This window comes from Periplaneta americana, chromosome 7 (assembly GCF_040183065.1).
Source record: "Periplaneta americana isolate PAMFEO1 chromosome 7, P.americana_PAMFEO1_priV1, whole genome shotgun sequence".
NCBI lineage: Eukaryota > Metazoa > Arthropoda > Insecta > Blattodea > Blattidae > Periplaneta > Periplaneta americana.
In genome coordinates, this window is record NC_091123.1 from 32,884,410 (window position 1) to 32,956,498 (window position 72,089).

General features: G+C 35.1%; 3 protein-coding genes and 1 long non-coding RNA gene across 4 annotated transcripts in view; 2 read left to right on the plus strand and 2 right to left on the minus strand.

Annotated features, from left to right (window-relative positions):
- LOC138703039 (uncharacterized) overlaps positions 1-5,143 on the plus strand; it is a 13,505-nt gene extending 8,362 nt beyond the window's left edge. The window contains exons 4-6 of the long non-coding RNA XR_011332950.1: positions 238-436; positions 2,019-2,115; positions 4,866-5,143. This is a non-coding gene — a long non-coding RNA (uncharacterized lncRNA). The remainder of the gene's footprint in view (positions 1-237; positions 437-2,018; positions 2,116-4,865) is intronic.
- A 5,100-nt stretch (positions 5,144-10,243) lies between these two features.
- On the minus strand, positions 10,244-13,015 carry LOC138703042 (3-hydroxyacyl-CoA dehydrogenase type-2-like). The gene has a single exon (XM_069830574.1). It carries the CDS (start codon positions 12,514-12,516, stop codon positions 11,749-11,751), a length of 768 nt encoding a protein of 255 aa, XP_069686675.1. The 5' UTR covers positions 12,517-13,015; the 3' UTR covers positions 10,244-11,748.
- Positions 13,016-13,071: 56 nt separating this feature from the next.
- Positions 13,072-40,688, plus strand: LOC138703040 (uncharacterized). Its single transcript, XM_069830572.1, has 12 exons — positions 13,072-13,219; positions 19,892-20,133; positions 22,700-22,856; positions 24,618-24,835; positions 30,038-30,203; positions 31,283-31,386; positions 32,487-32,713; positions 33,664-33,914; positions 35,566-35,697; positions 37,229-37,636; positions 37,722-37,913; positions 40,390-40,688. Exons 1-12 carry the CDS (start codon positions 13,204-13,206, stop codon positions 40,602-40,604), a joined length of 2,328 nt encoding a protein of 775 aa, XP_069686673.1. The 5' UTR covers positions 13,072-13,203; the 3' UTR covers positions 40,605-40,688.
- Positions 40,689-43,232: 2,544 nt separating this feature from the next.
- Positions 43,233-67,730, minus strand: LOC138703041 (centrosome-associated protein 350-like). The gene is made up of 3 exons (XM_069830573.1): positions 67,428-67,730; positions 51,047-51,196; positions 43,233-48,020 (listed from the first exon to the last, which is right to left on the minus strand). The coding sequence occupies exons 1-3, from the start codon at positions 67,464-67,466 to the stop codon at positions 47,244-47,246; spliced, it is 966 nt and encodes a 321-aa protein (XP_069686674.1). The 5' UTR covers positions 67,467-67,730; the 3' UTR covers positions 43,233-47,243.
- Positions 67,731-72,089: the final 4,359 nt, after the last annotated feature.

Consider the following 72,089-nt stretch of genomic DNA (forward strand, 5'->3'; position numbering starts at 1 on the left):
CAGCGTCTGAATATATCTCTCTCTCTCTCCCTCTCTCTCTCTCTCTCTCCCTCCCCCCTCTCCCCCCACCCCTCTGTGTGTGTGTGTGTGTGTTCGCGTTTTTTTTTCACCCATTTTCAAATTGCACCATTGCACCCCACTTCTGCGGGCCACGTTATGCATGATGTGTATCTGTGAAGAGGTAGTTTCTGAAAATTTAGAGATCCTGTTATGTTGACTTTTCATTTCTTTCTATAGGCTGTTTCAACAGTTACGAAGTTTGTATCACAAAATCTATTTAATAGCCTACAAGGGTTATTGACTAAAAATGCATTAATTGCATTGCAACGAGACGTAGAGACAAAATGGAGTGATGAACAACGAAGACATATTGAGGTGGAACCTGAAGATATTCAGGTTGCAATTCCTAGAAGACTGCACTTTCAAAAAATTGTTGGTATGTGAATTGAATGTTTAAATAAATAAATAAATAAGCATTATTATTATTATTATTATTATTATTATTATTATTATTATTTTTATAAGACGAGACAAAATGTATAATAAAGCGTTCAATTTAAGTGGCTTGTTGATATGTTATTTATTTTGTGAATAATCATCATCATCGTCATCAGTTGATGTTTCCACTCAGTTATGGGTCGTCTTAGACTATAGCCTCCTCCACAAAGTTGTTGTTGTTTTCTAATGCCAGGCGTTTGACAATAAAGTCATTTGACCTCTTGCACTCCAACATTTTTCAAAGATATTATCATGACCAGCCAATGAAGCACAGATTTTGAGGTTAAGTGGCAAGTTGTAGCCGATTTAAGTGAACACCATATTTTAACGTTTTGGTGGCTACTTCATTCACACACAACCCCCAGAATGTCTGGAGGACCACACCTGCTGTTGGTCGACGGGTCCATTGGACCTAGCTGGGAGATCTTGTTGATCACCAGCTTTCCCTCCTTAAGCCACTGGAGGACGATTTTAGTGCCATGGCAGGTCAGCACTAGGAACAGAAAAGTAGAAAGAGGAGGAAGGAAAGGGAAATGAAAGTAAGAGTTCAGACAGAGGACTGGATAGGAAAGGGTAAAGAGGGAATTAGGTATTGGATAGAGGAAAATTATACCAAATTCGGTCATTAACTCATCAAGCTGACCAGTGCTAATGGATGAGTAGCCCCTCCCTTTAGTTCAGCTCGTAAAATTATGCTTACTAACAGCTGCACCACGGGAAGGTAGGGATGGGACATTGGGTATTTGTCCAGGTTGGTTCCTTAAAGCCTTCAATGGGAAGGATTAATGGCTCTCCCACCTGTATCCGACAGATACCCTTTTGCAGCCTCCTCCACAAAGTTCTGTCTTGCCACAATTCCTCCTCTTGAATACTTTCTCAATCATAGCCTCTATGCGTACTTGATCTAACATCTAGTCTGCGTTCATGCTGTGAGAGGTGGGCAATGCTCAAGGTGATGTACATCAGGAACATAATTCCTGGCACCTCCAAGGTAGATGTGAAGGCTTGACAGGAACGCTAAAAATGAACAGATAAAGAAGCTCCAATGAAGCTACGTCCTGCTCAGCAAGTCTGTAGTGGATTTTAGAACGCTTTCAAAAGAACTAGCCTCGGAAATGAGACTGTTTTGAATAGTATTCTATCATAATACAGTTATTTGAAAAATTCGGAAATTTCATTCTTCTGTTTTCAGAAATGTTCATGTTCACCACCTATTAGTCAATTCAAACATGATTGATGCACACATGACATTTAACGATTTTGTTGGAAATTAAAGAAAATAATGGTGTGTCTTTTTATTTCCAAACTTTTTTCAGGAATGAGAAATATGTACAGTATTCATTTTATTTATTTATTCTGTTGTGTGTTGTGTTTCCAACACTCCCTTCTTACATTTAGGAAAATGTTTGACAGTTTGTCTCTGATTCTTTAAGATAAATTGTGGTTACTAGGTTATATTAATTTATTCAATACATTTATGCACATTAAGTAGAATTTTGTAATCTGCTTTCCTATTCCAGAACAAAAGTTCTGTGATGTCGACATGGTTTTCATTGCTCTGAAGTGGGCCGAACATGGAGGATCAAGTGCTATTATTTTTGTTGAAATTATAGCAAGGTAAGACAACAAATTTACTATTAGAATACGAGGTTCGTGAATGTGAAGGTTTACCCTACATCAGTGGTTCCCAAAGTATGCTCCGCAGATCCGCCAACACTTATCAGGGGACCTGCTGTTGGTATAGTAAAGGCAGAAGAAATAGGCGGCTTTTTGGTCTTGTGCGGGAACTACTCACTCCACACTTTGCCTAGCGGTTTATGACCTGAACAAAGAGACCTTCCTGTTGCTGCGTTCGAATGCTAGTTGTTGACAAGTGCTAGTCTGTGATATTATGTTAGAGCTTGTTCGAAAAAAATATATCATAATAACACAATAAACAGTATTTTTAAATACTAATCATCCCAGCAATCACTATCATGTCTCAATGGAGCCCTGATATCAGAAGTCATACTTAAGGCGTTATTTATCAAGTTTGTTGTTCCTTGAGAGAACTTAAAGTTTGTGACGACATTAAAAGTGTCAACACAGACAGCCACTGCCAAGGAGTGTGGTGTATCCTACATCGGTTAAGAAAATCTGTGCAGAACGATTTTTTCGTCATACTTATTGTGTGCTTCTAATACATAAGAATTTTTTATTACGAAACTCGTTCATGTTACAATAACGTGTATATTTTTTACACACACAAAAATATATTACTTTTTTGCACTCTAATTTTTAATTTCCTCATGATTCACAAAGTTGATAACTGTATAAACATTATTTAGTAGTTACTATTTCAATACAATATTCTGAAAACACATAAAAACAAAATACTAATAATTGTGTGTAATGCTAAATATTTGATGTCTCGTATTACGTTCACATTACATGATAATAATATTATTAAATTTGTGAAATGGCTAACTTGCGAAACATTATAAATGATAATATCATCTAAAGTCTGATTAGTGTAATATGTTACTATTCAGCGACATATGCAAAGGAGGGGGAAAGAAAATTGTCCACCATAACCCATTATCTCCTGGCTTAGTTACCTCATTAGTGATGCCTCATTGTTGTCACTTATGAGTTTCAGACCTGTGTTGGGACAGTTGTTTAAACAAAACAACAATATTCAGTAAATCAGGTATTTGTAATTGCTAGAAATCACGTTATTATTTTATTTGTTCTTTTAAGTTTTCCTGTAGTGAAAAACGTGTGAATTGAGGCGTAAGTTATTTGGAACAGGACCATACACCAAGCAGGTTCTGAGGGGTATAGGAGTCGGGGTAGTGAATGAGGGGTTCGCCATTCCCGCCTATTTCTTCTGTTCCTAGTATAATATGCATGGGTTGTAAATAAAGTAGTGCCAGAAATGGGTCATGCGCATTCGCATAATTATGATATGAGACAATTGGTTTTCACAGTTGGAGATACTGTCGATGTACTGAATGATGAAACTGGTTGCTGTGACAATAGAGTTGTTGTGTGTTAAATGTAGAGCCCTACTTTTAACTGCTCTAAAGCATGTTTACTAAACTTGAGCAACGATTGTGGATAAAAATCGAGGCAGCCTGTGTTATCTTGTGCATTATTTCGTTCAACAATAGCATGTAGCGAGGATCTGATTGTTCTAGGTATAGGTGAATAAACTGAAAATTGTTTTATTTCGTGATGATGGACCTTTTAAGCTGAAAATGGCAATTATGAGTAGTTTTATTGAAAATTACCGCAAAAACGAGTGCCTATGGAGTGTTCGACCGCAGTTTTGAGAATAAAGTAGACCTAAGTATTGCATTGATATTTAATATTCATTAATTAATATAAATTCAGGCCTACTTTATTCTGAAAATTGTAGTTGAACTTATTTGCGATAATCTTCAATAAACCTAATCATACTTATCGTCATTTTTGGCTTAAAAGGTCCACCATCAGAAAACTAAAGAATTTTCAATTTATTTATGGCCTCCTAGAACAATCAGCTGCTCGCTACATGCTACATACTGTTGCACGAAATAACGCACAAGATACCCACCAGTGATGGGTAGCTTTCAATTGCTGCATGTGCTCTCATTTTTTAATGGAAAAAGGCATGCACAATTGAATGTGTTTCATTCACTTTACATCTTGAATTGTGTAAAGTTGAAAGATTCAACTTTTCTTTCAACTTTAAGGATGCAAGCAATGTATGCAAGAGTGAACGAAATGCATTTAATTGTGCGTGCTTTTTTCACTAAAAATGATAGCGCATGCAGCAGTTAAAAACTACCCATTGCCGGTTCGTATCTTGTGAGTATTTTGTTCAACAGTAGCATGTAGTGAGCAGTTGATTGTATTAGGTTGCTGGGAATAAAATGAAAATTCCTTTGTTTTATCATGAAAATGGTAACAAATACAATTAGCTTTATTGAAGATTATCGCAAATACGAGTGCCTATGAAGTGTTCAACCATAATTTTCTGAATCAAGTAGGCCTAAGTATTGGATTAATATTTAATATTCATTAATTAATATACTGTATATACGTAATGAAGATGGCACACCGCACTGTGTAGACACAAAATCTGCATGCATCTTAATTGAACATTCATTTTCAACTTGATTCTTTCAATATTCTCTATTGCATGCGTAAATGCATGGAAAATTGAACCGTGTAGATGCACCTTTAGAGTCTTAAGTGATTTTCGTCTTCACTCTTCGCAAAATCATGACATCCAATACTGTGATCATTATTATATCGTTATGTATCAAACATATGTATTTTGTGTATCAGTTTTTTTAATAAAATTATCAAATAATAGCACAATTTTTTCCCCTTTTCTTCAGATTTCACCGTGAGTACACAGAAGGCTGCCTCCCTGATTGGACAGTTTCATTGTTTCGTGTTACCCGCTTCAATATATTGCCAAGATAGTTTCAAAGAAGATACATATCACTTGTTGACAGTTGGCAAAGAAATCATTCTGATAATGTACCTTAAAAAATTCTTATATTTTAGATATAAAATATATGTGTAATGTATAGATACAGTGATTATTGCAATGTAATTAAATTACTTTGTTGTTACGATTGATCACCTTGCAAATATACGCTTAATACTCCTTTTTTCTTTTCTTATTACTCAGTAGTCATTACTTACTGGCTTTTAAGGAACCCAGAGGTTCATTGCCACTCTCACATAAGCCCGCCATTGGTCCCTATCCTGAGCAAGATTAATCCAATCTCTGCCATTATATCCCATGTCCCACAAATCCATTTTAATATCTTCCCATTTAATCTCGGCCTCCCAACTAACACTCTATATGCATTTCTGGATTCGCACATATGTGCTACATGCCCTGCCCATCTCAAACGTCTGGATTTAATGTTCCTAATTATGTCAGGTGAAGAATACAATGCGTGCAGTTCTGTATTGTGTAACTTTCTCCATTCTCCTGTAACTTCATCACTCTTAGCCCCAAATATTTTCCTAAGTACCTTATTCTCAAACACTCTTAATCTATGTTCCTCTCTCAAAGTGAGAGTCCAAGTTTCACAACCATAAAGAACAACCGGTAATAGAACTGTTTTATAAATTCTAACTTTCAGATGTTTTGACAGCAGACTGGATGATAAAAGCTTTTCAACCGAATATTAACAGGCATTTCCCATATTTATTCTGTGTTTAAACTCAGTATTCATTAGAAACTTAATTGTTTCCATAGCTGCTTCAGTTCTGCTACTAATATGTTGTTGTTGTTTTCTAATGCCAGGCGTTTGACAATAAAGTCATTTGACCTCTTGCACTCCAATATTTTTCAAAGATATTATCATGACCAGCCACTGAAGCACAGATTTTGAGGTGTTCCGAATCCATTTCTTGGTTTGAGTTGCACAATGGACAGTTAGGGGACTGATATATTCCAATTCTATGCAGGTGTTTGGCCAATCATGGCCTGTTGCCAATATAAATGCAGCTACAGACGATTTTCCTGGTAAATCGGGAATTAACTGTGGATTTTGATGCAGAGAGTTCCATTTTTTCCCTTGGGATTGTGTTATCAAATTTTGTTTGTTGAAGTCTAAGTATGTAGATTTAATATATCTTTTTACAGAGTAATACGTAGATTTAGTAACAGTTCTGTAAGTAGCAGTGCTGCCCTTCTTTGCTAAAGCATCCGCATTCTCGTTTCCCAGGATTCCACAAAGGGATGGTATCCATTGGAATACAATTCTTTTATTGAGTGATATTAATTGAGAGAGCATTTTAGTTATTTCTGCTGTTTGAGATGAAGGTGTGTGTTTAGAGACTATTGATAGAATAGCTGCTTTGGAGTCTGACAATATAACTGCATTCTTAAATTTATTGATGTAGCATAGAAGATTCCTGAGACTTTCACTTATATATAATAATAATATGCTACTAATATGTTGCATTCTGCTTCTCTTCTTTCTTATGTGCTATGTTTCTATCTTTGGAAATACTGAAGTCAATCAGGCAGGTATGCTCCATTGCTTTGTCAAGGAAACAATAATATTTAATCTGTTGTATGAATGGTTTCATCTGCATTAGTAATTCAGTTTCAATTAGGAATTTTCCGAGACGGAGGGATGGAATGGATCTGGAATGGTGAAATTCATGGGAAGAGAAACTGTGAATGAAGAGAAAGTTTTAGAATACATGACTGTCTAGCCAGTGGCTGCTATTTTCATTTTCCAATATGGAATGAGGTATGTAAATATGTAGCAAGAAATATCTGTTACCAAGTTAATTGCTACAAGTCAATTTACCTAGGAATAATGCACATTAAATATTTAATTTTAGTCAAAGATTAATGGTCCCGTGTTCAAACGTAAGACGAAGAAAGAAATAAATGCACTACCCAGTATGTCTGAAGATCCATATATATCAAAGAAATATTTTGTTATTATATAAAGAATTATTCGTTGGAAATATTTCAGGTCGAAATAACTTCCTGGCTAATCAAGGAATTGTCATTACTGGTACCTTCATTGAAGAGCACCTCATTGTTAATAGGATTAGGCCTATCACCCCTTGTCATAAAAAAACGATCGTTATGTGTAAGTGAACCGAAGAAAAGTGTATTTCAACATTCGTGCCACTTTTAAATTACTATATCTGTAAATAGAAAAATAATAAAAATGACTACAATATACATATGGCTATTTTATGTAAATTTATGAAAAATTAATTGCATACATTTACTTAAACTGTACAATTTATAAATGAAGTCAAGTGCATTAAAATTGGGATTACAAAAAATGTCATTTGTGTGGAGTATGTTGTTGTTGTCTAGTGCCTTGCACTTGGCAATGAAGCCATTAGCAGTTGTGCTTTCCAATACTTTTGAACTGTAGTTTCTTCTGATCTTAATGCTTCACAGGTCTTCAAGTGGTCTTCATTCATTTCTGCTGGATCGTTACACAGGACACATATGGGTGAAGCTGAGATACCTATTCTGTAGAGATGACTTGCTAGAAGTCATGATTTGTCAATAGTCTGAAGGCTGCAACTGCTGTTTTCCTTGGTCTCTGGGGGATTATATCTGGGTTGGAAAGTAGTGTAATCCATAGTGGCTTTCATGTAACTGTTTTCTTAACGGGCACTAGTTTTTACAATGTGGCAGTTACATCACCTGACGTAAACCCCCATTATGCAAGGGGGACCGCACCTGTCGTTGGTCAACGGGTCCTTCGGACCTAGCCGGGAGTACTAAATAGATGTTATTTAGATCCACCGACCTTTCCCTCATGTGCCGCTGAGGGACGCTGTTTGTGTGGAATATAGAAAATAAAAGTTCATCTTTTTCTTTGGTTACAAACGAGGCGGTTAGAAGCAAAGGGGTGTAAGTGACATTTCTAAGAAAATGATTTAAGTGCAGCCAGGGTAAACTAAAGCATTTAAAATTTCAGTGATAAAGGAATATATCTTTTAACCACATCACACTTTAAGATTTAAAATTGAAATTTCACGGAATTTACGAAAGCTTATTAACGTCGTGGTCTCAGGCATCCTGCCCAGGACTCGCGTTACGGAATGCATGCTGGTTCGAGTCTTCATGGGGGAAGAAATTTTCTCATGAAATTTCGGCTAGTGTATGGGACCGGTGTCCACCCAGCATCGTGATGCACTTGGGGAGCTACGGTAGGTAGTGAAATCCGTTTGCGAAAGCCAGCTGTAACGGCTGGGGGGATCATCGTGCTAACCACACGATACCTCCATTCTGGTTGGATGATCGTCCACCTCTGTTTTGGCATGTGGGCGTGAGGCCAGCAGTCGGCTGGTCAGTCTAGGCCCTTCAAGGGCTGTAGCACCACGGATTATTATTATTATTATTATTATTATTATTATTATTATTATTATTATTTAGTAACTAAAGTGCACTTACACCCCCTTTGCTTCTGAGTGCCTCAGATGATCTCAAATAGGTCTGAATTTTGAATAGTAAGTAAAGAAAATAAAGTATAAATGATAACATTATTTATAGCATGATAAGGAACTGAATTGTTGCAAAACATAAAATGTATGACAAAGTATGTGTCACCTTCTTGATGCTTATTTTTCTATCTTGTTAGGACTAAAAATTGTCCAGATTATACAACGAATATATTTAATTTACTTTAAAAATGAATAACCTGCTTTTGATAGCAGTTCATAATCTATAATTAATATAAACTAGACTCTCGCTAATCTGGCTCCTCATGGTGTATTTCCTATCACTTCTACTGTAATAGTTTGCTGGGAAATTTGCACCAGTGCCATGTCTTATATTGTGTTACTTATATACATATACATGCATTGGCCGCATGTGGAATATTCTAGTTTCGATTTAGAAGTGCAAATGGAGTATTTGGCGCAGCATATGAGATTAAATTTAGTGTCATTTTTTATTAGTAATCAACATCCTTCTATGCAAGGAATTTCCAGATTAGCAAGAGTCAACTGTAATATTTTGAATATTTAAATCATTAATATAACCTCCTATAGTCCCGTCGCTCTTATTTCCGGCAGCCAATCACGTTGCAGGTCGGCTACATTTAAACGTGTGCGTCTTGTCATTCGCTGATGAAGATAAAGAAGGCTTGATAAATACTTAATATAATCGCCCGCCATTTTGGCTCTTTCGTTGGCGTTCGCAAAAAGCACACGAGGACGTTATTTGCCGCTCAATTATTTGCTGAATTACAGTGCGTTTGATTGATTATCATAGGAGCTACGACATGATAATGTTTAACGCTGTGGCCAATAGATCCCTTGTCTGGTAGCTCGGCAACGAAAGAGCAATTATGGCGAACGATACTACCTACCTAGACTTTATAGAGCCTTCACTTTCTAAGACATAAGCAAAGAGGAGGAGTCACACCGGAAATAACAGCGTCGCAACTATACAAGCAGGTTCATAGTATAGTTGGAGTATTCACTTAATACCCAGCCAGTGTCAAAGATGACACTTTCCTTTGAAAAGATGTTTCCTTTATTGATTAGGCCTCAGATGCTACTGCAGTCACAAGGAGTGATAACATATATCTACTAATGATGTATTAGTCTTCGTAATTGACATGCCTATATAATCTCCACGTGGAGTATATAACAACATTGTCATATCTCGAATTGATTTGATCGCAGTTTAGTAATTTTGATTTGAATTTTAGGCTAATTAAAAGTCATCTTATAGCTTAAAATTTATTCACTGCGAAAGGTGGTGGTAGAAATCAATGTATTGATGATGTCAGTATAAAAATAATTGAAACTAAGAATAATCTTTACAACGAAAGTGTGATAACACCACTTGATATTACAAGTATTGATATGTAGTCGACCTGGTTGGCTAGTTGGTATAGCGCTGGCCTTCTATGCCCAAGGTTGCGGGTTCGATCCCGGGCCATGTCGATGGCATTTAAGTGTGCTTAAATGCGGCAGGCTCATGTCAGTAGATTTACTGGCATGTAAAAGAACTCCTGTGTGACAAAATTCCGGCACATCCGGTGACGCTGACATAATCTCTGCAGTTGCGAGCGTCGTTAAATAAAACATGACATTGACATTGATATGTACAAAAGAGATTTATATTCAACACAGAGCCTGGCACTAGGGTATTAATTGAACGATTATATATATATATATATATAAAAGAAAGTGGTAGTTAAAAACGGAACAGGAATAGGTACTGAGAATTATGTTACCTAAAAAAGGAACCATGTTTTAAGTTAAAATAATTTGATAGAGGATTATAAAGCACTTTATGTAATCTTGTCAGTGTACAAAATTATACACACATACATACAAGTAAGAACTGTTGATTATCATTTGTCTTTGTCTCAACAGTACAGGATATTTCGGGTTTAATGTTCAGAAATAGGAAGGAGTATTTCTTGGTTCATTCAACATTAATAGAACTCATACCTAAAGTGTGAGCCTTAAAGTATGTGTAATATTTAAATGTTCGTGTTCTTGGATACAGTCAGATATTATTTGCATAAACACCACTCTCAGGAATGGATTGGATGCAGTGGTGCAGGATCATGGCCACTGCGATCATTGGATCTTAATGCACTGAAATATTGTAACATTTCTAAACAATGAACTATAGAGAACATATGCAAAATAGGTCTAGACGTCTGAAGATTCGAATAAGGTTTGATATGTACGAATGGATTCACCAATGTCGTGTGTATTGTGCAGAGAACAGGAAAGCGAGATTTGGGATTCCATTATAAAGGGAGAAATACCCTCTCCTGACACTTAGAAATAAGACAGTTGTCGTTATTTCGAAAAAAAGCATTTGTGATACCATGTGTTTTGAAACAATTTTATTGTTCTTATTTTCTATCCAGGAACAGACGCATGTTGATTTTAGAGATGCTTATGGCTCATTATGCTGTAGGAAAGTATGATTTTTTTTTTCTTTGTATGGAAGAGGGACCCGAAGGCTTGCACTACAGCCTGAGGCTTATTATGCTTACCACTCCTATTCTGTGAATGATTGGGTAGCCGAACGACTGTGCTCTTGTACTAGTACAGTACGTCGCACTGTGAACTTAACCCAGGCTATGGTATGGATGATGATATGTGAATTAATGATAGTGAAATGAGTCAGAGGCCTAATGCTGAAAGTTACGCGGCAATTCTGCTTCAATTGGTTAAGAGAAAACTCCGGAAAAAACTCCAACCAGGATTTGAACCTGGGCCCACTTGTTTCATGGTCAGATGCACTGTTACTCTATGGTGGTGGATAGGAAAGTATGACAATGCAAAAATGAATGTGTGAGAAAAACAAAGACTAAGTTAATTGAAGGTGTTTTCACAGCCTACTATATACAGTAACGAAGCTTGGTGTTTTGAGGGTGCTAGAAACAATAGACTGTGACAGTACTATTTTGCATTGCCTGTAATGAGGCGATATTAGCGATCCTAGTGGTGAGCAACTATCTAATGTTTGCATATTTACTACGTACTGAGCTTCGCGACTGTATATACTAGACTGTGGTGTTTTCTTGCGATTATAGAATTGTTTTTTCTTTCTTCCATGTTATTTCTCGTCCATCAGTTTCTAAACATTAAACCCGAGATATCCTCTACATAATTGTCCCTATCAACATAATGCAAATTCAAATTACAATACTAATACAGTATAATTCTACTTAGAATAATTTTGTAACTGTTTTTAAAAATGAAATGGACCTAAACTATTAACATTGTCATAAAGTTTTAGGGTTGCATGCGTATGGCACCATCCAGTCTTATTACCTCCCCATTTAACATTGGATTCTCTATAATATTCTGCACAAGAAGAGCAAATTCTTCAGGTTTACCAAGTCTACTTGGAAAAGGAATTGATTTTTCCAAAAAGCTACGAACTTTAACTGGCAATGAAGCAAGTAAAGGTGTATCAAACAATCCAGGTGCTATGGTACAGACTCGAATTCCTTGACCGGCCAAATCACGAGCAACTGGAAGAGTCATTCCAACGATGGCTCCTTTGCTTGCTGAATATGCAGCTTGTCCTGCCTGACCATCAAATGCTGCAATACTTGCAGTATTAATAATAACACCTCGCTGACCATCAGCATTTGGTTCATTTTCACCAATCAGACCAGCCGACAAACGTATTACGTTGAATGTTCCAATAGTATTGATCATAAGCACCTTTGTAAAGTCTTGTAATGAATGTGGAGTTTTCTTCTTAAAATTGTATGTCTTGAATGCAACTCCAATTCCAGCACAATTTACAGCCACATCAAGGCGTCCAAACTTGTTCTTAGCAATTTGAACAGCATTCTCAACATCAGTTTCTGATACTACATCAGTTGGTACAAACACCACATTGTCCCCAAGCTCTTTCTCTAGTTTAAGACCAGATGATGTTGGTAAGTCACATATTACTGCTCGACCCCCTCCCTTTACCAATCGCTCAATGGTTGCTCTGCCAAGGCCAGATGCACCTCCAGTTATGAGTCCCACAACACCGTTCAACATTGCGCAGCAGTACTTAAGAACTTCAACAGTTAATCGTTTACTTAAATCTTAATTACTCTGTTGGAATTACTTGTGAAAGGGAAAGCTGCAGAAGACGGCAACTTAATGTAGTGCAGTACTCCACAGATGATGTTAGTAGCTCCAACTAGTTCGCTTTATCGGCCACTTCGTCTTTGTCGGAATTAGGGCATTAATACATTGGAGGGGGGGGGGCAAAAGCCCCAAATTTTCAACCAAAAGAAAGGAAAGGAATCTGGGTGTGCAAAGAAAACGAAACCAGAACATATGCGCGGATTGTTACACATACATGCAAGTTTTTTAAAGTAAAGAGGTCAACTCGCGTGCTCCTACGGGAACTATATGATAGATTTGTTTTGTTTCAAAGTGTGAGAACAATAAAATTATGAAACTGTAAAGTCCACAAAGAACTTTGACATCGAACTAGATCATACAAATATCAATCATGTTTCTACAACATTTAAACCTTTCTTCTTTTCTCGTCGCTTCATTTTTTCCTCTGCTATAGTGCTGCCATCTCGTAACAGCTACAGATATTTTTTTTGGAATAACAAATGAATAACTGCTCTAATGGTGACTTTGTGTTGATATGGTATTCGAGGAATTCTCGTAATATTTATTAAACTAGTGTCATACGTGTAACTTTAAGAAAATGTATTACAGTTTGTGATGGAAGAAATTGGATGTAAGTGTCCTACTCATTTGGAATTAATACTACTTTTGGAAACGGAGTAATGTTATGGTGATTGTTTTTCTGAATTCTCCTTTTTAGACGATTTAATTCATCGGTAGTTGCAAAGAATTTGAAATGTTCGGAAAAATGACCACCTTTTTGCAAGTAGCTGTTCGAAAGTTTTAAATAAAAGTAGGTATTAATCATTGTAACAGTAGGTTAAGTCGGCAATCTTCTAAAGGTGCGTACACACTTAGCGAACGAACAACGAACGAACGACAAACGATTGCATTCGTTGATTGAAATCGGTACATGTGTACGTCGCAGCAAAGGCAAACCGATCGTTTGGTTTGCCTTCGGAAGTGATCCGTCGCTTGTCGGTACATCAAAGGAAGTTGGTATTCGTTGTGGACGGGATTTGCCACTAGCTTGTAGTTCGTAGCAGAACGCAGCGCTTAGTTCAATTTCACTAACAGGATGTCGAAACTGGAGTGGACGGAAGACGCTGTTATAAATCTTATTAATGCATATAGGGAGCAGGAAACTTCATGGAATCCCAAGTATCCTACTTACCACAATAAAATAAGAAAACATGATGTTTGGGAACCTATTGGAAAGATGTTTAGCTGCAAGATAGGCGAGTCAAACACGTGCAAAATTTGAAAATTATTTTTGTTTATTTATTTTCAGTGGATATATGTTTTTTGTTTATTGTGGGGAGCAGAAGTCAAAAAGAAAATTGAAAATTGAATCCCTACTGACATCATTCTGGAGTGAAAGACAGAATTCCATAAAAAGTTCTGGAATGGGGAGTGATGAAGTGTACGAGTCACTTTGGTTCGCGTATAAACATATGTCGTTCCTTTTGGACAAATTCACGCCCAGGAAAAACAAAGTTCCAACCTTGTGCACACAAAATAAATTATTGGCATTGAAAAGTGTCTTTTCGTAAGCATGATGCGCATACGACAAACACAGACAAATATCTCTTTTTAATATTTTAAGATAATTATTGTCAGTGAGGTATCCGTGTACTGAAACTTTCCCCTGGGGCCTATTTCATAAAAGTAATAATTTAATACCATTACTAAAAAGGTAATAACCAGACATCGGATTCTAGGGCAAATGCCTATTTTGTTTCTTTAGGAGAAAAGTAAAAATAATTATTAATATTTGTGTTTCATGGAAATTGAAAGGTATTCAAAGAATTTTATAGTGCCCTAAAATTCCCTAAAACGGTTATTAGAGCCTAATTTGTTAATATTCGCCTAAAAATGCCTAACTCACTGTAAAGTTTCGCATTTTACTCTTACTTTTTATAATTTATACATGCATTCACTGCGAAATTTAAGGCATTTAAAAAGTGGAAAGTTTGCTTCACACCGGCCATGAAACCATTGATAAAGGAAACAAAATGTTTTGAATCTCACGACACTCGCAATAGATTTCACCGAATTTAACATGTTTGGAGGCATAAATGCCGACAAAGAACCAACCTTAGTTTTGAAGCAGGCAACAATCACAACATGTGCTGCTACCGATTCAGAGATATACTATACTATAAAAATGACTGTTTTCGGTCTGAAACCGATTAGCTGTACTGCCCTTCAGAGTGTCATAAAATCACAATTTTTGGAGAAAGACTGTTTTTGAAATATTTATGAAAAGTCGTAAAACTGCGAATTAGTTGGGTAAACCGTTACAAAATATTTAAAAGAATGGCCCTCCTAGTGTTAACACTACCAGGAAATGCAACAATAAGTGGAACTTTGTATTTTTGTCCAATTGAATCTCAATAACAACGGTTCATTTGAATGCTCGTTAACAGTTGCTCTTTCCCTCACCTTATTTGTGTTGAGAAGTTTTGAGCGGTAGGGCGTTTTCCTGTGAAGTTTAACGCGATAATGCCGAAAAATATAAGTGCAAAATCTACATTGATCCGGCAATGGCTAACAGAATATTCAGAATTCACTTATGATGGAAAAATAATATTCTGCAAGATTTGTAGCAAACAGGTATGTAACAATAGTTGAAATATATAAATTCTATTAATTTTAATGAGTAGGCCTATAATATTTATACATTGACTGAGCTATCCTGAGGTATAATTCTTTTTAAAACCACTACATTTTAACCTTTTAAATTCCGATAGTTAAAGTATTTGCAGGTCATTAAAATTTTGATTGTTCGAACCCACTAACTTTGTGATAGAAATACGGCAATACAACAATTAGGATTTTATTTTAATTCAGTTTACTTTACATTTTTAGATTTCGCAAGAAAAGAAGTGCCACCTAAAGCAGCATGTGCAAGGAGCGGCTCATAAGGCTAAAGCTCAGCAGAAAAATCAACTGCAACGAACTTTACTAACACAGCCTACTTCATCCAATCTCAGCAGCAATTTCTATGCTGATTTAACCAGAGCGTTTGTTGCTGCTAACATTCCCTGGAATGCAATTGAAAATCCGGTTTTAAGACAGTTTTTACAAAAATACTGCAAACAAAATATCCCATCTGAGTCGACCCTAAGAAAAAATTTCTTAGACAGAATATACAATGAAACTTTAGCTTCCATTCGGGAGGATATAGGTGATTCTTACATATGGGTCTCTGTGGATGAAACCTCAGATCCTATGAATAGGTATATAGCAAATATGGTAGTAGGAAAACTTAGTCCTGATGGACCTTCGATTCCACACCTCGTATGTGTTAAGGAACTTTCGAAAGTGAATAGCCAAGCCATTGCTTATTTTGTAAATAAAGGCCTACAGTCTTTATACTCAGGTAATATAGACGATTCTAAAGTTCTGTTGTTTTGTACTGATGCTGCCTCATACATGGTTGCTGCAGCTCCATTTCTTAAAACATTTTATCCTAACCTCACGCATGTAACCTGTCTAGCACATGGCCTTCACAGGGTTTCTGAAACAATCCGGAATGAATTTCCTCTTGTCAATTCGTTTATTTCTAATACAAAAAAATGTTTTTGTAAAGCCCCATCCAGGATTTCAATATTCAGAGAGAACTTTCCAGATATCCCACTCCCACCTCAGCCGGTTGTTACACGATGGGGAACCTGGATTCAGTCAGTGGTGTATTATTCTAAGTATTTTAAAGAAGTGGTCACAGTTATTGATAAATTACCTGAAACTGATAGTGCAGCGTGTGTGAAAGCAGTGAAAGATTGTCTGAATGACTCACGAGTGAAAAACGATATTGCCTACATAACATCAAACTTTTCTTTCATACCTGCAAGCATTGAACAATTAGAAAGTGAAAAACAATCTCTTTGTAGCCAAATAGCAATAGTAAAGGAAGCTCAAGTGAACATACATTCTGCTTTGGGCGAAACTGGGAAAAAAGTTAAAAATAAGTGGGACAACGTATTAAATAAGAATGTAGGATTTTCATTGTTGGAAAAAGTATCAAGAGTGATATCAGGGGAAAGTGTAAATGTTCCAGTAAGTATTGATGTTTCTATTGTACCTAATTTAAAATTTGCGCCTCTCACATCAGTTTCGGTTGAAAGAAGTTTTTCTGCTTTCAAAATGATTCTCAGTGACAAAAGGCAAAGGTTAACTGTGGAGAATTTAGAAAAAATTCTGGTGGTGTACTGTGCAGATAGTTATAATAAAGTCTGAGCATGGAACTGAATTTCAATAACTTAACATGAGTAATCTTGATATCAATAATCATTATTTCATTAGTTTCAATATATTAAATTTGTGCAGCTCTGTTTATAAATATAATATAGTATTCTTTTTTAATGTTTAAACATACTTTTTTGTGCGTATTTTAGTGTATAACTAAAAATTTCAGCGAAAGAAATAAGTATGATACCTTGATGTGCCTAAAATGCCTATTTTCATTAAAATAGAGCCTAATTTTACAAATTTTGTGCTTATTTTAGGCGCCTAAAACTGCAATTTTTAGTGCCTAAAAATCCGATGTCTAGTAATAACATTAAGTAATATTATTACTGTTCTGTTTCATAAAAGTAATATTTAATAATATTATTTATTACTGTAAACGCTCATATTATTACTAAAATAAATAATAATATTACTAAAGTGTTTCATAAAGCAGCAAAGATAATTAAATTTATTAATAATATTAACGTTAGTTCCATGACTGTATTTTAAGTAATAGTTTAATAATTTGTAAAAAGTAAATGCCAATGTAGGGTTAGATTTTGAAGATAAAACCATGAAACCATTTGAAATGGATAATTCTGACTCAAATAATGATGAAGAGGGAGTGTTTGTCCGACGTCCAAGAAATTTTAGACAACGAATATCCTACAACCATATGCAAGAAAGTTACGAATATAATGAAATAGTTGACCTTTCAATTCGAGAACTTTTCGCAAAAAACTCTGTTCCTTCAAGTTATTTTCACGTCTTTTCCCCATTTTAAAAAGCATAAGAGACAAAATAAATGACTAACAAAGTCCCTCTCCATACTTACAAACTGTCATAGGCGCCAATGTAGGTGGACCAGGCTGAAATTGAAAACTATCTTATCTAATTGTAAAAGAGGAACAATTTGAAAGGATGAAACCTAAATTAAATTCAATTACAGTATAGAACTGTTAGAAAGTAATTACTGTATATTTTACATTATTTTATGTTATTTGAATGATTGAACTTAACGTTTTTCCCTCCTTTCTCGTCATTTTTTAAATTATAATAATTGTTCAGAAATATATGCCTATGGGACATCTACATCACAAAATACAGTAATATTAATATTTTCTGTACCTATTGAAATGTTTTTTCAGTGTATACTTGTGAAACCTGAATCTATATACTCTTCACTAATTAACATTGTGAAGATCTTGGTGAGCCAAAATCGTTTGCAGACATATATCAAGTAGATCTATTACAAAATATGTGGACTACTTTAAACCACCCCTATTGAGGGCATAAACTAAAATTAACTTACGAGATTTATAGGTACCGTATCCACAATTCCACATCACAATCTCTAATTAGAACATATGTATTTGCACTTTGTATAGTCAGGTAACTTCTTGAAAATACTACTTACAACATAATCAGCAATAAAAACCCATTAAGACAATTTCAGTATTTTTATTAATTTCGTCATAACATTAATCTTCTACAACATCCACACCTTCAAACTCAAACACTATATTTTCTAGGAACGACTTCACCGCGTAAGTACTTATGTCGTTATTGCATTACTTATTTATTTTTGGTAAAAGAGTAATTTTTATGTGTATTTATTTACGCTTGCACCAATAATTTTTAAGTATTTTTATATAAGTACTTGTGCAGTTTTCCGAATTATAACGGAACTTGAAATATCTTACATAAGACGCTTTGCAGGGTCCACTAACCCTGTCGTTAACACTGTCCTTAAGGCTGGTACAATATTGTCATCAAAAGTTTTCACTGCTTAACATTTTCATATGGTACTTCTTTAGATAACGAGGTCCAAGTTTTACACACGCGCGCGCACACACACGCTTCTGTCACTGATACACTGTTTTTGGAATTGCAAACTTTACAACAGCAGAGACGTGAACAATTAGGAATGATAAATATCTGTTCACAATATTTTAGATTTATCATATTGTTTCTTTTACTCGTAAATCAACTGAATCAAATAACAGAAACAATAACTTCGAGTTGCAGTGATTTACAATCTTATCTGAAATAAATTGTCTCCCAAACCTTCACACATATTACGATTTACTCTGTTGTTGCTATTAAAGATAGTACTTCAAAACTTATTTCATTCAACAACTGTTAACAGAGAGAATAATATAAATAGCTGTAGAGTGCAGACCAACTTGGTTATGTTTGTCAGCCTTAACCTCAAATCATCTGGCTACTGTACGTATTTTATGACTCGTGCAAAACGTTTATGAAACAGAATTTAGTCGGTTAATAAAATTGTTTTCATGACTGCAATACTATTAATTAATATTATTACTGTGTTTATGAAACAGGCCTGCACTTGCTATAATTATATTTTCGTCTGCCTTTATAGCGGATAATCAGCGAATGTGAATGTTTTCTGACAATTTGCTGATGATTTGTACGTCGCTTCAAACAGCGAACGAACAACGAAGTTTTGCTTCATCATTCGTTCGTTGTTCGTTCGCTAAGTGTGTACGCACCTTAAGTACGTACTGTATTTCCTTGACCTATCTATACGATTCTTCGCCGCTAAATTTTACTGTAAGAGCAATCATAAATTTTAATATTATTATCTATAGGTTACTGTGTGTACCATCCACGATCCACTGGTACCTTTTTATAACAATTTGCAACATCGTTGCAGTACAACTTTGACCGACAAAGACACAAAAAATGTAAATGAAGCATTATGATTTTATAATTTTTGGGCAGGTATTGTTAAATAATCAAATGGATTTATTCCTCCTATATTTATTTGGTAATTTTCCACAATGTGTCGCTGCACATAGACCAGCCTTACACTAAACCTAAACTTAGTGTACCGGTATACAACTCTAAACTAACCTTATCTACCTGAATATGTGACAGGTAAGTTTAGGGTTTTAGTATACCTTGCATACACTTAAGTATAGGTTTATTGTAAAACTGGTCTATGTGCAGTGACACATTCTGGGAAATTACTGTTTATTTTAATGTTGTCATAATATTGCAATTAATACAACTTTTATTTTTTCAGTACCTTGTTCTGTGATAACCAGTCATGGAGAGTGTGCTCCTGGGTCAACAGACTTGTTACAGTCTCCTACTGCAACACTTCCATATCTCAGTCTGGCAGCAACGGAGAATGTGCATTCAAAATTGAAGTCAGATGGTAGCACTGCACTGACAGATGTTACCGTTTATGAAATTGTTAGTGTTAACGTGTGGCCACCAAGCACATCTACCGCAACTATTCTTCAGGATTCCGTGCCAATTGTGGTAAGGTATACGAAATAAAATCAGGCATAGGCTAGGCCTAAATGCAAACAAGAAATGCGTTTTCTATGACACGTGACACTGAAGATTTCTTCGACGAAAAAAAAGTGGGAAAATGGTCTAATTTTCAGAGGGAACTTGGAAAAATTCAAGTTGGAAGTTTCAGTGTCTCGTACTATAGAAAAGCCCAGGAAATGTTGGTGTTTAGTTAGTGACAATAGTTTGGTATAAAACAAAAATCGGTAAATCTTTACAGTAGCGTTACCAAAGAAAGGCGGATAGAAGGGGCTCTCCCCAAAGGCACTACCAGGATAACATGGGAGACAGGGGTTTGAGTTACCAGAGACATCTTTAGACAATTGTGAGTATATGTAAAGCATACCAAAAGGCTGAACTAACGTACCTAACTTGTCTTTGATTCGACCTTACGAAAACTTGCATTTTCTTTGTGATCAGTAAGGAATGCACAGAAATGAAATGTATATGTGCTGCCCCTTCCTTCCGCCTACCCATTCCACCTTGAAGAAGAGATCCACCTGCCCGCAACTTTCCACTCTTATTTCGGTGCAAAATTGGTGTCAACACTCTTTTTCTCTTGTTTACTGTACATATGATTCAACTGGAAACCAAGTATCTACATAAATACTTTTGTACCTTAACATGGTAGGTAAGTTAATGCAATTATAAAGAAATACCCAAAAATATCAGTGGCGTATACTGGTTAAAGGGTTTGGGCGACCGCTGACCCTATTATTACACAAAATATATCTAACAATTACTTTAATTTTAATTACTATGGTAAAACTAATAATACAAAATTATTACATTATGTTATATTATAAACTTTTTCTTGTGTAATTTCCTTGGGCTACCGCCGGTAGCCCCGGTAGCCCGCAAAATACGCCCCTGAAAAATATATAGTTATCTCTTTTTCTTACGTGATTTGAAAGACATTTTCAGAATCGTTTCTTTATGTCCATTGGTCTTCACAACAATCTTTGTTGCAAGGAATCATTTCTTTTTCATAGATATTTTAACCAGTAGGAGAAACTAGGGATGGCGTACTTAACCAAATGTCCTTTTTAATATCCGCTTAAATTTCATGCCATTATTGTTAAACAGTGGCGGTTCGTGTCTAAAATGACAAGGGGTTCACTACTTTTATGATATTACATAGTTTTCCAACATTGTAAACAATATCTCATTTCTAGAAGTTAAAAATGTTTGCACTCTTGTAAAGTGTTTGTCATTTTTTTGGTTTTGAAGTTGTAATAATATCTTTTATGTTGAGGGATGCACATTTCTTGTTTCTTAATGCTTATAATTCTTAATTTAATGACCTTTCTAACTTTAGACACCAGTTATTATTTGTGTTGATTGCTGATTTGGCTTTAATGTTGCCATGACTGAATGAAAGTAGTGTACTAGTAGAATATGCATTCATTCATTCATTCATTCATTCATTCATTCATTCATTCATTCATTCATTCATTCATTCATTCATTCATTTATTTTATTCCCATAGATCTTTCATGAGCAATGAAGCTTTAAGATGTGGAACAAGTCAAAATTTTACAATATTACAATTACAATTTTTACAAATTTTTACAGTTTTACAATTTAGTAATTTTCTACAATTTTTACAATTTTGTACAATTTTTTACAATATTTTGGCGAGATGTAGTGAGATGAGGTGAGGTCCGAGGATTCGCCAAAATATTACCTGGCATTTGCCTTTTGGTTGGGGAAAACCTCGGAAAATCCCAACCAGGTAATCAAATCAAAGGGGTTGATGCCGAGGACTCGCCATAGACCATCTGGCTTCAGTCCCACAGCTGTGGAAAACCTCGGAAAAAACCAAAGACCAAAGGGGGATCCAACCCAAGCCCGAACGCAGCTCCGGATCAGCAGCCCAGCGAGTCTGCCGACTGAGCTACATCGATGGCTCTACTAAAAGTATACAATACATAGCCAATCAGATTATTAAATTTACAAACGCAAACGATCATTCATCAGTTGAGCTATACATATAATACAAAACAAGTAAGTTAATTAAATTTAAGACATAAACAATTCAACCAGTTGTGATATACAGAAATTGATAATACATATCATGCAAACTACTTCAAATTACAAACACAAAACAATTTATCAATAGAGCTATACAGATTACTATTCAGTTTAAAGCATATACAATTCATCGGCCAAAACTATACAAATATATACAGTACAAAGTAAGCAGATTAATTTAATTTACAAGCATACTTTCATTAAGCTATACAAATTTGTGCAATTAATATCAAGTAGATTAATTCAATTTATAATCATAAACAATTCATCAGTTGAGCTATATAGACTACTATACAATTTACAGCATATACAATTCATCAATTGAGCTATACAGACTACCATTCAATTTACAGTAGGCCTATATACAAATCATCATTATAAATGATCCTTATAGCTGCTATGACCATCATAGATCTTATCTGGCGATGACAGCAATGATGATGATGCATACCTAGAATTAAAAATATTTCTAAATTTTATAAATTATTTTGTATTTCAGAATGAGAGTCCTGCCAAAAATGAGAACTCAATCTCCTTCCCTCGAAAGAGAAAACTCAGAAGACCCTATTCTCCAGAAATTCACATTGGAAACAAACGATTAAACAAGAAAAGGAGAGGAATAAAGAAATCGAATAGACTATCCCAACTAGGAGAAGGTATGTTTTTAGATCCTGTTTACTGTTACATGTACCATAACTAGGCTGCTGGGCATTCAGTTGGACTGCTTTGAAAGTTAAGCCATTCATTCAAGAGGTGTCACTTCATAAATTTGTCTTAGACCTGACAGCATTTGCTTGAAGCTTGCTTATACAGGGCCAACTGGGTTTTATTTCCATAGGCCATGTCGGTATGTGTGTTTTATTTGTTTGTCTGGAGTAATCAAAAAAGAGAAAATGGCGGAATCTTCGCTTTTTGGGAAAGATAACACTGCCTTTATAATCATTTGATACCGGATTATGCTAAGAGAGATGTTACAGAGAGAGCTTGAACTGAAATTTCAAAAGAAGTGAAATTGACTGGTAAATACAATAATTTTATTCAAGTAGCAATATTTCAACCAGAGACAACAGCTTATTAAATAAGCCAAAAATTAACACATAGTAATATCAGTTTCCAATACATGATTTGTATCTTTCTTTTTTTTTTTTTCATAACTTATTCTTCACCATTAACATCAGCATCAGCTCTTCATAATTTCAGTTGCTGGTCTAATATTTGTAAATGTTCAGTTAAGTAAATACAGTATTTTTCATGATTAGCCTATTTTTCTTATAAACACAATGGCAGTTTGTAATATATTTTAAGAGTAAAAACTGATTACTATTATTTTTACTGCTACTGCTACCACTACCACCACTACTGCTACTACTATATTAGCCACCCACGTAGCTCAGTCAGCTAAGGTGCTTGCTTGCCGATCCTGAGTTATGCTCAGGCGCTGGTTCGATTCCCACTTGGGCCAATTACCTGGTTGGATTTTTGTCTGAAGTTTTCCCTAACATGTCAGGAAATAGGCTATATGGCGAATCCTCATCCTCATCTCGCCAAATATCATCTCGCTATTACCAATATCATTGACGCTAAATAACCGAGTAGTTGATACAGCGTCATTAAATAGCCAATTAAAAAAACTATTGTATTATTATTATTATTGTAAAGTAACCATTGTTTCCTCTTTCCTCTGGTCCGTATCTCTCCTCTGGCCACCCCATTCTTTTTTTTTTTTTGCAACGTATTAAATTATTGTCAGTACACCCCTGCTTAATACTGAGAGAAAGCCTTTTTCTTGGATTTGTAGGCCTACATTACCATCAGAGAAAAACCTTTTCTTGGAATGGTAGCTCAATGTTAGAAAAGTTTTTTTATTCTCTTTCTGAGGGTTTTAGAGAGTTCTTATATGAAAAAAATCAATGTGTATCTTTATACTGGCAATAAAGTATTATTATTATTATTATTATTATTATTATTATTATTATTATTATTATTATTATTAGGCCATGTGATGTAATGGTCTAATTATTACATGTTCCCCATTAGATCCGAGCTTCTTTGGTTAAAATCCAGTTTTGGATAAGATTTTTAGGTACAGTGAAGATCTTCAGTATATCTTTCTTTGGAAGGAAAGTGTAGCTAATAGTCCTAAATCTATAACATATAAAAAGATCTCTGAATGAGAGACCTGCAGACAAAATTTGAAGGCCATGTTCTGTCTATGTCAAAATTAAACTCTGTAATGAATGTATAATGGAGGGAAATAAATTCAATCCTACAGGTGCTTCTAATCTATAAATTGATTTGAACTTTGCCTTGCTAGCAGAGATCTTAGTTGATGGTATCTGAAAGCATTAGAAAATAACATAATTTGATTATGAAGTCGCAGAAAGTCATATCTAATGGCAATATTTATGTCATTGCAGTTGCAAATTCTCCTGATGCAGAAACCCATGAAAAGCCATTTTCTTGTGAGAAGTGCCATTCACCATTCGTTATCAATCCAACACGCAGTCACAGGTTGCACTCCAGAAGAAAATACAGGCCACGGAGAATAACAGATCCTGTAACAAAGAAAGTTCTTCTTCTTTGCAATGCTTGTGGGCTTTCTATGGTGCGATCAAGGAAGGAGAAACGTGAAAAGGTTTGTGACATTGTGATATTAATATGAACTGTTACAAAACTTAAATGGAAAGTGCAGAGAAGGTATTGTGATATTATAGAGAAGTATGTTTAAGATTTAGTAAAATTACGCATTTTGTTCGTTCTTGATATGTTTTGGTATTATTATCTTTATCTTTATTATTATTATTATTATTATTATTATTATTATTATTATTATTGTTATTATTAACATAGCATACAAATTTCAGGAAATCATTCCAAAAATGATCCTTCATACATTCTTAAGTTAGATACCATGGAACTAATCTGCAGCACATATAAGGATCACCTTCAAATTTATACAGATGGATCTCTAAATCCTAATAATGGAACATCAGGAGCAGGGATTATATTCCAAAATATCAAGAAAGTTATTTCAGACCATGTTCATCCTCCTCCAGTCTTGACACTGAATTGCTAGCAATTGATGCTGCTCTTCAGTATGTTACTCAGATTTCTGAAAAAAGTTATTTGCATACTTACAGACTCCAAGGAGATTATATTTAATATAATTAAATATGTACCAAACCTATACGCACATAGAATTATTCCAATTTAGAAACAACTAAGTAAACTAAAAAAAACTCCAAAAGGAAATAACATTTCTATGGATACGTAGTCATTGTGGTATATCTGGAAACGAGAAAGTCGATAATATTGCAAAACATGCAACAGCATATTTGCAACCAAGACCTCTTCAAGTGATATCTCTACCCAGTGCTTTTGCTTCAGTAAAGTCGCATTTTATAAACCTATGGATCAACAATTGGCTCTCTTCTGACAAAGAAAAAATTTTACAATCTGTACAAAAGAAACCAAATGACCTGGAAATGTACAAAAACTTGCCCAGACATGTTCAAAAATTTTTAACAAGAGCCAGAACAGGTCACATTGTCACACAATTGTACCTACACCAATTTCACATTTCTGATAATCCTACTTGTCTGTGGTGTAAAAATCATGATGAAGATCTGGAACACATTCTTCTATGCTGTCCATCCATAAACCACAAAAGAAGTAAATTAAAATCATCAGTACCAGTTGCAAAAGACACAGCCCTGCAGTATATATTGACTACACCCCAACTCTGACTACTAGCAACAGGATCTATAATGAACACTGATCAAAATACCCCTCATTTCTAGTGAAAAACAAAAACTGAATAGACTACAGTGGACTATAGCAGACTTTATATTGTCAGCAAACAGCAGGATTCATTAACCCATTTATGCCCATGTGGGTCGTTTTCGACCCATTGATTAAAATTATTTTCCACGCGAATTAATCTAGGTAACACTACGTATCTACTTTTCTTAGATGCACAAAGGTACAATGCACTTGTGGAACATGCGGGAAACCAACAGACCACGTCATTATTGCGCGGGAACTTGCTGAATAAATATGACGCAACTACTGTCTGCCTTGGAGAAGAAAAAGTGAGTAAAAACTCTATTCAATCCGTGAATTTTATTAACAATCAGTGTTTCCTGCCAAGAAGATTCAGGAGAATATGTATCTTGTATGTTTTTGTCAATATTTACGCTATTTGCTGTACAGTAGGGCTTAGAATTTAGTGTGGGTCGATAACGACCCATTAAGAACTTATTCGAGAATTACCTTTCACATAGCTTTTCATTATGAAATCATTTTGTTTTCTTATTATTTTCCTTTGAGCGATGTTTTACGAACAACTACCTCAATAGAAGTTTGTGTAAGGATTAGGAGTGCTTTTGGGAATGATAATTCTGATAGCACTTCTCAGAATATCTCAGGCTTATTACCGCTTTCGTTTACAACATTGCTTTATTTGTGTAATATATCTCACTGCTTCTGAGGCACTCTGGATAGTCTTTGACGAACTAAGTAGTTCATAAGTCTCGGCACTAGCGGCACCTATGAGAGTGAGAGCTGAGTGTGAATAACAATCAGAATGACCCCGTTTTGTCTTTTTATTCTCTTCATGAGAGTCCCCTACTGGCCCCATTTGAAAACTGAGATCCTTCATTACAGTTTCCATAATCATAATTATTCCCTCTTTTCAGACTCACTGATCTGACAGTAATCTAAATTCTAGGATAGTTGGAGAGATCTTATTCTTCCGAAATCCCAAAATATGGGGCAGATACATTCATTGGTCTTCCTGAGGATAACAGATGTAAATTCTGGAGATGAAGATTGCAAGGACTCTGACCGAGCTCAACTACAAGCCACAGCATAGTTAGTGACAGAGTTACTAGACATTGTTCAGCCTTATAATGAGGAAAGAGGCACCGATATTAGAAACGATTCAGACCTTATCAGCAATGAAATTGAGAATTCCCCACCACCGACACGTAGAATAAAGCGAGAAAGAAATAAAGATGAGCATCACGTCTAACGAACATGAAGTAGCCCCTTTACAAGAAGAGGAAATCAAAGTTTGTCTGCCTTATGTTTTCCTTAAATATAATTGCAATATGAGTGGAGTACATATTTCTGATATACGTGAAAAAAATGGCACTTACCATTACTTTCATGGTTATTAGATGTGTGCATGAACAATGGTTGGTTTCTCAGTCAGTCGATCATATGGAAAGTCTTTGGATGCGCTCGCCTTCGGCCACGAAATAACACAAGCCTAAAATATGACACTTCTCCAAAGAGTGGAAGAAGAGTTTGTTCCTTCGATACCATCAAAGAACACCGAAGAAAGGATCACTGTGGGCACTATAGCCCAACAACAAAGACAGCGATACAAGATTTGTGGCAATATAAAAGCATGTCAGAGGTGCACCATATCATGAGTAGAACTAAGGACTTATGTCATGTATTTTTAGTAGGTTATTTTACGACGCTGTACCAACATCTCATGTTATTTAGTGTCTCAATGAGATGAAGGTGATAATACTGGTGAAAATTGTCTGGGGTCCAGCACCGATAGTTACAAAGCATTTGCTCATATTGGGTTGAGGGAAAAACCCGGAAAAAAACCTCAACCAGGTAACTTGCCTCGACCGGGATTCGAACCCGGGAAACCTGGTTTCGCTGCCAGACGCGCCACCCGTTACTCCACAGGTGTGGACCTTATGTCATGTACCATAATTTATTGTGTGTTTCAAATTATTTATTTCTTCAAGTACAAGGTTTCCTTTCAGATTTGTGAATGTAAAATACATGTGAATGTGAATGTAGCTCTCAGGGAAATTATAATTATTATTCAATAAATATTAAAAAAAAATAGTATGCGTTTTTAATATGTAATGATTTGTGTATACATTACTTTTAAATTTAACAAGTTGCATACTACGAAAAAGAATAAATAAAACAAGAAATCATCAAAGCATTATAATGAACAAATTCTCGAGGAAGTGCCTAGTGGGTCGTTATCGACCCATCCCATAAATTTTTACCGAAGTAACAAAATCAGTATTTTCATAGTTCCTCATGCTTACAACGTCCCTCTGACTCACTTAATATGATATGTGAAACAAAAATTAAAAAAAAATAATAATCTGGGCATAAATGGGTTAAGAAGATTGATTATTATTATTATTGCTAACTTATTACTTTAGCGGTTAAACTCCGTTTACATTTCTAATTTATATAGTTTAAATGATGCCCAAAACACTACACTTTCACTGTAGAAATAAAGGAAACTTTTATAAATACTTAAAGATTAAATAAATCTCATTAACATCTTCAATGTCACGCTCTATTATTATTATTATTATTATTATTATTATTATTATTATTATTATTGTTATTGCATGCCCAATTGTCTGCTCATGTATATGGTTTGGTTCGTCCATTAGATTATTCTTGTGAATGTTGAATTTGTTATTATTAGAGAGCCATGAAATTCGCATTCATTGTGCAATAACGCGAAATGTTCTTATTTTTATAATTTTTGGCACCATTTCTTTATACTTCTTCCCATAACTCCATAAAACGCACTATTATTCAATGAGAAGTAACTCAAATACTTATAATAATGTGATAAAATATAATTAATGTTTTTAAACGAATTCCATTGATGCAAACTAGTAGGCCCACAAACCCAAATAAGACCTCTACACAACTGCCATTGAACTGTCATACTTGGAATTACAAAATGGGTTTGAACATGCCAGTAAACAAATGAATGAAATAAACACTCAGAAACTTAAACTTAATTCACAAAAGATATCTAGAATCAACATGGTGGAAAATCTGTACAGTTGGATCCAAAACAAGATGTCAACAAACTACTAGTGCAGGCATTTTCTGTCAAGAATTTCCCACTATATAACAGGCAGAAACAAATCAGCATAATTTATATCGTGTTTAAACTAATATAGTAGTTCCAACAATAGTCTTTTTTATTGATTGAAGTGTGGAATTTTTTATGGTAACAATTATGATTGATAGTAGTAACATCTATGTTGAATTCACACAATTAAAAGTTAATGTAGTGCTCATTACCATTTTAAAATGTTGCCTAAGTAATTTTATGCTCGACCATGCCGAAATGTAGTAATTATACACCTGGTAGCAGCCCTTTAAAGTACACCTATTCATTAAAGTTCAGGTGTTCCACCAATCAGAAAACATCATTGTAGCAATATGAAAGCGCAAGTATCGATTATTCTCGGATATGCAATCGAAAGACAATTAGCGAAACTTCACAGAGGCTGGAAATCCAATACTGTCGCAGAAGGTTATGTTCTGTTACTATAATAATTAGCGTTAATTGTAAATAATATTCAAATAAATTCAATTTGTCATCTCGTTTTTCAATGTCTTAAATCAATTTCAAGGTTATATCAAGATTAATGTTTATTTTACTCTCCAGATTATATCAAGGTCAATGATATTTGTTTCTCGGAAGAAATCAATACTTTCGCGTCTGCGCACATCTCACAATTTACGAGATATTGCACAAGGTCAGTTCCGCTCCCCAGTCAGATAAGAAAAACATGAATACTTATGAATAATTTCAAGTTAAAAATATGGTCGAGCATAAAAAGTCGTATGAAACTTGCCAATAATGGTAATTAAGACGCTCGTATGGAAATTATGAAACGAGAAGCTCGTTTCATAAACATACTCGCGTCTTAATTACTACCATTATAGGCTCGTTGCATAATGTACTATTAATATAAGCATAGCTCTACTATAAATTGTCATATATTTACCACAAGAAATACTTAAAAATTATGCTCAGGAACCTCCCACACAAGAAGCAAAGGACGACTATCTGAAGAAGGCTGCTGAGTTCGCAGCATCATTGGCTGCATCTCTTCAGGAACCTGATGCCCGTCGTCTTTATTGTCCATCAGTATTTAAAACAACTGCTTGCCGATGTCTACAGAAGTATATCTCTGGAGAAGGTAATTATGTTAGTGTCTGTCATGTTTATGGCAAACATTCAATTTGTGTTTCTACAGTCTTTAAGAGAAATTACTGCACACAGACAGGCAGACAGATGGAGTAACCAAAACCACTCTTTCCTTATGAGGAAAGTCTCTGATTGATTGTTTTTCTTTATCTTCATACTTCGACTAATGAGAGAGTAAAAATTGACATTTACCCAAACTGTTTGTATTCTTGTTTAGTTATATATAGGGTAATTCAAAAGTCAGTTCAAACATAATATTTAAGATAGGAAAAAAACAAAAACATCACAGTGTTGAGCAAACAACGGGGTTTACAAAACATTGGGAAGATGTTTGCCGTTCTCTTGTTCAACATACAGCATTCTGTCTGCGACACCATGCACAGCATTTTGCAGATAATGTCTTGGAATATTGGCAATTTCTTGCGAGATGGCATCTTTCAGTTGCAGTAGGATTGTTGGCTGTGTCAGAAAAACTCATTCTTTAAGGTAACTCCATAACCAAAAGTCGGCCGGATTGAAATCTGGAGCTCACGGAGGTCACATTGTTGGAAAGTGTTCAGGGTATTCGAGAAAATACAGTAATAAATTTAGATTGAAAATATGAACTTTATATGATCAGTATTTGCACTCATTAATAATAATTATGATGTAAAAGTTGCAAACATGAAATAGGAATATGTGTGTGTGTGCGTGCGCGTGCGCGTGTGTGTGCGTGCTCTGGATTTAACAATGAAGTCATCATTCTTCTTGCTTCCCAATATTTTGATGGAAGGTCCACAAATGTCCTAAGAGTTTTACAATTAGCCAGGTGCTCCATCTCCATGTCCTCTTCTCTGGTGCACAATAAGCATTTAGGAGAATTCAGTACTCCAATACAATGGAGGTGTTTGCTGAGGCAATCATGACCAGTAATCAATCTAAATATGGCCACGGCAGATTTTCGAGGTAGATCAGGAATTAGTTTTGGATCTTTGAAATATTGAAATAGGAATATACATTATGAGTAAAATATAATTATTACACAAAAATATGCCATTGTTATGACTGTAGCAACACTGATTTTAATTTTAGGTAAAGATGGTGAAGGTTCTGAAGGACGAGCATTGCACTTACTGTCACTAATGAAGGAAGCAAAGCAGTTAATAAAACAGAAGAATATTCTTCAAACAAATGAGGTAATATTTATTCTTCACCTTATCATGTTTTGTAATAAATGCACATTTCAAACTTCTAGATACTTCTTATATTTCCTTTTTTCTTATTACTGTTTAAAAGTATGTTTTAGTTATATGAAATGTATCATTTTTGGTTTGGGTATTTCACTGGAGGTATCGTGTATCTATTCCATTTCCAATATTATTTTTTTTATTATTATATATCTTATGTGTGTGAAGTTGTGGCTGTAACTAAAAATCTGTTTTTTTTTTTTTTTCACTTTTTTTTTAATTGAGAAAACTTGTGATATTTATTTCTTGTACTAGTACAATGACAATTTATTTGGATTTAATTTCAAAATTTTAGTAACCGCTTTGAATTCCGTGAGTGTATCTTCATATGTGTGTGTAACTGTAGGAAAAGAAAAGAACTGCACTGAATTGAACTGTGAGACAACAAATGGACTTATCCTCAAGAAGAAGAAGAAGAATATGAATAAGAAGAAGAATAAGAGGAGGAAGGAGAGGAGGAAGAAGAAGAATAAGAGGAAGAGGAAGAAGAGGAGGAGGAGGAAGAACAAGAATAAGAGGAAGAGGAGGAGGAAGAAGAAGAAGAAGAGGAGGAGGAAGAGGAAGAATAAGAGGAAGAGGAGGAAGAAGAAGAAGAGGAGGAGGAAGAATAAGAGGAAGAGGAGGAGGAGGAAGAAGAAGAGGAAGAAGAAGAAGATTTTTAAAGCCTCTTATGCCATACATAATAAATAACAATAACCATTGCAAAAACTTTGTTTTCTTCTAATGTTTTTATGGTAATTGCACAACCCCGATGATGTCTAAGAAATACGAAAGATCTCTTTCTTATATAAAATATTTTCCTTATACATATAATTACCATTTTAAAAGAGATCACATTAAATTTCTGTTTAATCATGCCTTACATGGAGAAATACTTCGCTTTTGGTGTTAATTTTATTTCATATTGTCTTATATTGAACAGAGATTGCATCGAGGTGGATACTTAAAATTATTGTCTATTAATATGACAGCAAATTGAATAAATTTACTGCTGGCTTATTATTTGCTAATAACAACTTATGCTAAATAAATTTTTGTTTTGTGTGTAGGTTACTGCAGGCCAAGAAGTCAAATTAGGTACTGAAAAGGACAGTAAACAGAAGCCACAAATACCTCGAGGTCTGCAGAAACGTAGAAGTAAAGGATTTGAAGATTTTGTCCTCAAGAACCGGAGGTATCTGAGAGAGGAACTGCATTTGTGTGAAAGAGCTGCTCAAAGAATTCTCACATATTCAAATAATTTCTTGCATAAGAAATTGAAAACTTCTCCTAATAGGTAGGAAACATACTTTTATTTAGAGTATTAATCAAATTAATTCTTAGATTGAAACTTTCTTACATTTATATGTCGAAGCTTCAATACTGCACTGTAAGCAACTCGGAAATTAACTCCTAATAAAACATTAATTTTGATTCATATTATTTCATAAGCTTTATTTAAATATCTATTTCCCACTATATGAGTGTTACAGTGAAAGTTATAGAAATTATATTAGTTACGTTCAAGTAAACCATGAAGTGCAGAATGTGTCCTAATCACAAGATTTGTTTGGAAGCACGTTTTAAACAAGAATAGTTGCTGTAGTAAATAAATTGTTCAACGTTATTTCGAACAAGCAGCTAGTGACAATTGAAATAAAAAAAATTAAGTTCAGGATTGATTCACCACATCTGACTTGGCACTAGGTGTTGTATTATGTTATGTCATCACATTAATGGCACTGTTTTCTAGTTGCGTCATTTTTTTATACTATGTGTGACCAACTATAAGCTGATTACACGATGTCCACTGTAATTCAAATATGCAGGTTTTTTTAATTCCACAGCATTTTACTTGCATTTTCATCAAGAAAGAGAGTTTCTTTAGTTTTCGAATGCATATTATGAAATTATATAATATTTGCTGTTAAATAGTAAATAAAATGTGTTCCTAACCATTAGAGTGCTGATCACTTCTCACTCTTTCATATCAATTCATTTTATCATTAACTGTGGTTAAAATCATACTTGTGAACGCTGGTATTTTGTCACTAAAATATCAAATTAAAAGCAATACAAATCTACTATTTAGACTTTAATACTAAATGAAGTGGAATACAAGGGAAATCTCGCAAATTGTCTAGAATTGTCATTTTATAAATAGCGTAATAAAATTTAGAATATATTCTGCAATTGTTATATTTGCTGTTTTATTAAATTATAGTTGACTTCTGTTTGTCTGAGTAGAGGCTGCCGTGTTGAAAGAGTAAATGGCAAGAATGTCAGGGGTTTGTTGAAGCCAATCCCGGAGTTGGTGAATGAATCTTGCTGTAATGACAAATGCGTGATGATGGTTCACACACACTCAAAGTTGTTGGAATCCTGGCGAGTCACAGCAAAGTTGGGCCAGCGTGAAGCCAGGCGAGTCTTGGCTGAGATGTTGACTCCTTCTGGTGGCACCAAAGCAAATTGCTACAAATTCATTTCCATGGTGACAGGTAAGCGTAATGAATGTTTGCAGAAATTTGTACAAGATGGGACAGTCAAACGGAAAAATTTGATGGGAGTGTACTGTTCATATGGAGAGGGTGAGAATGAATATAACCGTCTCTTTTCTACCTACTTACGTTACAGTTTATGACTCCTTAGGCGGTGACGTCACTATCTCCGTGTTCCTTAGTAACCAAGTTGTTTGTCTCTACCATGTTTTGTTAAATGGTGCTCATCATTACTGCAAACTGTAATTAATTGATTTCACTTCATGAGAAACCTCTCCGTGCCCAAAAGGTAATGGTATGGTGCATGGTTTCATAAACTGGAATAATCGGTCCATTCTTTTTTGAGAATGAGGCCGGAAATGTAGTGACTTTCAATTCAGTGTGATATGTTAAAATGATACAGAACTTTTTTACACCACAATTCGTCCATTTTCCAGTGAATGAAAACTCATTGTTTCAATGGAACAGAGCAGCAAGCCACACTGCAAGAATTTCACGAATTTTTTTTGCCATTATGCTTCTAAAATCCCCAACAGACACTGCATTAGAGTCTTTTAAGTTATTTCTTTCATGTGCCCCTTATTACTCTCCCATTTCTACATCTGGACTCATGGATTAGTTTTTTTTTCCCCATCATTATTTTTCTTTTCTTTTCCCATGCTCCTTGTGCCACTCATTCTCTCATTCATGTGCTTTCTCAGCAGACTTGCATTAAAAACTAATATAGCCCCGGTTTCTTCAACCTTTGTTAAAATGCACCTAACATAGCGTTAATTAACTGTAAGTTAAAAGTATGAATTGCTGTTAAAAATATTGCGTTTCTTCAACTTTACATTTCACATTTTAACATTCTGTTTGTTAACTCTCTGTTAGGACCAGAGATTCTAGAGTTTAACCATAACCTATAACCAACTATAGGCTCACTTCTGTTTTCTGAACTCTGACAATTGCGATTCTCGCTTGTTTCCGTTGTTTGATTCAGAGAGAATAGAAGTCTTTCTTTTCTCTCAGGTTTGATTTCTGCTTCTTTCCTCGTCTGTATCACAATAGCATGGAGTGCCGTATTGGTATTGCTGTTATGAAATGGAAAACACTGGAACAAATAGAAATCATGGGACCAATTTCTCTTCGTTCTAGAGAAGTCTTCTGCTGGAAATAATTTCGCAGTATGAACCAATTAATGAGAATAAACAAACAAACGGATCTAAGTTGAAAGCGAAAAGTGAGGCTTGGCAGAAAATAGCTTTTACCTCTGTATGAACTTCTGGTCTGTCAAATCACAGAAATCATCCCCTCTGTTTATGTATTCATGGATATCATTTTCTAAATAATCCAGATGTATAAGTTCAGCATCTAATGCACCAGCCATATTGGATACTTCTACGCTAACAGAGAGTTAAATGATTTAACTGCATGAAATTGAGCAGTTAAATTAACATAGGTTTTAACAGCCTGTTACTACTAACAGTAGTTGAAGAAATGCTTCAACTGTTAAGTTTACAGTTAAAATGGAATAACACAGTGTTATAATTTAACAAAGGTTGAAGAAACCGGGTCATAATTGTGTAGAATATTGAAAGGAATTACGTAACTTGCATTCTATCTTGTGTGCACGCCTGTTAGTATGGTTATATGATGCTTACTAATGCAGGGTGCTCCTATGCCACTATTTGTTTGGTCAATGACCAGATGAGGAAGACGCAAGGAGAGCGAGAGCCTCCTGAACATGGCCTAAAGAAGTGGTGGCGAGACCATCCAAAGGAAAAACAGAAGAAAAACAATCGTGAGTAAAAGTTAATGTGTTACTCGAAATATATATATATATATTTTTTTTTGAACTTCCAGTGTGATATGACGTATTCGTTCCATTCATTTCTTTCATATCTCATTAATTGTATACAATAAAATACCAGTATAACGAGATCCTAGGGCTCTCTGAAATTATTTCGTTATAGTGAAATTTTGTTCTATCGAAATATGTTATTTTTATAAAAAAAAAAAAAGCTTGTTTGTTCATTTACCTGTAAATTGCGCATATTTTGCATGTAGGTCTGGAAAGTACACTTAAAAATATAAAAAGGTGTACTTTTACTATACATTTCTCTAAAATTTTTCAGTTTAAAGAAAGGCATAGTAAGAGTACAAAATTCAAGCTGTTTGAAGGACGTTGTGGGATAAGAGGTGCCATGTTGTTTGGGAACAGCTGCATGAAAAATCTAACACAAAATTCAGAAACATCTCCTTTGTAGTAGACATACTACATTAGCTAGGTATTTAAAGACCACAAACAGTCGACCACCTGTTATTTGAGTGCCCGCTACAAGAACGCAAGTGATACCGGCTAGAAACCCATCTTAGCATGTGCGATACAACTTTCTCACCACCAGTAACAAAAGTTCTTCTGAAGCAATGTTGCTTAAAGGAATTTCTCAAATTTATTACAGATGTGTTTAAGATCTTGTAGAAAATAACAGTATTTAGTAACAGTGTCCTATTTATTCTTCTTGGAGCCAAATTTGTAACTTTTAAAAGTGTAGTTATTATGTTGAAGTGTATGTCTTGTAGCAGATGCTTGATTTGTTATGTATGTGAGTCTTAATTATGGGATGCTTGATATCGTCGCAATGTCTTAATTATAGTTTGATTGTGTTTGTGTGACTATTGTGTATTAATTTATGATGTATGGTACGGAAAGCTGCATACTTGTGTTATAGAGAATGGCTTTTAAGAAGACAAGTGTTATGTATGTATGTTGTAACTGATTTTTGTATGTGTCAAATTGGTGCCTGATGTTTGCTTTGCAATCACAATGTCTAAATTACGGATTGTTTATGTTTTGTTTACATTGTGTAAGCTAATTTATTTTTTCTTTTCCATTTGTCTTTATACTTATTTTTTTTGTGTGTAAAACTATAGCCCTAGCATACATACGTAAAATAGGGCTACCCTCCTTTGGAGATACAATGATAATAATGACCACGTGACTATTATGTAATTGCAGTATTATTATAATATGAAATATGTCCTTATTAACGAATTTACCTTATATCTGAAATATTTTTTTGTTAAAATGTTAGATTTTTTTCACAAGGAAGAGAGATTTTTATTTCGTTATACTGTTTTTTGTAAAAAGGAAATTCATTAAATTGAAATATCTTAACATCTAATTACATGTGGCGGAAAAACAAACCAGAGACAGAAAATAATTTCGTAATACTGAATTTTCCGTCATACTGGCGTTCATTATAATTACATTTTACTGTATAACTAACTTTTTTTTTAAATATAACTGAAATATATCTTACCTTAAACAGAAAAATCAAGTAAAACCGACAACAGTGATGAAGATGACCCTGCTGCATTGCCAGATGTTACCAGTATTCACATCCCAAGCAAAGAAGAACTTAATTCCCTCTGCCCTCAAGAAGCTTCAAATCATTTGGAGATGCAAAGACAGAAATTGCTTGAGGTTCAGAAACAGCTTTCATTGCAGCAAGCACAACTGCGGCAAGCAAAATTGAAGTCAAGCAAAGTGCGAGTAAACCCAGAGAAAGGGGCTGCTATCCCAGTGCTGACTACACCATCTGCCCTGCAAAGTAAGAGTATTGAAACAATGACTGTGTTGGGCCCTGCCGATGAACCTTGTGCGGACATGTTGACGAGGACGACAGCTCAGGAAGTTCTTCATATTTTGGAACTGCCTACGTCATCACCACCTTCAGGTTAATAATTATAATAAACTGTAGTATTTATGTTCATGAAAGTTTACTTTCTTAAGTCTAATTGATAAGATTTGCACTCTTTTAGTGATTACAAGCATTGCAGAGAGCGTTCATCCTCAGTCTGCTATCTCTGTCATGACGTCTAATGGAGATTTTGAGCAGTTGGCAAACATCAGTGTGAGTCTGCAGGGTCGTGGCCAAACTTTCAGCAATGTAGTGATTCTACCGCAGACTGCTCTTGATTCTTCAGCCATTGCAGCCAGTTCAGCTGCACAAGGTTTGTGTTTTATATTGTTTTCATTTGTCTTTGCTATTCACTTTAACACTTACATAAAAAATATAAAACTTTCTTAAAAATTAAAACTTTAAAAGTGTCGAAGAACTAAATAAAATAAAATATATAGCGCAAGACAAAGGATACAATCCTATTATAAGTATGTATGTATGTATTTATTCACACTGCAAATGGGTATATACCTGGTGGCAGTGGTAACTAATTACACTCAATAATGATAATTAATAATAAACACAACTAATAAAAAACAATAATTAATAATAATAATAATAATAATAATAATAATAATAATAATAAAATAATAATAATAACAAGGAGCATCCTAAATTAAAATGAAGCATGGTCACTTAAAATAACATTTAAAGTAAATCTAATTTGCATCTTAACCCTAAGCTCGAACTAAGACCCACGAGTCTGACAGGTTCATATCTGCACAAGTACCTTTCGGCACTACACTTATTTCACTGTCAACTCACTCACTGCACTGATTCTACCTGATTTCACTAACACATCTAACCATTTCGCTGTTCGAATACTTTACACAGCCACTTCACTGACACCAACACACTTCACTTACACAATAGACTTCACTGACACAACACACTTCCTCACTGATAGAACACTTCAAATAACAAGATATCAATTACACCCTTTAACTAGTGTGTATAATATACTACCATCTATTAGTAAAGTCCTTAAGCTGTAATGGGCATGCTAATAAAAAGAGCAAAACAAAAACATAACAAACCAACACAAACAACACACGAGAATAAATACATAACATTAACATATCACAAGTATTACCAACACACACAAAATTGCATCTCCATTCAAAAAACTGAAATATAAAATGACATATAAAACAAATAATACAATACAGAAATATCTAAACAATCACATCAAACAAACAAATACAATTCAACTGGGGTTTACAAATTAAAATGGAATAGCTGTCCAGATTTCTACGTAGAACAGACTGAAAGATCACTTCAAATAAGGCACAGTGAGCACATTAAAGCAATAATTAAACTATACCTGAAGTCTGATTAGTGTAATTTGTAGCTAATCGGCAATGTATGCAATGGAGAGGAAATGAACTGGCCACCCTACCCCATTATCTCATGGCCTAGTTGCCTCATAAGTGGTGCCTTGTTGGTATCACTTGTGAGGTTCAGACCTGTCTTCGGACAGTTGACTAAACAACAACATCACATAAAATTACGCAGAACACATTACTAACAACAATCACAACTACAATAACACAGAAACAGATATGGAGATAGCTTACTACACACGACACTAAAAAATCCACAATTGAACGAACATATTAGAACAATACGAAATATACAAGCACACAATAACGTATCCACAACATACAAATAACCCCCCACTACCATAAGAACAGCACACCCCCACCACTGACAACAGCAATTGCCGGAAATCAAGATGAGCTGGAATTGCAGTAGTTGAAGAGAGATTGATGATGACAGTATGCTACACCAGTGTCGAAATGGCACAGTCTGTCATTAAGGTATATTACTTTTTTTTTTTTTTTTTAAAGAAAGTTTTATATTGTTTTCAGCCCAAGTAATTGGTTGAATATGAAGACATTATACTGGGTGTTCATTTCAAAGTGTGTCATGACGTCACTGTTGTGAGTCAGCGATTTGAGGTGAGTTTCAGCTTTTATGTCAGAGAAGTTGCCTATTAATCAAGGTGTTCAATCTGAACTTGAGAACGTGTATGGTATAACTTGAACATTGTAGCAACAGATGGTGGTCTGTAAAGTCTGTGTGCTACCATAACCTCTTTCGAACTGTGTTTTGCGCGGGCAAGTCGTACGCAGGGTATTTGTTATCATTGGTTGCGTACGGCAAAATTCCACAATACAAATCAAATGCTCCGTGTCCATGTTGACCGTCGAATTTAATGTCAACAAATACGTAAGTAATCGTCTTAACCCTCTCCCCATATCTCGACAGTAAGGAAAAAACTCACCTCAGTACGTGTTTCCAAACAGTTCACATTCCTGCCACTACAGGCGTTATCGTACGTATTGGTAAGTACTCTTCAGAATGAATGCTGTACTTGCTAGGCAACTTCTCTGGCACATTGGTAATATGCCTCTGCAGTGAATTCTCTAGGTTTATCGACTAGCCACATGATGGCATACAACGAGCCATGACATACTTTGAACTGAAAACGCAGTATTTTGTTGAAAGGTAGGTTGTGGATTTCTTCAAACTGTTGAATAATAGGCAAGGACTGGTGAAATAAGATGCTGAAATTCTACAGACCTCATTAAACATCAGTGACCTAATTGCACATGGACCTCCTCCTAATCCATACCATACTGTATATAATATTTATCTGCGAGTTTCATGTCTGACCATCTACTAATTTATGTGTTGTATGTGGTAATAAGAATTATGAAATTATGAGATGTTTACAAATTCAGGTACTTCTGTGATAAGCTACAGCCCTGCTACAGAAGGTGCAGATAGTTTGACCTCTGCTATTCCATCCCACGAGCAGCAGCCAGCAGAGTCTCTAACATCCTGCGCAGAAACAGCACCTGACATCACGAAGACTGCCTCCACAGCTGTGAGCACTTTCCAGCTGTATGGAGTCATGGATCCGACAGCATCCAACTTACTGCATTTCAATTACTAACAAGGCAGTGAACTATCTGTCTTACAGGCTACAATTGACTTTGTAAATTGCGTAAATAAATATTAAATTATTAATTAATCACCATTCTTTGTTCCATACCTGTTTTCCAGCCTTGTCTATCTGTTAATACACAACTTCTCTTTATTCTCTCTTTTGCCTTTGTCTTCCACCTGCTTAGTCTATTTTCTCTCTTTAGAATCATTTGGTAAGTAATATTTCTCAATCGCATTTTAATTACAGTAATACAATCCTTCAATCCTTTCATGCCTGATTTGAACCTGCAAAACATCGCAAAATCCGCATAATGCCGTGAATATCTCATGTTTTTGCGAAGAAAAAACGCGATTTTAAAGAAATTAGTGAATAGTGTACGCGAATTTTCAATTTCTTAATTTTTTTTTTGTACTGTGCTCAATAGTTTTAGTGTCAATATCTATGGTCTGCACATTTGAGAGATTGAATTATTTTTTATTTAAGTATCTGGTATGAATATATTTTAATTTGTTTCCATATTTAATTATATTTGAATTTCTATTAGATTGGTGGTGGTGTTATTGGAAGTTTAATTTTTATACGTCAAACTGATTTAAAGGCTTTAATTACTTATTCTTCTGTAGCTCATATAGGAATTTTTACATTTTAGTTTGTGCATATATGTAGTGAGAATCATATCGTAAGGACTCTTAGCCTCCTTTTCGCACCCTTTGTTCCTTTTTCCCATTCCGCAGCGTGTGTGTTGTTATTTGTTTATAGTATTGAAACACTGCAGATTTAAAATGAATTAAAATGTTTAGAAAATGTAAGGGTGGTTATAAAATATACTTAATGGGAAACGTGAGCCTGTTTTCTTGAAATAATATACTGTAATCCATTCTTGGTTTAACTGTACTTATAGTTATAAATCATTTTCCGGATTTAAACAATTTCGTATCTTATTTTTAATTTCAGTTAGATATGAAAAACTGAACATACAGAAATATGTAGAAGCAAAGGGAAGAATTTACATCAAAGTGGTGCACTGACAACAGAGTCCTTAATAAGTATACTATATTAGCAATATTATGGGCAAGAAAATCAGGGTAGGCTGTATCTGAGAAACAGCAACAAGTTTTATGTGTGATTACGTCTTTCGGTATGGGATGTTGAATGTAAGGTATCCATTTCTTACACACCTACTCTCTTTTGCACTGCATATGCCTTGACATTATGAACTTTCTCTTATCAATTATAGTACATCATTTTTACGAACTTATACTGTTACTAAGTACAGTAAAACCCTGATAAGACGCTGTTTAAGGGACCGAGTGTAAACCGCGTATTAACCGGGACTGCGTATTAGGCGGGTATACTAATTTTGACTTGTATACAGTATCTATTAGCATTTTTCTTTATCGAAATACATGATTCATGAAAAGTAATATAGTATTACTCCATTATGTAATTACTATACTATATGTCAAAGACATTTACAATATGTATTGTACTTAATTCTTTCGAAAAAAAAAAGTCATTTATAGTTGTTTGCCGTGTGCGTATTCTCCAAGTCCTCATGTTTACCACACTTCAGTTTCTGCGATTACATCGTCCTGACGTCGTAGCTGTAGTGATTGAGTCGCGATTTTTTATTATCATTCTTAATATCAATGATGGGATTCCTGATGAATCAGAGAGTTGTTTCTGAGTAAGAGTACTGTTCTCATCGTACTTTTGAAAGATTTCCAATTTTTCGACACAGAAAGTGCTTTTCGTTTAACACTCATTGTAGTGATATTCACAGACACTTCAATACACTAAAGAACAACAAACTGCCCAATAAAAATTTCCAGAATTTTATTACGGCCGAGTGAGGAATGTTGTTTGAGAGAGAGGATTAGCAAGAGGGTGAGGTATTGTAACTGTATGTAGGCTTTAACCACGCAGATAAGGAGTCGAATAAGAGAACGTAACAAGAGGGTGGGGTATACTAAGGTATGAAGTATGAAGGTTTAAATGCGCAGGTAAAGGGTCGAATACCAATACTTTTCAGATTAATGGCACAAGTGAGTTCAATGACCAAGATGTTTCATTGCTGTTTCAGTACATTGCTGAAAATTACATCGAAAATATTCCACAAAAATAGCGTATTATGCGGGACGAGCGCAACAAACGGGGCATTTTATAAAGGCGTTATATATGAAATGTGAAGGGACCGGACAAAAAAAGCGTATTACACGGGATAGCATAGTAAGCGGGCATGTCTTATCGAGGTTTTGCTGTATAATAACTTAAATTTTTTTGGGTAGGCTAAGGCTCAAAAACCTCTGAAGAGCTTCGCCACTGGGTCCCGGATCCATATCAAATGTTACAGCAACACAAGAAACAGGGGGCATATCAAATGGTATATGAGCACCAGCTGTATGTGGTTTAGTGCTTTTCCTTAATTCATAACAAACTCTAGCCAAGTAAACTATAGCTTATTGCAGTAAGTTACAGAGTAAATGATAAAAAAATTAATATTCGATAATCCAGAAATTTGAGAACAGATGTATTTCTGCTTTGTCGATTAAAAAAATTGAAACTAGTATAAAACTTTCAGAATACTTTGATATTCTTACTTACATACTAGTGACTAATAATAACAAAACATGCTCTGAAGTGGAAAAAATCATCAATAGTTATTTTATTTTAACTGTGAAAGGTGCAAATAACAAATGAGGTAAACAGGAATGCAGTTTGATTACAGTTTGTGAATATTGTACAGTATATAGCTATACTATGTCCAGTAGGTACTACCAGTAATATGAAAATACTTGTAACATATTCTGCTTCAGTCATGCAACAGAACTTATATATGGACAAATTGTTTTTAGACAGTTGTCTTAGGTGGGCGAGTGGTTACCATGTTTTCCATTAGATCTCAGGTTTAGCTGAAAGTGATAAAAATTCTTAATGTCACTTATTTCAGAAGGGAAATGAAGTTGGAAATTCCGAGTTGTAAATTTACAGTACATTAAAAAGACTCTGCCCCTAAATCAGAGGTCTCCAGACGAAATTTAATCATCATTTTTCGTCGATATTAAAACTTAACTCTACTAGTTCTTATTTTCGCCTTATCATCAGAATGATTAATTTCACCTTCCAAACGCCCCATGCCACATAAAAGAAATTCATGGATATCTAAGTGACTATACTGAAGAGGGCTGATAAACAACTAATCATAATTAAGATTTATGGTGTAAAAACTTCAAAGCACATATTTCGTTGAAAATGAGATAACTGTACTATTAATTTCGTGATATACTCTATTTGCTAAAATAAACAATTGAGAAATGTCAGCAGAGTTATCTATAGTGCTTACAGTAATAGTACAAAGGTAAAGCTGATAACCATTATTTTCAGTGTGACCGATATATAGCTACAGAATGTTTCAATAGTGGTGGTAAAAAATTTAGGGATGAGAAGTAAAAACGAAGGGAAGCAAAAATGTTCCAGTAAACATGGTTCTGCAAATTAACCATTTACGAGATAAAGCCATTTTGTGCTGATTGGGATGCGCTAAATAAATTACATTGAAAGTACAGTGTGTTATCTTGACAAACTGTGATTTCGAGATAAATAAGTTTTAAGTTAGCTTCATTTTGTAGATCAGTGGTGCTTGTCAGTTTCTTGTTGTTTTAGCTTCATATTAAAGCAAAAGTTTGTTTACATATTGCACTTGATGTTCAATTTTTGTCCTCATTATTTAAAATATGATTTTTGCAAGATATCCCACTGAGGTAACGAAATACTAAGTACTAATTCCAACAAAAACAGTGACAATTTTATTTAATTTATCAATCACGAGACAGTAAAATTTATAATTTTGGCTTCAGACACCACAAAAATGTGATTGAATGCACATAAAAGAAACTTTTTGTTGGAACGACAGTGAAGTTTGTTGATAAACAAGGTATAGTTCAGTATGAACATCTTAACTGAAGAATTTTACAGCAGGTGTTCAAAATGCTGACCATGCACTTAAATGATTCTGTCTAGTTTTCTTCACAAAGACTTGCAAAGTGCACAAGCAATCCTGGGGTTATTCTTCATTTGCTGGAAGCCATTTACAATTCGATGTGGCAATTTTTTAGGTGTGGTGGTCTGTTATGTAAACCAGGCTTTTTGCATAACCTCATACACAAAAATCCAAAGGATTTAAATCTGATGATCTAGGTATAGGTCCTCCTCTACCTATTAACCATTCACCATAACGTCTGTTTAGATATTGTTTGACACTTAGAAGGAAATGGGATGGGGAGAGTGCTGCATATGTATGAAGCATGAATGTTGCCACTTTACCATATCTAGGCACTCAGTTCAATGGTGGCCCCAACCAGAAAAAAAAATCATTATCTTGTAAACAGTTAATTTGCAGACCCATGTTTACTGGAACTTCTTTGCTTCTCTTCGGTTTTACTTCTCACCCCTAAATTTTTTACCTTCACTTTTGAAACACCCAGTGTAAGTAATTAGGATATATTTGGAATATCTCATAAAACATGAGCATGGAAAAAACAACTTGAGTAATTTCGTGACACTGCTTTTTTCAGAAAAAATAAAACTTAAACAATTTAAGCTAATTTCCTTATCTGTAATTTGCGATATTGTATTACAGTAAAATTATTTCTTCACTTTTAGGATGAACTATATGTAGTTACCAAGTTTTTCCCACAGTACTTAATTATGTAACAGACGAGGTAATATAATGATCATAATTCATAAATTAATTAACTCCATATGTAATAATCTTTCCTGCAATATTCCGAGTTCAAATTCTGCTCCACCCTGAATTTGTAACTTGTGTAGAGCAAGCCAGTTGTCCAGGCAACACAGAGTTTTTCTCTGGGTACTCCTATTCCCCTGTAACATCCCAACAATTCTCTACCATCATCATTCATTAAGAGAATAATATAGGTCCACTGTCAGTAGTGCACTCTGGATAGTTCCTGACGAACTAAGTGGTCTATGCTTCTTGGCACTAGTGACTCTATGAACCTGCTCATAATATGTTCACTTAATGATGTTTGGTGTGTATTTTTACATTAGAACCTTATCAGTTTACTAGAGTTAAGTTCATGGACCAACTACAAGCTCTCATAATCAATCATCATAATCATCATTTCAGGGCTGCCAAGTGTCAAATTTTAAAGTTGACATCAGTGTTTTCTAAGATATGTCAGCTTTTTTCCACGAGTGCCAGTGTCTATTTTATATATTCAATTTACATTTTTATAGAGATGATAAAATGAAACCTAATTTTGTTCCTCAATGATGATAGAACTCTCTTTTCCATTGCATGTTGCAAAATACACCATGAGGGAAAGTGCCATGTACAAGTGAAGTACATACCATATTTTAATAAAGCTAGTCATACCACTGAATAGTATAATAAAAGTAATTCATAGTAATCTGGCTGTATATGTTATGTGTTTTACATTTTCAAAGCTTAATAATTTATTTTTGTATGTATGGTAATGTATTTATTTATAATCTTTCTTATGAAAAAAATTAGTGGTGTCTGCTTTTTGTTGTTGTCATCAGCTTTTTTTGAACACGATTTCCAGCTTATTTCAGAATTTTAACGTGGCAGCCCTGTCATTATATACATCATAAAGCCACGTGTGACCTGCAATGATCTCATACCATCATCTGAATTTACAGTATCCCATATTTTTCTTTCTGTTTGATACAGGCTATCTATTACAAGTTGTTTTATCTCTAATTTTCAATCAATTATAAAATTCCAAATTTAAATTGAATCTCAGAATTCAAGAGGAGGTCCACACCTGTGGAGTAACAGTTAGCGCGTCTGGCCGTGAAACCAGGTGGCCCGGATTCGATTCCCGGTCGGGGAAAGTTACCTGATTGAGGTTTTTTCCGGGGTTTTCCCTCGACCCAATATGAGCAAATGCTGGGTAACTTTCGGTGTTGGACCCCAGACTCATTTCACGGCATTATCACCCTCATCTTATTTAGATGCTAAATAACCTAAGCTGTTGATAAAGCGTCGTAGAATAACCTACTAAAATAAAAAAATTCAAGAGGGGCTCAGGTCCATTGAATCACATTCTTAGAAAAAAAAAAGAATGTTTGTTGTTGCTGCATCTTTCTTTGAAAACCATTGATATCTCGTAATTGGGTGTTGAAGTGGTGCCATAGTCTAGACATACAGATGTAAAGTAACGAAAACAACGTAATTGCACATGTACCCATATTTCTATAAAACTGGAGTTAATTTCTTTTTGGATTCAGGTTTCAGTTATAAATCATTATAAAGATGGTCTTCATAATTTCTTTCACTGCTGCGGCTTATTTTTGTACGTTGTTTGTCAGAGACCTCTACATTTTCACAGGACGTATTTCTACAGAGACATCTGTTCACAATGCATGAATTTTATCAATGTGATGGCCAATTATCCTGTAATTCTCCCTGGGTCAGAGTTCTTCTCTGTACTGTAGATTTACAGTGTCTTCCCTTATCAATGACAACTTAAGTCTGAGCAAGTTACAGACAGCTCTGTAAGCCTTTGACGACGCACTTGTTTGAACTTATGGTTGTTTTATAATGAAGTCACTCTTACTAAGATAGAAACTCACAACCTGCTACTTGAAGTTACTTGACTAGAAAATATTTATCAAATCATACACATTCTTAAGTTTAGCCTTTCTTATATTCGAAACAATCTGCACAGTCTCACCAATTAATGAATCAAGTATTCCTAACGTAATCTCATTTTTCACAATCACCTCGTCTTCATCGTAATTATTCCATGTAGATTCCCTCTCTCGGGATTCCTTCATGAGAATTTCATCTACGTAGTCTCTTTTCTTACGACTCCATCGAATCTCAATTCTCTCTTTGTATGTCTTTGGTGTATACCCAAAGAAAGTGATTACTTGCTTCTGTACCATTTCCTGTAACATCTCTTTGGACTTAGGTGGAGATTTTCTTCTTTTATGGGAAAAGGCGGACCATTCCCATGGAGCACAAGGCCTCTCGCTTTCCCAGCTATAGACTTCTTTCACAATGTCTCTTATTAAATCAAAGACCAGCTTCTTGAAGATTCGTCTACTGCATTGTCTAATGTCACTCAGGTGAGTGAAGGCATTGTCCTCGTAGAATTCAGGTGGGGCTTCCACTTGCTCTAAGTCTCCACTGCATGCCAGCACATTATGCAAGTAATTAGTGACTTCCAGTGTTAAAGATGTGAGTTCTTTTGCTGAAGAAGGAATGAAGTGAGAATTTTCTGCATTTTCTCTGTGTGCAACTCCAACAGTGGAAGCTGCGCAGTTTCTGGAGGTCTGGTCTGGTGGTGTATAAGGTGGAGGTGGTTTGTCCGGAATCTCGCGAAAGTAGAAGCATGGCAGTTGTTCTTGGGCTTGTTCCAGTTCTTGGATCTGCAACATAAGGAAATTGTTTCTAACATTTGAGTGGTTCAGCGACAGAATGAGGTACCGGTACTCCATATTAGATGCTGCAGATTTTGTTTGGTTAATCACACCGGTAGAAACAAAACAGACCACACTAGAGTGAGTATTAGAGTTGCCACCTTTTTTTTGGAAGAAAATACGGGAGACTAAGGAATCGACAAAAGTTCACATAGAAAACAGACAAATTATTCGGTTCAATTACTAAAACCCAACTTGATTCTACGCTTCGGCAGCTAGGCTTAAATTAAGAGTATTTTGAGACATTTTGTCTCATGTAATAGTTGCAGTTTTCAGCTCTGATTTTATTAAATGTGTCGTGCTCATGTTTCGAACATCTGTACGATTATTGTTCATGAGATGAAACACCCTCTTTGTATGAGCGTTACTACTTGATATGCTTAGAACAAAACTAGTCAGTATTTCCAAATTTATAATATTAACACGGTTTAATTTTAGACGGGTGAGCACTAAAATTCATTTCTGGCAAGCATTACTTTCTACTGTATAAGACCTCTGCGGTGGCTGAAAGGTCAGACCTTCAGACTGTCACGCAGGCGGCCTGGGTTCGATTCCTGGTCAGATCTGGGATTTTTTCATTGAAAAAAATTCATAGTGACTGTGGTGGACAAGGTCGCAGTTGGGGTTTTTCCCGGAGTTCTCCCATTTTTCCTCAAATTAGGGATTTACATCATTCCGTCACCATTTCTCCATTTTGTTATCATTTCGAAGCATTCTCCAAACTCACAGAGGGTGCTGGCCTAGGGACGAGTGGGATTGCCTGCTCGAAACCTGGGCATACAGAGAACCTTAGTGTTGTCAGTTGGTGTGGGTTTGGGAATACGTCACTAGAGAATCAGTGCAATAGATCTTGCAGTGCCGGGCTACAGTGCCCCCTCCGTTCAATTCAAAGTTCTACTGTATAAAGACTGCAAATTTCAATGCATCTCTTGAACAATAATATTCATCATATAAACAATCATCATTCACGGCAAAATCAAATGTTTAGAATAAAAATGTTTACATTATGCAAAAATAAGGGTGAAAAATGCTCAAAGAGAAGAATAATACCGAAGCTGAGAGACTTAAAAATTAGGGACAAATACAGGAGATCCCGGGAAATACGAGAGGGTTGGCAACCCTAGTGAGTGTATACATGTGTATCTTCATGTGTTTATTCAGCAAATAGCAGGTTCGATTTCGAAGTAGAAAAGAAGTAGAAAATATATCTATAGTCATAAACGGGAATAAATAGACAAGACAGAACACTTATACATAGTAAAAATAGTTAAATATTCGATCCTAGCATAGAAGCTATAAAAGAGATAGTGAAATTTATACGTACCGGTATGTTTTAGTTTCTGTTATATTTGAATCTGTTACTATAAGAATAATGTCAGATGATAATTTTTATATATTTTTTCTCATGAAGTAAAAGTCATTATAAATTGAAATTTTATTTTTAGGTATTTAATATAAAATTTAAACTTTTAAAATTTTAGGAACAAATATATTTTGTCGTATTTCTGTTCCTAATTGATTTTTTTTTTCTTTGTCAGATTTATTAAAAGTTTTCAGACATAGCGATAAACAAGATTCTGACTCTTGATAACACGCTGCCGTTTCCCAACTTAATGTCTGCAAACGATGTTGTCTTTGCAGCAACTTCTACATTTTATTCGCGTGAATGTGGCCGTTTTTTCTTACCAGCACTCTGTGGACTATTAAAAATGGAAAATAAAGGACCTAAAACTGTAACACTTGACACTCTTCTGCACAACCAGATAATAATTAAAATTAAATTAAAAAATAGGATAGATTATAAAGTAAGAATTTATAACCATATGGAAACAAATTTAATATAATACAAAATTAACTTGTATCAATAAAATAATTGAAGGGTGTGATCGCAAAATGCATTGAGTCAATTTTTATGAAAGGACCGGTCTATGAACTGAGCGAGTTTTCAAGTGACATGCACAAAAACATAAACTTTTAGACAAGGATTGGTGTTGGCTTGAAAGAAAAGAAGCTTAAATTACAATCATAGAGATTTCAAACATAAGCATATCGTCGTTGTTCCTGCAATAACTCCTATGTGCAAAATATAAAATTTTTCAGTAGGAAGAGAGAACACATTTATTCATCCTATGGCAGTAGTGCATAGGAGACTGTGAATTCTTACATTTTCGAAACAAAGAAATGTAATTACATATAGGAGATTTTATTATTTGCTGTATCACTATTTCTTCTTCTTCTTCTTCTTCTTCCTCACAAGGTTTAGGCCTTTAGACCTGTTCCGAAGCTAACTAAACTGGTCACTCCATCTCCTCCTTTGTCGTCCAACTCTTCTTCTTCCTGAAGGTTTATAAAATAGAGCTTGCCATGGATATCTTGGAGGGGGCATTCGTAGGATATGTTCTTTCCAGCATTTTTGATACCTCTGTATTTCTTCAATAATGTTTTCTTCCATCAATTGCTCTCTTATTAAGTATTTTAATCCTATCTCTTCTAGTAATTCCCAACAATGGTCGTAGGAACCTCATTTGGGCTGCTTCCAATCTTGACCTTTCTCTGGTTCTTAGTGTCCACGTTTCACAAGAGTACATCAACGCTGGTTTTGATATACTCACTATTTAAGTTATTTAATAGAGCAAAAATCTGAAAATCGATAAATATGTTACATAGGAGTTATTGCAGGAACAACGACGATATATAATGCTTTTTTTCTGATGGAATGTACACCTTTTTGTTGTATTCTTCATCATGAAACTGAGAAATTTGCCAATAATTATGTTTTTAACATAATTTATCTTCGAACTCCGCCTAGGCCTTGAAAATCTTCAAGTTTGATGAAAAGGAGGTTAAAATGACAAAATTCCTGTGCACTGGACAATAATCAACTATGACAAGGTGCAAAGAATGAAAAAACCTCAAACTTTATTACTTTTTATCATTTTAACTCATTGTAAGGCTAAAACATGAATTCTACTAACCTCTTGTTCAATTTGCAGTTGTTGTAGCCGCAGCTGTTCTGCTTCCCGTTGAGTATCACTGAGCACGAAATTCTCATCAAACCATTCGTGTGAGAACGCTTCATTATCATTGCCTTCTGGCTCTCCATTTTCAGACAGCCCCAGTTCCACCTACAGCATCCATATATACATACATTATATTTTTACAGTACTTAAATATACATAGAGTGTATTTGTGTAGGTTTTTTTGAACGAGCATGCGTATATTGAATCAGGATATTGCTAGCTAGCTAAAGAAGTTGCTGCTATAGGATGAGGACATAATTTTTGGTTTTACTACCAGAAAAATTACACATTTGAAATTAAGACGCAAATTGTACATATTATTATTATTATTATTATTATTATTATTATTATTATTATTATTATTAATCATCATCAGGATGAATGTTATCGGTATATAAATTGTCATTCAAATAATCAAAAGATAAAATGTCATTACTGATTATAGTGCAGAATGGAAAATTACTTGGTTATTTTACGACGCTTTATCAACTGCTGTGGTTATCTAGCGTCTGAGTGAGATGAAGGCAATATTGCCAGCGAGATGAGTCCGGGGTCCAGTGCCGAAAGTTAACCCAGCATTTACTCTTAATGGGTTGAGGGAAAACCGCGGAAAAACCTCAAACATGTAGCTAGTCGGCGATATATGCAATGGAGGGGGAAAGGAACTGGCCACCCTATCCCATTATCTCCTGGCGTAGTTGCCTCATAAGTGATGCCGTCTTGGTATCACTTGTGAGGTTCAGACCTGTCTTCGGACAGTTGACTAAACATCAACAACAGGTAACTTGTCTCGACCAGATTTGAACCCGCTAGTTTCACGATCAAACGTGCTAACCATTACTTCACAGTAGTGGACTATTTAATTTATTGTATTCATAGATCTTACATTATTATTGATGCTTTAAGATGTGGAACAAGTCAAGAGATGCAATATTTCATTATTTGGAGAGATGAGGTGAAGGGATGCCGTAGACTCGCCATATAATACTTGACATATGTCTTATGGTTGGGGAAAATCTCGGAAAAAACCCAACCCAACATAATAAAAAAGTAGTAAATAAAAATAATAAACCAGAAGCAGACTTTTGCGTGTTTTGCCGTGTTCTAGAACGTAACATCCTCAACGATACAGAACTGCATGCAGGTTCCATCAACAGGCCAATACCTGAATGTATTTCCGAAACGTTCAAGATGATAAGTTCCAGCTAAAAGCCTTACGGCTTGCGCGGTAATAATAATAATAATAATAATAATAATAATAATGTATTGGCAAAAAAAACAACGTATTTAAAATATATTATATTAATGATTGTACCTTTTAACGATAATACATGGTAAATTTAGCGCAAAAATGTTGCATAATTGAAATCTGCTTCCGAACATAATCATAGGTTGTGTGTTTAGTCAGTTGTCCGAAGACTAGTTGAAACCTCATTAAGTGACATCAATAAGGCATCACTCATGAGGTAACTAAGCCAGGAGATAATGGGATAGAGTGGCCAGTTCCTAAAATCTCATGAAAAATTATGCAATTTATAGATTATGTCAACCCAACTGAAATTTTGTGTAGAATTAAATCAAAAAGATTCTATTGGTATAAAAAGAAAAAAAATCAAGTTAGCCATGGAAAAATGGTTTGTAGTGAAAAGACCACATACAAATCCCACGATAAATGTATTGATAATGTCGAAAAAAAATATAAACTACTAAGTAAAACCTGTAATAACACAACAAATTTCATAGCATTGTTCATTCAGTAGCTAAAAGCCTTACGAGGGCATGCGCGGTAATAATAATAATAATAATAATAATAATATATTGAGTGAAAAAAGAACAACATATATATATATATATATATATATATTGTATTAATGATTGTACCTTTTAACGATAATACATTTGAAGATATAATAACAAAATGGTAAATATAGCGCAAAAATGTTGCATAATTGAAACCAATATTATTAGTTATTAGTTTTTACTAATATTTTTCCTACAAATTTGCGTTCACCCATTATTACAGATTATTAGTGAGATTAGTTTGTTTCTAGTCAATAATAGTAAACTTAATCATGATTATTGATGTAGTTTTGAATTCTTCAGATAAAGAAGACCTAACAAAATCTCTTCCTAGACAACAGAATGTGTATTGTTCCAATTGATTTTCCATATTCACATATTTATTTCCAGCCATTAATTTTGTAATCTTTAGTTAATGTGTCGTTCAATCGGTCAAATAATATTGATTTTTTTTACATTCAATTTTGTTAATATACCAGTACACAATTTGAGTTTTCGTTGCTCTTCTCTTTGCAAAAAATTTAGACACAACAATACTGTTTATTTTTTTATTTACGCGGTATTTACACTCATTGTCATCGAGATTATTATAATTGTCGTCGTGATTAGCATGACACTGGTGTATACAATTATAGCCCAAGAGGCCGTGACATGCCTATGTTTCTCTGACAAACCTGTAATTTGTCAAATTTTTCTAGCGAAAATCACTAATAATATTAGTAAACTGATGTGTATTATGCAACAGAAATTATTAGTATTAACAATTTGTAAATTTATTATAATAATATTAGTACAATCATGCAACGGGGTTCAAAAAATTGAATGGCGAAAATTTCCAAAGAACAGGCTTTCAGGTGTCTTGCTCGGTAACACCACAGTCTAGTATATATAGTCACGAAGCTTGAGTTGTGAGGGTGCTAGGAACAATAGACTGTGCCGGTACTATTTCGCATTGTCTGTAATAAGGCGATATTAGCGATCCTAGTGGTTAGCAACTATCTATGGATGCATATTTACTGCGTATTGAGCTTCGTGACTGTATATATTAGACTGTGGTAACACAACCATTTTTTCTACACCTCATTCTCCTATATCAGTGACATATCGTCATATTTTCTTTACTGTAACTGCAGTTGTGTTGTTTATATTTGATCCATATTGTCAAGGACCAATATGATGGATAACAAATGCATACAGATATATCTTTCGTTCTGTTCAAATAAGATGACGCTCTCCATTTCGAGCATCGAGCTAATTGAATGAAATTAATTCAAAATGTATTAGAACAGACGTTACCCAGAAAGAATATTCAACAGAAATCAACCTGAAAAAGTTGTAAAACACCTTGAACAGCGAAGATTCAGCTACGGGCACAACTCTCGACTTGTTTTGGGTTTTCTTGGCACATTGAAGGTGGGCAGCCCCCAACACATCCGGAAGCGGGGTTATTAATACATCGCACTGGAAGAGTGGTGGTCCCTTGTTAGGTCAGAGGCTGGGGTGCTGCTATTTTTAAGACAGTTCGGAAATTCGGGGCGATGGACGGAAGGAATTAATGACCCAATGGAACACGCATGTCTTCAGGAGTCACAAACAGACGCCATCGTTGACCTATGTTTAAATTCAGCATCGTCAACAGGTGCGGATGTAAGTATCCTTGACAGGAGGGAACAGGATTGTTCTAGTAAACAACATAATAAATTAAAACTGAACTTCCTAACTACGACCTTTATTCAAGCTAACGGGCTCTCTGCAGCTAAGGGAAAGAAAGTGCGTGAATCATTCACTTTCTTACATTATAAAACGTAGTGATGAGTTTAAGGGATGACCTGGAGTGGAGTAGTAGGTTATTTTACGACGCTTTATCAACTTCTTAGGTTATTTAGCGTCTGAATGAGTTGAAGGTGATAATGCCGGTGAAGTGAGTCCGGTATCCAGCACCGAAAGTTATCCAGCATTTGCTCATATTGGGTTGAGGGAAAACCCCGGAAAAAAATCTCAACAAGGTAACTTGCCCCGACCGGGAATCGAACCCGGGTCGCCTGGTTTCGCGGCCAGAAACGCTAACAGTTAGTCCACAGGTGTGGACCCTGGGGTGGAATTTTCTTGCAAGAGAAAATTAACTTCCTTCCGGAATTAAATTGCAACGAATTTAAGATCGAACATTAATTTAGCCGTAACTAGAAAATATGCAAGAAACAATTCTCACTATAGCCATGCAGAAAATGAACTCTCACAAGCAAACATTCTCATGGGAGCAGATAAAATTTATTTTTTTCTCTTCCATTTTAATGATGTAAAACAAGTGCTTATATAAATTTTTGCCACTCGAGCGCAATTACGAAGGCCGCCCAGAAAGTAAGTTTGCCTGGGGCCGTTTACGGAAATAAAACAGAATTTAATGGAAACATTTATTGGAACAGATAGAGCAATTGAAGGGTTCAGAACCATAGTGGGTGAAGCGTCATTTATCAAAACCGTAGAAAACGTTATTATCATAATTCAAGGAAACATATAGTCAGTAATATAAATTATACACATTAAAACTAAATGATATGTCAGTTTTCATTAAACTATGGTATTCACTTAACTTTAACCCTTGCTTTCTCCGTTTTTAATAAATGGCGCTTGGCCCACTATGGGTCCGAACCCTTCAATTATTGCGCTATTTTTCAACATATTCTCCAACGAATTGAGACATTTGTCATACCGTGGGATCAACAGAGAGGTGCAGACGGCTGTCACACACTGGTTCCAATTCCAGGCGCCAGACTTCTACGACACAGGGATACAAAAGTTGATTCCACGGTATGACAAATGTCTCAATTCCGGTGGAGAATATGTTGAAAAATGTTCAACAAAATTGTTCTATCTGTTCCAATAAATCTTCGTGTTTTCTTTCTGTAAACGACCCCAGGAAAACTTATCTTCTGGACTGTTCTCGTAATTGCACTCGAGTGGTCAAAATGTGTATAAGCATTAACATAATTCAAGAAAAAAGAACTTTTTTACCTGCCCCCATGAGAATGTTTGCTTGTCAGCCATTTACTGTGTATAGACCTACATACCGCTGCTCTGTGCACTGCCGAGTCCGCTCTACATCCACGAGCGGGTGAAGATAAAATATACGTAATATATCTCACACTCCTCAAGTAATACATTTAATATTCCCGCCACCCTCTTACCATTTCTGTTCTTATTAATAAGAAAGTCTCTATAATGTACTCAACTTTGGCATGTATTTAACATTTAAATTAATTATTTGAGTCAAGGTTATGCTTGAATGACTCCAGCGAGTCTGCTGAAATTCCTGGATGTACTTTTACGAATACTCTCCGTGGTATGTGGTCATTAGTTGCTAGTGATAGTGCTATATAACGTGGGTACATAATACCTCATGGGACCGATAGCTGAGGGACCGCCTATGCGGAAAGGTAAAGGGATTCTGTAGGCTGAAGGGGAGCTTGAGGGAAGCCCGTAGGAAAATATGTAGCGCAGGGGTCTTAGAGCATACGTATCATTCCATTTCGGGTAATACAAAGGGCCCACCCCAGCTAGTGTTTCTCCCTTCAAGGGAGACTATTAGATAATAAAATCGTGTGTGGCTCCTAGTCTTGTTACAATAAGCAAGTGGAATTCTGATCATGGTGCTCATATCCCATGCGGGGAAAGGCGTATTCTGCGTAAAAAGTTCTGAGAGAAAATAAAACAATAATTGAAATAACAAGTAAATTGTGTTGATAGTTCTCTAAAGCAAGTTTCAGGAGGACTTTCAACATTCTTCAGAGTGCAAGGTGATAGATCTGCTACCTTGCTGTTGTCAATAAATTATAAAATAATTATTGTGTAATTAATAATCTCTGTTTAGCCACAGCGTTCAGAGAATGTCAGTTAAAACTACTGTATTGTTGTTACAATGAGACATATTCGCAGAGGTGTCACTTCTCGCAGGAATTTGTCGTTCTTTGTAAACTGGCCGCAAAAGCAGCTCTTTGCCCCTACGCTTGTAATGTGGTGGCAGTCTTCAGGTACGAAAAAGAAAGAGTTATGTTTTGTTGAAAATAGCGATTCTAATATGTAGGTTAAAGGTTGGTAATATTGTGATACTATACTAATAATATTATGATAGTTTTTTTTTTTTTGAGAATTTATTACAATTTTATTGAGCGAGAGAAGGGCCGGTTTTGTGCAGCAACTTGTCCACGAACATTCCCTTAATACGTTGACGCAAAAAAACCGATCTTCCTCTCGCTCAGTAAAATTGTAAGAAATTCTCAAAAAGAACTATAATAATATTATTAGTATCACAATATTACCAAACTTTACCCTACTGCTTATTCATAAACACAGCTGTTCACACCTGTGGAATAACGGTTAGCGCGTCTGGCCGCGAAACCAGGTGGCCCGGATTCGATTCCCGGTGGGGCAAGTTACCTGGTTGAGGTTTTTCCGGGGTTTTCCCTCAACCCAATATGAGCAAATGCCAGGTAACTTTCGGTGCTGGACCCCGGACTCATTTCACCGGCATTATCACCGTCATCTCATTCAGACGGTAAATAACCTTAGATGTTGATAAAGCGTCGTAAAATAACCTATTAAAATAAAAATAATAAACACAGCTCACTTCAATTATGTCCGATATAATATACACAGTGAATCTAAGTAATGTCATTAATTTCAGGAGATTATTCTTTTAGATACTTCAAACAAAAAAGTTTAATACAATTTTGCTCGTTTTTGCTTCATTTTCGAGATAAAAATTGTTTTATACGAAACATTTCATAGCTTGTTTAAGAGAGCAGTGTATTATGATAAATTATTGAAAGAATTTTAGTTTTCTTCTTTAAATATGTACTAAACTAAAATTATTTCCATGAAGTAAACGGCAATCGACAGACGAAAGATCAATGTAACCTTGAGTTGGAGCGGGTGACGTCACCTGGCGATACGCGGGAAGGGGAAAATTGAAACACAAATTGGCAGGTCGCGAGTCAGCCGAGGCAATGTAACTCGAGAATGAGAAGCCATAGAACGTTCGCAGTTGTGTTAAACGATTCGTAACGAACCAACTGCAATTTCAATTGAGCATCAATCAGCAGTTTACAAGTTAAATTGAAAAAATTCGCCAGTAAAGTTGAGTGAAGACAGAAAATTTGCAATATCGAGGCATACTCACATGAAGAGCAAATGGAAGCGGGCATATAATTAACGGGAAACAAACGATAGAACATGATGGTTAACTATAGCAACCGACATGTTTACTCTCAATGCATACAAGATGGCTACTCCCAGGAATTCCAGCACAGTGAAGATATACCGTGATTTCAGGATATCTGAAGAGAAGATATGTTTATTTGCTGACGTTTAACTTAAGAGCAATTCTATCAGCGACGTATGCTCGCATAAAACTTGCGGCTCTCTCTCCGATACAACCTACTCCGATTTATTTATACTAGGAGAAATGCATATAGAGTGTTAGTTGGGAGACCGGAGGGAAAAAGACCTTTAGGGAGGCCGAGGCGTAGATGGGAGGATAATATTAAAATGGATTTGAGGGAGGTGGGATATGATGATAGAGACTGGATTAATCTTGCACAGGATAGGGACCGATGGCGGGCTTATGTGAGGGCGGCAATGAACCTTCGGGTTCCTTAAAAGCCATTTGTAAGTAAGTAAGTAGGTAAGACTACATCGTATAATGAGAAGGCAAAAGTTTATTTTTCATATTGCTATATAGCAGTCTAGATCATATATACCCAGATTGCTTGGCTTTATAGGCTTTGACGGTAACAACTTTTGTCAGGTTTACTATGCTGCCATCTAGTTGTTACATAAGGAGTCACGTCATAACTCCCATTTGAATTGCATTAGCGACTGTACCGCCATCTCGTGTTCGTTTACGGCGGTTGTTCTCTTCAAAGTGCAACCGATTTTAACATAGGGATGAGCAATCTGTTATATATGTGATCTGGGATAGCAGTGAAAAATATATTCATTCATTCATAATGTTCTGCCTAAGGGCAAGTCTTTCACTGCAAACCCAGCATTCTTCAGTCTTTCCTATTTTCTGCCTTCCTCTCTGTCTCCGCATATGATCCACATATCTTAATGTCGTCTATCATCTGATATCTTCTTCTGCCACGAACTCTTCTCCCGTTCACCATTCCTTCCAGTGCATCCTTCAGTAGGCAGTTTCTTCTCAACCAGTGACCCAGCCAATTCCTTTTTCTCTTTCTGATCAGTTTCAGCATCATTCTTTCTTCATCCACTCTTTCAAACACAGCTTCGTTTCTTACTCTGTCCATTTCACACGTTCCATTCGTCTCCATATCCACATTTCAAATGCTTCTGTTCGCTTCTCTTCACTTCGCCGTAATGTCCATGTTTTTGCCCCATACAATGCCACACTCCACACAAAGCACTTCACTAGTCTCTTCCTTAGTTCTTTCTCCAGAGGTCTGCAGAAGATGCTCATTTTTCCGTTAAAAGTTTCCTTTGCCATTGCTATTCTCCTTTTGACTTCTTGGCAGCAACTCATGTTACTGCTTATAGTACACCCCAAGTATTTGAAGCTGTCCATTTTCTCTACTGCCTCATTTAGAATTCGCAAGTTTACCTTCGTCACTTTTCTTCCTATAACTATGGTCTTCGTCTTGTTGGCATTTATCTTCATTCCATACTGCTCATTGTTGTCATTTAGCTCCAGTAGCATATCCCTTAGTATCGTCTCCTCTTCTGCTAACAATGCCATATCATCAGCAAATCTTACTTTATTCTTCTTCCTCCTACTATCACTCCTCCCATGTTCTAAAAACAGTTCTTCATTAAATCCTCCAAGTAGATGTTGAACAGAGTAGATGATGAAGGGCATCCTTGTCGTACTCCTCTGCCTATTTCACTTCCTTCTGGCATTTGTTCTCCTATCCTGACTTTGACTCGTTGTTTCATACAAAGGTTACTGAACAGCCTCCTCTGTTTCCAACCCACGCCAATTTTCTTTAGGATCCCCCGTCAGTTTATTTCAATCCACTCTGTCAAACGCTTTTCTAGGTCCGCAAATACTATATACATTTCTTCATTCTTCTCTACGTATCTTTCGCCGATTGTTCGTAGCAGTCCAATTGGATCTCTCGTATCTTCTCCCTTCCTGAAGCTAAACTGCTCTTATTCCAACTGTTCTTCCATCTTAGAATATAAACGTCGACTCAGAATTCGCAGAAGAATCTTCGCTGAGTGCGATATCAAGCTGATAGTCCTGAACTCGTTACATTTCTTTGCATTATTTTTTTGCGGTATTGGAAGCAACACTTTCTCCATGGAATCTTAAGGCCAGTCGCCTTGCTCATATATTTCGTTGCATAATGACAGAATTTGATTCTTGTCTACACCCAAGCATTTCACTAATTCAATGGGGATCCCACCAACTCCTGTTGTTTCCCATTCATTTCCTTAAACGCTAGTTCAACTTATTCCATTTTTCGTCTTCTGATACAGCTGCTTCGTCTTCTATAGCCAAGTCATCTGGCCGATTTCCTGTCTCGTATAACTCTTCTACATATTTCGTCCATCTGTTATTTAATTTCCGATTTCGTCCACTATCAACCACATGGATTTGCTTTTCTTATTTGTAAAATCCAAACATTTTACTTCGCGGTACATTAAATCATATCTTCCTTTTCTCTCTAGATTCTCTATTTCTTTACATTTCTCTTTCATCCAGTCTTTCTTCGCCTTATCAGTTTCTCTTCTTAGTTCGTTATTAAGTTTCCTGTAGTTTTTTCTACCTTCTTCTGTGTTGATGTTCTTCCATTTTCTCCTTTCCTCCATCTTCTCCAACATTTTCCCTGTGACCCAAGGTTTCTTAATTCTCCCACCTTCTGTGTATCCTATTGTTTCTTCTGCTGCTTTTTAGATGAGTCCAGTACTCATTACTATTCTCAGGTGTGGATTCTAATGTAGCTACTTTCTCTTGAAAATTTGCTTCAAATTTTCTTCTTTCTTCTTCATTCTTCAGTTTTTATAAGTTCAATTTCTTCACCACTTGTCTTCCTCTTATCTTCTTCAGACGATTATCTACTTCGCTTATCAGCAGGACATGATCTGAGTTAATATCTACTCCAGGTAAAGTCTTCGCAATTTTTAAGCAATTTCGAAATCTTTCCTGTATCAGTATGTAATTAATCTGGTATCTGGTTTCGTCCCTTGAGCATAGCCATGTGTATCTTCTTCGTTTATGTTGTTGGAATAATGTATTTGCAACGATCATTGCATTTCGTTTACAGCAGGGCTGGGCGTCGAGAGCGGATCTAGACTCTAAACGGGGACGCTTAATATTCATCCGTCACTGAATCAACGCTGCGCAGTGTTCGGCGGCGAAGAAAGGGGCTGAAGAGAAATCATATGACTCCCCGTGAGAGAGTAGAATCTGCTCTTTCTGTCCAGCCCTGGTTTACAGAAATTTACCAAAGATTCTCCTCTGTCATTTCTTCTTCCCAATCCATATTAATTTCCAACTGTTCTTCCAGTCGCAGGCTAAATATATGCATTTTAATTTTAAAATGTTATTCAAAATGCAGGACACTTCTCATCAATAATAATACTCACATAATTATTATAGACGTCTCTATGTAGTAGAAACGTAATTCAGGCGTGACAAGACTTAGCTAAGGCTGATCCACAATAAACCGAGAACGAGAACGAGAACGGAAATATTGTTAAATTAAATGTATTTAAATGTATTCACAATTAACGAGAAGCTTACCGGAGCCCGGGAACGGGGACGTGAAAATTAATTGTGAACAATATTTCCGTTCTCGTTCTCGTTTCCGTTCCCTTCCGTTCCCGGTTTATTGTGAACCAGCCTTCAAAGTATGTAGTCTAGCACAAACATGTTAATGAATAAGGTATAACAATCTGACAATATGCACGTTCACTAATATTTCTTACAAAATGTAATGGCAAAATCATCCCCATTACAGGCCATGAAGGCCCACAGACTCCTGCCTTAAGAAAATAAGCCTATAGTTGAGGAAATTATAATTTTTTTGTTGGGAATCTAATGTATAAGCAGAAGTGAAGATGTTTTTGGTAGTACAGGAGATAAATCTTCATTGTTTACTTATCCCCTAAAATCGCACCATATAAAGTAATATGAAGATTATTACAGAAACTTGATTCCATGTTTAGACTTTTTGCCTCACACATATGTCAGAGAAGTTGCAGGGAAGCACGGCTATATTATATCGCCTGTCAGACTTGCAAGTTTTTATATGAAATACTGTATGCCTCTTTATAATTATGCTTGGATGACTCTACTCGTATTTATTTGCTCACGAGTCTATGGCGTTCAATTTAAGGTACGTTCTATTTATGACTAATAAAACCGTTGTATGAACAAAGGTGAGCCACAGACCCACAGTATATTGTATGTCCGTGCTGTAAATGGAAAGATTTTACCTTCAGGTTATGAGCTATTTTGGTGTGAATTTGTACTGTATTTTCTTCTTGCTGAAGGCGAAACTATAAGCAAACATGTTGTTCAATAGCAAAAGAGGATTTAAAGATACGATTCTAAAACAGTGAAATCAAGCGTAAAAAAGGCGAATGAAGTTGGGTGTCACGAATGACACATATTTTCTCATTTATGTTTAATGAGTTTTGCAACGATTAAACTTCTCTATCAAGTTAATAATAACATTTCTACCGAGCGAGATGGTTTAGTGATAAAATACTGTACCTACATGTATTCGGGAGGTTCTAGTTTTCAAATCCCGGGGCGGTCGAATCTGTTCGGAGTTTTAATGGTTTCCTCATAAAATAACTAGGAATTCAGTATTTTTAATGGCAAATTCCCATTTCCACTAAACATCTACAGATAATGTTCAGCAAGACTCATTTCTAACTGATTAAACATTTGCGTTCGTCAGAAATTGCAGTACATTTTATATCACTTTTCGAGGACTTCAGGAAACATGGCGAGATTAAAATTAGTTAATTCTAAAAAGTATTATAAATGTGATTGAATTATAGTCCATCTTTATTTGTGGTATTATTTTTCTCTGTTTTTAACATTTTATTTAATAACAATTAATAATAAAAATATATTTTTAATATTATCGTGATATCGATATAAAAATGGTTTATTTAACAAGGCTCGCAACTGCAGAGGTTATATCAGCGTCGCCGGTGTGCCGGAATTTTGTCCCGCAGGAGTTCTTTTACATGCCAGTAAATCTACTAACATGAGCTTGTCGCATTTAAGCACATTTAAATGCCATCGACCTGGGCCGGAATCGAACCCGCAGCCTCGAGCACAGAAGGTCAGCACTATACCGACTATGCTACCGAGGCCGACTCGATATTTAAAAAATTATACAAATAAAAGATGAGACGTTAACTAAAAATAACAAAGCACACAACAACAATAACAATAAAAATAAAGAGTTACTTTCAATTTTGTTATTTAACAAATTACCATCGCATGAGCGACATAAATTAAATTCATCAACTTTTATTAAACTATTTTCAAATTAAAATAATGCTGTAACTCAGGGGCGATTTCTCAGGGCATGCTATGCTTGCTGCGCAAGCCCAATATTTTCGTAGAATGTGTATTTCTCAAAATGGCGTTACGTACATTAAAATTTATTTTGATTTTTGGAATACTGCATAGGCGTAATACCATCCGCAGGTTGCACACCGCAAGTATCGCAACGCTTGCTCGTTTCTCGGAGCTACAGGAAAGACGTAGAAACAGCGAGAATATGATGTGCGCGCAAGTGCCTTCCTCCTTAGTCCGTCCTAGGCGCACTATCTCTTGTTTGAAGCTCTGGTCCGAGAGCTACACCGACTATTTATCGTTATACAGAGCAGTATTGACAGCGGGAATGTGCTGTCATTTGCGAGAGCAATGTATGAGCGGAATGCATATGTTAGCTGCTGCATGTATTATTAATTCTTAAACATTAATTTGAAATATTAAAATGAGTTCGGAATTGTGTATCATTGAAACCTTATTATTAAATCCATTTTCCCGAAGGACTATTCAAGAGAAGACAGACATTATAAGAGAATAAGTGCGCTCGTTCTGTGCAGCTCAATACAACAATGTGCATTGGTTGGCAGGGTCGAAAAAACTAAATAAACTGTTTTGTTGGCCATGTTTGTTATATTATATCGAACTTATACATCTGATAAGCGAATATGATCCATGACTCATAATGATTTCATAATTATAAAATAAATTACTTATGTGGGTCTGATTATTTTTATTAATTATGAATTATTATATCCTCCCATCTTCCCCTATGAATAAAAGAGCAAGCCTAACTTTCGTGACTAGCATTCGCCCCTGCTGTAACTTATCATTAAATAGGTCATAAAAAGCTTAGACAAACATGCTGAATTTTGTTACGATCTTAAAAGCAACACTAGGGTTTACAATACCTTCTGTATTTATTTTGCTTATTTACCGAAGTCCCCATAAAACATAAAAATTTACTCAGATATAAAAATCTACTGAACTTCTAATGAACGCTTATATAGATGGTGGACATGCTATAGATTTTTTAATTGTCTTGTTGATGCAGTATTGAAATACTTATGGTGATCTCCTGACTATTTCTAATATTATTTTTATTCGTGCTGAGAGGTAGTTCATGTATGATATTGCTCTCCCGTTGTGATCAGGATGAGCGACATGAAAAACAAAGATTGATTAACAACTATGATAAGAGAAATAGAGGTGTACGATGTCTTGTGTAGATTTGGCTATTATAAGTTCATAATTTTGACACATACACAATCTGCAGCTATGACCATTAGATAATACAGTGGCTCGCATTACTGCCGATAGATGACAGCAATTCAAAGTGTCATTAATAATGTCAACAGTCACGCAATGACCTTGCAATTAAAGAGATCAGAAATAAAAAAATGGCATTGACATTTATAATTTATTTTCTTTGAGTATTACGCAAAAGATATGTATAAATAAACCCATTTTCGTACTTATTTTGAATGTTTCATTGTCGAAAATAAAATAATGGAATTTCGTGGCCGATGAATGTACGATTCAGCAATAATTCGTAAAAAGAATCACGTTTGACGCAAAAAATTGCCGCAGTCGCAATAAAGGGGAAAACAAGCAAAATTCGCGACAAATCGCTGTCGTAAAACGTGTTTACAGAACGAGTCTCGTTCACATCCATAAAAGTTTTAACTCTCTGACTCAATTAATAATAATAATAATAATAATAATAATAATAATAATAATAATAATAATAATACAGGTTTTTTGCGTTAACGTATTAAGAGAATGTTCGTGGACACGTTTTCTGCACAAAACTGGTTCTTCTCTAGCTCAGTAAAATTGTAAAACATTCTAAAAAAAGTATCATAATATTATTAGTATCACAATATTACCAACCTTTATCCTATGTGCACAGATCCAAGTTTAGCATAATATACCTGCATTTGTTCCCTAACTGTAACCTGCAGAATATTTCAGCATTTTCCCTCATATCAGTGATTTTTTTTTTTTTTTTTTTTTTTTTTTTGAAGTTTGGAATTATATTGAACTTCAAAAATAAAACAAGAAATGTCTCAGGACTCAGGAGGATAATGCTAGCGAAATGGTCAGGAGTCAGTGCCGAAAGTTACCCAGTATTTGCTATTAATGAGTTGAGGGAAATCCCGAGAAAACCTCAACCAGGTAACTTGTTCCAACCAGGTTTTGAACCCGGATACACTTTTTCATGATAACCGTTACTCCACAGCTGTGGACACTTTAGTCTTATTCTGAACGGTAAACATAGTTGAAGATGGATCCTGAAGATTATACTTTAAAAAAGCTAAAAATATCGGATAGGTACGCAATATTTGCAAGCGAAGAGAAGTATTTCCACGTGAACACATTCCTGTTAAACTCTATGTTTCGAAACTCTGAAATAAACTAAAAATAATCCAGCAAGCTGATAAAAATCAGAGAACGTGATAAAGTTAAACCTTGTTCAAATACCGTTTGAAAACACAACGTGGTTCCGGGGACCCCCGGGGTCCGCGGACTACAGGTTGGGAACCGCGGGTATAGAGATAATTCAATCGACAGCAATAGCAACTGACTTCCTATTGTCCAATATGAAAATGTGTGAAATTATATTCTCTAACTAGCCGTACCCGTGCGCTCCGCTGCACCCGTTAGAAATAAATATAAAGTAATTACATGATTAAAATAGGACATTTGATCCAGGGAACATTCGTGTTTGATAGAAGGATAAATCGTTTAATATGTTACTTAATTTAAATTGCATCCCAATAATTAAAATGCGATCATTTTGGTCCAGAGACACTCACTGGTGCAATGACAATTCCTTTAACATGTTTCTTAATTTTTATTACATGCAACCATAGTTTAATGAAGATTGACATCATTTAGATTTAATGTGTATATTTTATTTTACTTGTTATAGGTTTCCATTGAATTATGGTAGTAACTTAATTTTAACCCTTGTTTTCTACATATTCAGTAAATGGCGCTTGGCCCACTATGGTTCTGAACCCTTCAAATAACTTAAATTATATTATATAATATTACATATTATGTTATATTATATTATATTATATTATATTATATTATATTATATTATATTATATTATATCAGAAGTTACTGTAATAACATTATAGCATTATGTCCATCTAGAGAAACTACACTTTCCAATGGTAAAATAATAATTAATTAATTATACAAATCGGTTAATTTAGCTTCCGATATTACTTCATACAAACACAGAAACATTCTCTGTAGGCTATCTTTCATAGCTTTCGATTGTTGCTGTCCAAGGCCCCTTATAGACGAAGTCATTTGTTTTTTAATTCATTACACGGCCTTAGATGGCAGTTATTTTAATTTTAAAACTCATTTATCTCATTAAATATCAGTCCTATCAAAATTTTTCAAGGAATAAAACTTATCGCAAATTATTTTTAAAGAAACTTTTATTATGTAACATGTTTTACAAAAATCAATAATAAGCGAGATATTTCGATTTATTTAATTCAGGCCCCCTTATAACTCTCCTTTTAAATAATGTATTTTGAATGCCATATAGCCTAAAATCTAAGTTACAACGAACTTAATTTATATTCCAATTTTCATCGAAATCCGTTCATCCATTATCGCGTGAAAAGGTAACAAACATAGAGACAGACAGAAGAATACAAACAAAAATGTCAAAAAAGCGATTTTCGGTTTCAGGGTAGTTAATTATATATGTTAGGACCAATTATTTTTGGAAAATCGAAAATTACCAGAAAAATTTCGGCTACAGATTTATTATTAGTATAGATATGAAAAACTATGAAATCATAAACAATGTTCCTACAGTTGCAATAATAATAAAAGAATATTACTTTCGGCATTTAAAATTGTTGATTTTGTTGAAGCAGCTAGACCCTGACCAAACCGTGAAGGTGAGGTTAACCTAGACTTAAAATTACTTAGGAAAGGGACAGAACGATCAAACAAACAATACTCACATCTCTACGGCAACAGTCGAACCATGCACAACGTCCCATAGCACGCAGTAAGTTGCTAATTTTCACCACACTCTCAGCACCATTGTCTCAAGTCTGCTTTGTCACGCACGTGTGTAATCCTTCCGCATTTGTTTACGACGAAGTGTAATGAAAACAAAAGCATGTTTGTTGATTTAGTCGTCTTGAATTAAAGAGCTTGCGCATACGCTGAGAAGTCTGCAGAGGAAACAGTAACAGGAAGTGATTACACGATGACTCATTTCACATTCTCCTAACAACTTCCCCTCCTTGCTGCTCCCCTCCCTCGCCCAGACACTGCACCAGCTGATGGGGCTGCCATAGAGCTGTCAGGAATATCTGCTCCGTCTCCCACGCACATATATCACTTGTGTGTAATCCATTGTTGGCAGGTCGCCAGATAATATGGTCTCTGCAATTATTTAATTACTCTTTCAGACCCCTAGTCGCCGGGGTCAATAACAGGTGGTCACATACTTACACCGTTACGTTCTCCCAGTTGTAAACACAGGACCCTCTCCAACTGTTCTTATTACGGTGCTGTATACGTATACTTACCATGTTTACATTAATTCCTGTTTATATACGTAGCATAAACTATAAACATTTACACATCCCCTGCTGTGGCTGTGGTCAGATCTTCAGCCTAGCACGCAGGCGTTCCGGGTTCGAGTCCCGGTCAGGCCTGGGATTTATAATTGAAAAATCCATCGTGGCACTTGTGGCTGACAAGGTCGCAGTTGGGTTTTTGCTTGGATTTTCCTCGACCAAAATTATGAAGCCTTCCCTAGTACAGCGACACACAAGAATACGTTTGTATAAAACCTTAGCTAGATCTATACTATGTACTAGAGTTGAGCTTAAACGATATTTACAAGTATCTGTGACAACTGTGACTGTGACAATTAAATATCTGTGACTTTTATCTGTGATTTTGTCACACCGATATTTTATATCGACAAGTAAGCACAATATGCATGAATTACACCGATATTTTGTCACACCAATAAAAATTAACAGGAAATATTGAAGAGCAGTGCAATGTGAATACGATTTCTCTATACACGCCACACATCAGTGGTGTATATGGGAAAATCCAACAAATAAATTATGTACATGTACCATTAACAAATAAATACTAATCTAACTCAACAGTAACATGTAAAAAGTTAACCTCATATACCAAGAGGTTATATCGTAATTGACTGTAGATATGGAATCAGTTGATACTTTTTTAATGTAGTTGGGTATGAAGAAATTGAGGTTATGTGATTATCCTAATCGTTTTAAAAATTGATCCTTTTTATTGTATATAATATAATGGATAAATTATTTTAAGTCTTGCATTAACATTATAATATTGAGTCAGAATAAAAATTAACGAAACATCAGTAGTCGGAAAAACAATGGAAAATAATTACAAAACAAAACAGTTGTTCAGACAGGATTTTATACGAGATAAATTGGTAACCAATGGTATTATTATTATTATTATTATTATTATTATTATTATTATTTAAATCGTGTAATCACTATATCATTTATAATAAGATTGTGAAACTAGCGCTGAAATAGTTTCGGCGATTTCGGATGTGAAAATCGTTGCATTTATAAGGATTTTTTTGTGGAGAGATAGTTCCTCGGGTTAAACTAGCGCTGAGGTAGTTTCGGTGATTTCGGAAATGAAAATCGTTGAATTTGATTTTTTGTGGAGATGCAGTTGATCATATATCCAAGGCATAACAAAGCCTAAACTAACCAAACCTAACCTGTCACAGATTCGTATATGCAAGGTGTATAAGGGGATTACGAAGGAAACTACCTCAAGGTTAGTTTAGCGAAATAAGTTGCCCATCATATTAGCCAGTTTTGTCTCGTTCGGTTTTAATTGAATGGAAAATACTTACACATTAATATAAATTCACAGTAATATGAAAATGTGAAGATCTCGGGCGAATACATAAAATATTTATAAAACATATATACAGACTAAAATCTGAAAACAAAATGTCAGATTCATGATTATATTAATGCTGCTAATAACTTTGCAACACATCATAACTTTGAAAAAAATAATATTGAACAAAATATCACGAAAAAATAATCAAATACCACCGCCCGATTGCTGTTATTGTATCATGCGCATGCGCAAACCCACGACGTAGAGGAGAAAATGTCAGTCACAGACGTTGCGACGGTCACAGAGTACTGAATACGGAGCAGATTTCGATAGCGATATTTTGTCACAGATATTTCTTGTCATCAGTCACAGGTTTATCTGTGACAAAAAAATACCTGTGACAAAATATCGGTTTGTGAAATATCGGCCATCTCTACTATGTACGTCATCCCATATTATTTGCAGATGATACAAGTATATTAATTACAGTCAATAACTCCAACACATTCCAATCTTCAACAGAGGAAATTCTCTTCAAAATATGTGACTGGTTCTCAGTCAATAAGTTGGTATTAAATTGTAACAAAACTAACATAATTCAATTTAAATCCTATGCAAATTCCACCTCGCAAATTTCTAGCGCAATAATTAACAACAGATCCCTATTAGAAACAACGAAAACCAATTTCTTGGCTTAAAAATCGATGTGTTAAATTGGAAAAATCATATTAAAGAAATTACCCCCAAATTAAATTCAGCTTGTTTTGCTATTAGATCTATGCAGAAGATAGTAAATATCAATACCTTAAAAACAATATACTTTGCATACTTCCAATCGGTAATGAGTTTTGGAATAATATTCTGGGGAAATTCCACAGATAGTAACAGTATATTTCTATTACAAAAAATAGCAATTAGAATAATAGTAGGTGCCAAATATAGGGAATCTTGTAGGACTATTTTCAAAAAACTACAAATAATGCCCATGGCTTGTCAGTATATCTTTTCATTAATAGTCTTCCTCGTATGTAATCGTGAAAACTTTGTGACTAATTCAACAGTTCTTAGCATAAATACACGTCAAAAAATAACTTTCATACTCCATCGGCAAGTCTATCGTGCTATCAAAAAGGAGTGCGTTCTATGGCAGCCTCCCTATCGATATAAAAAATGAAACTCAAAACATAAGATTATTTAGGGCCAAATTAAAGAAGTACCTAATTTCTCACGCCTTCTATTCTGTAGGTGAATTCATGACATTCAATAACACTTCATGAAATTGATACTAAAACTATGTGTTGTACTAGTAGACTATATTGTAAATCTCGTCTGTATATATATTTCATCTAGACTGTGACTATAAATTAAGACTTTATAATAGTATTAAATTTTTTGACTTGTTCCATATTTTAGCTGTAAAGCAATGTATGAATACCATGGAATGTTAACAAATACAATACAATACAATACAGAAGTGTGGCATGGACAATGAGAAGTACGGATATCAGCAGAATAACGGCCTGTGAAATGAAATTTGTGAGAGCAACAGTAGGATATAGTCGCTTGGACCACAAAAGAAATGAGGGTGTCATGCAGGAACTTCAATTACAAGCAGTCTCACAGTTTATAAACAAGTACGAACTGCAGTGGAAAAACCATGTCCAACGATTGTTGATTATTTCTATTGATTTCTTGTATTTGTAAATTTTAGACGTTATATCTGTTTCACCAAAAAATGTTAAATTATAGCCAAGATACGTAAACTCAGAGAGAGAAAGAGAAATAACTCGTCCTGCCTTAATTTAGGATGACCACGAGGATCCGGAAATTAATAGCAAAGAAATATAATTCATTAAATATGAATATTGTTATAAAAATAAAATGTAATAATTAAGCACCATTGATTATCAATTATAAAATAAAATCTTAGAAGATGACTATAAAATTATATTTATAAATAAAAGATTTTATTTAAAATTAGCATATCCTTAATTAAGGCCTTCTGAGTGGTATAAATGAAATTGTATAATCTGCAGGGAATCTTTAAGAATTTGCGATATTATTTTTTGAATTTCAAAAGATGATATTGATAATTGTTTAAAAAAATTATATGTAAATTTTGGTAAAGAACTCCGAGCACCAAAAAATAAACCTGTCACTGACCAATTGAAGAGAGGGATGTTATATTTGGCACTAAGGTAGGGAATACAAGGTTCATAAATGGCCCTCTTTTCATGATCAACCTGATGAGCTTGGTTTAGATCTCTCTCCATGCGTATAGTTGGATCTATGATAATAGCCTTTTGTTGTTGCCTGTTTATTGCTATTATATCCGCTCTTCTGTGAGAGTCGTCTTCAGAAATGCAGTGGACCTCTTCATGAACTTCCCAACCCTTGTTCCGAAGAAGACAGGCGATAGCTCCACGGACTCTATGATGCCTGTTGAAGCAATAACTCTCCTTTCCGACTCTTTCTATTAATTTGTTGTTTAAGCAAATTTTGCTTGCTACCGAATATTTCTCACAAAATATCCCATGACTTTTGCTTTTTCACTATTGATTTCCATGTCGTATTTTGTGCTGATCACTGAATACTGAAGCTCATCTTCATTGCATGCAACTAGGACTAAATCTTCAGCAAAGAGTAGACCAGCGGTCGTCAGCACAGAGCACCTGGGGCTAGCGTCTTTTACCCGCGGAAAACACAGTGCACCATGGTGCACTCGTAGCTGCTAGCGGGTATGC

Coding starts and splice junctions, on each gene's coding strand:
- LOC138703042 (XM_069830574.1), bottom strand. CDS start 12,516: ATGTTGAACGGTGTTGTGGGACTCATAACTGGAGGTGCATCTGGCCTT.
- LOC138703041 (XM_069830573.1), bottom strand. CDS start 67,466: ATGGGACGTTGTGCATGGTTCGACTGTTGCCGTAGAGAT. Junction 51,197..67,427: donor TCGACTGTTGCCGTAGAGAT/GTGAGTATTGTT, acceptor TGGATGCTGTAG/GTGGAACTGGGGCTGTCTGA. Junction 48,021..51,046: donor AACTGCAAATTGAACAAGAG/GTTAGTAGAATT, acceptor CTTATGTTGCAG/ATCCAAGAACTGGAACAAGC.
- LOC138703040 (XM_069830572.1), top strand. Junction 31,387..32,486: donor ATATTCTTCAAACAAATGAG/GTAATATTTATT, acceptor TTTTGTGTGTAG/GTTACTGCAGGCCAAGAAGT. Junction 37,637..37,721: donor TACGTCATCACCACCTTCAG/GTTAATAATTAT, acceptor GCACTCTTTTAG/TGATTACAAGCATTGCAGAG.